The following is a 60,948-nucleotide window of genomic DNA, read 5'->3' as shown; positions in this document are numbered from 1 at the left end:
TTTTATTTCAATATTTTATATTTAAATATAAAAATATTTATATTTAAATATTGTCACACTAAAAACTTAGCCAATATTACTGTATTGTTTTTATATCTAAATAAAAATCTCAAATAAAGTCTATTGTTACAACTAATCTTGGATGCTTTAAGGGAGGATAGAAGCAGAGGGAGAATCGATGAGTTGGTGCTTGAAGGCATTCAGATCTCTACGGTGAAACCTAATCACCATGTGGCAGCTGCACCGCGGAGGCTGCTCCCTCTGCTGATAATCTGCATGAAGACAGATGTCAACACCAGGAAGAAGGTTTGAAAAGGAAATTAGGACAAGCCTGAAGCAGGTAGAAACTGTTTCCCTGGTGACACCAGCTGTTGTAAACTACATCTTGGATCGATATCCATCAACATTGCGTTTTCTTGACTGGAAAAACTAACCAACACTAACATGATTACACTTCCTGTATGTGTATTGGTGGTTTTAGAGTGCTTTTCCCCAAATTAGTATCATCTTGAAACAAAAATAAACAAATAAAAAGGATGAAGCAGCTGGTTTTAGTGTGGATTAAAGTTCAGCAAAACCTCAGAGACGTTTCCACAGAGAGAAACTTTACTACATTTGACCAACATTGCAAAATTACTGAGAGGAATTTCACAGTTTCACACTTAAAGTTACGTAACTGTGCACATTAACTCTAGAATCAGAGAACAAGATGTTCTGTCACTAAAACTTTGGTGATCAGGACAAAAAGAGTTGTTTCTGAGCTCCGGCTCAGCTGAGTCGACCCCTGGTGGCAGAAAACGGTCCTGCATGTCCCCGGAAGGAAAACAAAAGCACATTCCTGGTATTTGCTCTAAACTAAAAGATACATAAATAATTCATGATCTTAAGGTCGGGAACACCTGCACATGTTTTGTTGAGAAATCAGTTTGTGTTCAGCCACTTCTGCAGAAAGGTTTTGAGGCGATATATGAGGCACACTAAGTGGACAGGTGTTTCCAATACTCCCTCCATTTACATCCAGAAACATTGAAGACATATTTTAGCATAATGAGGTCCAGCAGAGCAATGCCACAGTCTTCAGAGATCAAGAAGAAATGTCTTTTCTTTGCACTCACTGTCAGTTGTTGTTCCTTTTGTGTTTCACTGAAATCATTTCATGTCTCGTTTTGAGTGAACTGTGTCTTTTTGTGGTCGTTTTGCATCTGCTATTGATTGTTTTCAAACTTAATTGTGGACTTTTTTTTCTCTTTGAGTTTAATTATGCTCAACTTTAATCATTTCCAGTCACATGTTGCCCATGTTGATTCAGTTTTTGGGTCACTTTACATCACATTTGTTTTATCTTATCTCTTAATTTTTGCGTTTTCTTTAGTTCCTCTTCTTAAGCAGTGTCTCTTAAGAAGCGCAAAACTGGGAAGTAGAAGAAAAATGTTACTTAAAAATAAAAATCATATGTAAATGTATTCGTCAATCTCCAGCTTCATATATTGAAAGACTGACAATCTGGCTCAGATTTTTATACCAAACAGCTAAAACTGGATTGGGGGAAGCCTGTCGACACCAATTTTTAAGCCTCCACAAATATTCTCAATTTGATTCAGGTCTTGGCCATTTTAACACATAAACATACTTTCATCAAACCAATCCATTGTAGCTCTGGCTGTATGTTTGGGGTCATTGTCCAGATGGAACGGGAACCTTTAGCTCTGTCTCAAGTCTTTTGCAGCCTATAAGATGATTTCTTCCAGGTTTTAAACTGAATTTAGCTCCATCCATCTGACATCATTCCCATAGCATGATTCTGCCAACATCAATTAGCTTTCTGCCACACATAGCGTTTTGTATGTAGGCCAAAAAACATCTATTTTTGTCAAATCTGAGCCGCACACTTTCTTTGCTGCACACAAAACCACTTTTGATGTCTTTTACTCAGGATTGCTGGGTTTCAGATGACGTAGTACCGACGTCACCCAATGCAGATGAGGGTCAGGAAGTGAATGCAGCTCGTTTACTTCTGTTGATCCAGAATTAAAATTAATCTGTGTTGTGTAAGGTTGTTCCAACCGTTCTAACAGAGAGAAAGATAAACGGTATTCTGTGAAGGTAGTTGGTCACAAGGGGGTTAATTTAAAAACGCACCAAAAAATCTCAACAACTTGCGTCTAATAACAGGAGGTGCAGAAACTAACAACAGTCGCATCGTTTAAATTATATTTTCACATATTTTATTGGACAGTTACTTAGAAAGACTATCATTCATATGTAAAGTAAGATACATTATTTTCTCACCCTAACCGTGTTTTAATGGTGTTTCTGTAAATCACTGCGAATTCTAGAAATGCAGAACGACTCAACATTAACATCCAACTCCAGCATGAATTTGGGTTTACAGAAGCTAAATTAACTATTTAACAGGAGATCAAAACTTATAGAAATAACACTGGTTAGCTCGTTGTTAGCGATACCATCGTTATCATAGACTAATTACTTAAAAAAGCACAACTCACTGGGACAAGTCGGCAGCCATTTAATGGTTCTTTTGACCCTAAATGTTTGACCCAACTTGAAACTAAATGACTGTATTCTCCAGGCTTTAGAGAACTTTCTTCAGGCTCGTCCTATAATAGGAGGTCTGTGTCACCGGACCAAGCCATCTCACCGCCGGGTAAATCCTCAAGATTATAGACAAGTCTTTCTTTACAGAGACAATACGGATCACATCCTAAATATACGTGTATTTTTGAGATGTCTCGTCTGTTCCGGCCCATTTAGGGCAGCAGCGTAGTTTCTGTGATCCAGAGAGTACAGCTAACAGAAATAGCTGGTTAAAAACAGCTATTTCTGTTTTGAACCAGAAATAGCTTTTTTCTTCCCACTCTTCCAAATAAACCAGATTTGTGCAGTTCATCCCTAATAAGTGCTTTCCTCTGCCTGATTCGTGGCTCTCTGTAGCTCATACATTAGTTACCGGTTTGTGATTGATGTTCTCCTTGGCCGCCTTACTCTTGGTATTCTTTCAGTTTTTTAATAATGGATTGAACAGAGCGCTGTGAGTTATTCAAAACTTGAGATGTTGTTTTATGGGATAAATCTTCCTTTACTCCACACCTTTACTCCTGGTGTTTTTCAGATGCTCTTTGTTCACTAATGAGGCCTTCACAAAACATACTGATATTAAATTTTACTCATTAGATGACTTCTCAAGGCAAGTGGGCATGCTTTTATTTGGGGGTATCAGAATATAAATGCATGCCACACTTTTCAGATTTTTATTTGTATTCTCTCACATCACAGTTATGCACTACTTTGTGTTAGCCTGTCAATTGGAAATAAATATATATGAAAAACAAAGTCGGGAAATGGAAAATGAAAACCTTGAAGCCGGACTTTCTCTCTCTCTCTCTCTCTGTGTGTGATTGTTTTTTAATTGAGGGAGCCCTGGCTCTTTGACCTTTGACCTGCTGGATCCTCACTAATCTGTGTGAAATTATTCCAAACAAAACGAGATCTTCACCTTTAACATGATCCATTGATGTAATACAAAGATTGTCTATAATATAAGCAAATAAAAAGGGATTAACTTCGATTTAAATTATATTGCAGTCGGCGTGATCGAAGCTAGTTATTGCTACTGTTGCAATAGGGCCGAGCTAATGTGGGGGGATCAGGTTCTGCTGCAGAACCATCAGGAGGAGTGATAAACCGGAGGCTGGACGTGACTCTCTCCTCTCTTCTCCTCTCCTCCGCAGTGCACTTGCAGCTGAGCAGCTCTCCGGACAGGACCGTCCCCTCCTCCCGTCCTCCCCTTTATATCACTTCTGCGTGTGCGCTGGCCAGAGTAACAGCGGCGCTGCTGGAAGGCTGCGGAGACTCTTCCATCCGACTCCACGGTGCGGAGGTTTCCCGGACAGACGCGTGACGGCGCGGACTCTTAATCCCGCTGAATCCCAATCCGACAAACAATCCGTGCCTCTGGAATTAAGATGAGCGCTTCTGCCGCACGGCTCTCCTCCACATAGCGCCGCATTTCCCTGCTCCAGATCTGTTTCATGTGACTCCTGCGTACGAAGAAGGATGACTGCTACCTTACCGCTGGTGATTCTGTGCGCCTTGGTGAGTCGTCGCTTTCCCTGACTTCTGCAGGACTTAGTTATTTAGAAACGCGTGTTATTTTACGCATTTCCTGTAAAATACACGCAGCTGTAATGCGTTAATAAACTTATTACTGAAGTTTTGCGTAAAAGTTTCCCTGCTCGGGTGTTCATTGAGGGCAAATCCTGCAGGTGTCTCATGCAGGTTAATGTTCTGCACCAAGGTAATGTCACATACACTCCTGCCTTTCTGCTGCGTTTTATCCTGGGTAGAAAATGCAAATTGTGCTGTAATTTCAGTAGATTTTGATTTCAAATCTGTATTTTTTGAATTAAAATAGATTCACTCAGCAAGAGCATGGGACAATTTTCAAGTGTTCTGCATAAAAATCCAGATTATAATCAAGAAAGTTAACAATGAAGCATATAGGGGGCTCTGCTATGTTCACAGCAGCTGGTCTAATTGGGCAGCAAGGCTCAGTCATCATGCAAACAGCCCTGGATGTGAGGGGACACGCTGTTGTGACAGCTGGTGCCAGAGAGTGGCAGCAGTCGCTGCACTTTGGTAGAATTAAATTTAGAAATAAACTCACAAATTGGCCATGAAATTGACGAGAGGACAAACGAAGCACATCACAGCTGTGTTGCTTCATGGCTTAATGGTGGCTCCAATTTTTACTTACCCAACTTGACCTAAATGTGTTTCAGCTGAGTGAAAAATCCAGGACTAAGCTTTTTTTTTTTGTGGTCAGGTGGAATGGGTATACGGTGTTTAAAGTAAAAACCGAGACTTGTGCAGAAGTGTTGTCGATGAGCTGATTGGGAATGACGAGGAAAAGAAGAGCAGAGAAAACGGGAGAGCTGGAATGAGAGGCAGGAGGGGAGATGCTGGCTGCTTGGTACATCTGTTTCTGAATGAAAGCAGAGAGAGGAGGGAGCGACCAATGAGAGTCAGGGAAAAAAGATGTCTCAGCATATGTGAATTAGCTGGAAAGGAGGTTTTACTTATTACATAATAAAAGCCACAGGACATGAAAGTGATGCAGGATAATCAGATTATTTTTTCTTCTAAAGAAACTGGTTACAAATTCTTGTCATTTAACTTCAGTTCTTGTGCCAGTGAGCTAAACTGTAAATATGCCAGGATGGAGAATGAGAAACAAGAGCAGACCAGGAGAAGTAAGAAGTAGAAGTAAGTCATATTAGACAAGATCAGTGAGCCTGCAACAGTTTTAAATTAAACGGTGTATTAGAGCAGCTATCTGTCAGAATAAATATGCATGTTTATTTAGGCCTGTCACCATAAAAAATTTTTAATTAAACAAATTGTTCCAGAAGTTATATTTATAAGTAATGTAATGGCAAAATAATAATGCAAGAACACATAAAAAAAATCTGTAAACTTTAAATTGTAATAAACATTTAACACTGGAACTGGGTGACATTTTAAATATCCGAGATAAATAAACAGAACAAGTAAAATGAATTTTGAAGTCTTTGTAAAGAAAATTGTCCTTGGATCAAACTGCAGTTTTTAGTTGAAAGAGAGAAAAGAAAGATAAATGATGCCAATGGAAATGACTGAGTTTGCTGTAATTTATCATGTGATTAATTAATTTATTGATTATTGTGACAGGTCTGTGTATGTTTATCTCCAGTGCTTGAGTTACATTTATGGAGAAAGATTGAGTTTAATGTGTTTGTGTCAGGAGACATTGGAGAGTGACAGAGGAGGAGCGCAGGCTTCAGAAATACTGACTCTGAAGTGTTTGCGTTAATCACAAGCAGAGAGAGGCTCCGTCTAGCTCTCACCTTTGGACGTTAAATAGGACGGGCGTCTGGGTAATGCTGTGCATACATGCCTTTATGGCTCCTGTCCAGCCTGAATGCGTTTCAGGTTCATTATTAGAGATGATGTGCCTTTAGGGGAGCTATTAAGCCAGGTTAGTGCAAAGTCTTTCCAATACAGGCAGGCACAGTGATTTATGGTGAACCTTTACAGAACAGGTTATCCACCTGGCAGTAATCCATTCCATCATTTTGCCTATTTGGTGTAATACGTCTGTCTCTAATTCTGCCAGGCGACGATAGCGCTGGCGTCCAAGACGGAGCGGGCGCTGAACGTGGAGTGTGACTCTGGCCAGTTCACCACCGGCGGGGAATGCTGCATGGAGTGCCCACCTGGAGAGGGAGTGGTGAAGGAATGTGGCGCCGCTCAGACTGTCTGCGCTCAGTGTTTGGACAGTGAGTAATGATTTCTCATGGTTTGCACCTCTTTTGTACATGCATGTGCATCAAACTCATCAGGCTCGATACGCGTGACTATCGTTTTCAGGAATGTCAGCAATAAGCCTTAACATTGGCAAGTCTTGACAGATTGATTTGTAAACGCTAGATCATCACTAGCTACTGCTTTTGTGCCAATGGGGAATCGAGGGAAACCACCTCAGAGTCCCGAACAGGGATGGTGGATAGAGACAAATCCAGCCTTCACTCTTATTGTTAAAATGATGTCGGTGTTAAAAAACAAAACAAATGTAACTGTATGTATGAAATATACAGTTTTTCTCATTTTCTTTAAATGCATCATAACTAGCAACATTTTTATGAGTCTATAAATTCATCAACATACAATATTTTTGACACTTAACAGAATTTAGCAGAAACCTGATAAATTTGTGCAGAAACAGGAATATTCTTTCAATTAGCTGTTGAACTAATTGAACAATAACAATCATTTTATGCTTTATATTTGATATATTTTAATATGAGACTAAAACAACATTCAACTTATATTTAAGGACTATAATCTGATAAAATAATTATCCATCCTGTTGGATGATGTGTGTTTTCTGCTGCTGCTGAGTAAGAATCAGTTTGCGGTGAGCTGTGAGTAAAGATTGCTTAAATTAAAGAGTAAATATTTGTACATTAGAAAACCTGTGCAGAATAAAAGAGTGAAAGGAAATCAGCTTTAAATATTTGTAGAGTTAAATAATCTTTCTTGAAAATTGAGTCCAAATTTTAGTCAAAGCCAAAGTAAATTACTACAGCCCAATTTTTCAATTTGGATAAAAGGTGAGACTTCTGTGTTTTCTTAAGATAAAACGCTTGTATTGTTTTAAGTGGCTCCAAATGTGTCTACAGCTCGACTTAAGCTGCAAACCATTAGCATTTACTCTTTGGTCCACAGCCGGAAAAACATTCAGCTTCAAACCGGAGGGAAAAAAAGCTGCAAATAAATGTTTTCCTCTGCATTCAGGAGTTTCTGTGTTGCATCCTAGCAGCTACTTTTACCATTTGTGATGTTTGTGTTTAATTTTCTAAGCATGCATTAAAGTTTAGGTCGCTGATTGCAGGCATCAATACATACAGTTTCACATCCTGTGTGCAACGAAACAAGTTTTTAGGATCCAACACTGTCTCAGTAATGTCAGCACCGTTTAATTATTAGTCAAGCATTTCTTTCTTCCCTTTAAAAAGTTATTTTTTTTCTAAATAAGCCTCTATTTTATACTTTTTTTCTCATTTCCCACACTTGCAGCAAAAGGTTCAGGGAGGTTTTTTTTCTTTGTCAGCATCTAAAGTGTGACAGTTGCCACAGGGTAAAAACTAAAAAGGACAGAAATGCTGTAAGCCAATTTCACACAAAACAACCCCATCAAAGTCAGAGTTAGAAAAGGTGCAGGCATGAAATACAAGCAGGAGCAGAAACACTTCGAATTAAAGCTCTATTCCAACGCTTTTGCATCAAAAATGTTACAAATGTCTCTAAAGTGAACAAAATAAATGATCGACATCATCAGATAATCCATGCAGAAATATTGTTGATTAACATCTTTGCTCAGATGTTACTAGAAGTTTATTTTATTGTGGCATAATAATCATAAGCACTTGTTTGCCCTGGATTTAAACGTTTTGCACCAAATCCCACAAACCGTTGTCACGTCTCCTTTCTCTTCTTGCTTTCCTCCACCATGCCGTCCCCCTCCCCTCCTTGCAGTAACTATGAGTCATCCTCTGTATTAGCGGATAAGATGGTATTAGAAAAGCCAGGCACCAAAGGGCACGATCTGCTCATTTATCATGCATACTGTTACATCAGTCTATCTTCACCCATTTGATCCAGTTAATTAGGCCATATTGAAAAGCCTATTGTGCCTCTGATAGTGAACAATTAGTCCGCTCCGCTGTACAGGAATGGTAGTCACAGCTGATAAACACTCAACAATTAAGCCAGAATACCCGAGAGGTTGCACCCAATTTCCGGTGTGAGTGTGTTTTTTTTTGTTTCAGTTAAAGCAGATATAATGTCAGCGTGTGTGTGTGTGTGTGTGTGTGCGTGTGTGTGTGTGTGTGTGGCTGACAGGAGCACACACAATAAATAATCCAGCTGAGCTGGAATTATATTGAGGTTAAAAGCTGACCTACTATAAAAAAAAAAAAACAGACACCATAAATATATTTTCTGAAGTGGTGAGGTGAATAATTAATGAGTAAAATTTGACAAATCCATTTCCTGCTTCATGGTAAGCATGAACATATCTGTATTTACCATGAGACCCCTTTAATGTCCCACTTCCTGTTGGTTAGACCCCCTCCCTACCCAACTGTAGTCTTCCTGGCCCGGGATGTGCATCAGTAGCCCTGAAATATTTATTAGTCTCCTCCACTTCTCTCTGTGGTCGAGGGAAACAGGACAAGCGAACCTGCCTCACTTAGTGAAGCATTCAGAGAGGTTTGAAGTGAAAACGGGCTGAATGACTGAGAAAAAAGCATGACGAGACTGTGAATCTCCGGGGATTTCAGGAGGAAGGAAAGTGGAATCACAGGCATGTCTGGTTGAGGTCTGGAGCCGAGCATCAGGAACCGCTCCAAACTTTGGATGGAGATGAATGAAGTGAGGATAAGCAGAGATTTTACTTCAAAGCAGAGAGAAAACTATTGAAACGAGATGCAGGGGTCTAACACACAACAATGCGCAAAATTCAATCAATTCAAAATACTTTAAGATAAAAAAAAAAACCTGTTTATTACAACTGGTGGGCCCACAAGGCAAAGCATTGCTTATTTATTTAAGTCTTTTTAAAATGTTTGCATTTTTTAAGACTTTATTGTTGGTGTTCAGGTATTACTCTTTCAACCTTTCAATAATACATAATTATCAAGTGATATTTTCAAATTTCCTGTCAAATTTAAACATTTCTAACTCAAAAAGACGACGGGCCGCTGAGGACCAGGCTTAGCAAGTTTTCTGAGGGAAACCTTGGGTAAGATAATGTAATTTTATTTATATGAATTAGAAGGAAGTACAAACAAAACAACAAAACCAAAAGAAATACAAAAAGGTAAAAGTATAAAACTAGTCCGTAATTTATGAACTAGTTTCTCTGGATTCTGGTTCTGATTAAACTAAATGTTGGTTCCTGTTCTGGGTTGAGTTCTAGATTTATACAAAGCTAAATATTGGTTCTACATGTTTGATTTTTGTTCAGGGTTGTTAAGCAGATGGTACTTTCTAAGTTTATTCTAGATTTGTAAACTAATAGTAGTTTTGCTCTGATATTAAAAGCATAAAGCTAGATGTTGGTCTAAATTAATAAGTACTAAATAAGTACTTTATAAAAGTAGCTAAAATAGCTCAAACTAAGTTTCTTCAAGGAGTTTCTGTAGTTGATCTCCTGTAGCAGTCTGCGTTACAGACCGAAGGCACTCTGGTTGTTCAAAGTTATCTGTTATGGTCATTATTTCATAAAATACAACTTAATTTTAAATATTAGAAATTCTTCACAAACAGTCTGCTTCACTCAGTAACACCGTTCCCACTGAAGAGTGTTGTTGTTCCTGCAACATGATTTGTTTCATTCATATTAAAGATTGGATTTTGAATTTACATCTCAGAGTTTAGAGATCAGATTTGATCAATACGAAACGTGACTGGTTCTGGTCCATTCATGCTTTAATACAACATGGAAAACCATATTTACAACTGACTTTAGCATTGTTTTCACACCTGATAGTCCAGTATACTTATTCAGTTGGGGACCAGAATTGCAACATTTGTTACATTTTCAGCTACACCAAGTCAAACGTATCAAACTCTTTGAGAAACCTGTTCCCCTCCTCGCCTGTGGGGGGCGCTGCACCAAGAACTACTGACAGAAAAGACACAAAAACCTCAGAAGAAAACAAACACAACTTCCTTCTTCACAAACAAAAATGGAGTGGTGTAGGATTTCTTTTTTTTGTCTTCGGCAAAAGACTACAAGCTATTTCTTTCACAACCACTTGGTTGCGTTTACCCAGAATGCCCTGCGCTATGGTCCACTTCCTTTTTAGGTCCACTTGGTGTTCATATGCATTTGAACAGCACCACAGTTCACTTCTCCCAAGCTGAAACCTGGATTTTTAGGGGGACCAGACTTTGTTTTTTTGGTCCGGACCTTCTCAAATACGCCAAACTTTCTACAAAAACAAACTAAAGTTTAATCAAAGTCTGAATTTAGACTAAGAAAGAACCCCAAACATAAATCTTTAAGCCAAACCTTCACTTCTACATCTTATGATTCGTTCTCCACTTGAAGTGATGATAGATGACACTTAGCTACTCAGACTTTACTTTTTAGGTTCTTATTTAACCATAAATGTTTACTATCCAACACCAACCGTTCCTCTTCCCTTTTCAGAAATTTGGGAAAATTTAAAAACACCTGTTTCAAATCTGGAGAAGGTCAACCAATGAAGTGGGACGTTGATTAAACACAGTAAAGTTTAAAACAAACGAAAAAAAAACCCCAATTCAACTGTCAAACATCTTTGCAAATGTTGATAATTTATCCTCCCTGAGCAAAAGGTCACCAGTTTATGTGGGACATTTTGTGGAGGGGCAGAAATTTCCAGCGTCACTAAAAGCTTCCACTGAAAAGAGCTGATTGTGAAGATCAGTGAGCAGTTTCAAGGACATCCACTGCTACATTATTAATGACACTAATGGGACCAAAAAACACACGAGGGGAGCTGAAGTGGCACATTCAAAGTGCAACAAGCCCCCCACTCACATCTCACTGTCCCATCAACCAACTTGGTGGCTAAATATGAAAACTCTAAATACTCGTTTCATGGCTCAGCTGGGGACAATTAGAAAGAATCTCATATTTTATTTAAGAAGGCACTCCCTGTCTGAGTCCTGATGGCCTTTAACTTTCATCTTTTAGCTCTGGATAAAAGTGCTGACGCATAAATTGGGTCTGCACACCTCATCTGTGGCTGCATATGGTCACGTTTATAAATGTTTACACGCAGGCACTGTGAAGAGAGAGCCATGCATACGAGCTAAAATGAGCGAGGAAGCAGCCTGCATGCTGCGGGATAATTGATATGAATGAGAAAAGGAGCTTTACTGGTTCAGCTTGACTGCAAAGAAAACAAAAGCTTTCAAGCTCAACTAATTCAAATAATTGTTTACCTTGGAGTTCTGTTGTTTATCTGGAACTCGGTCACTGTCGCTCTCCTCATGCTAACAGGAGCGAGAGGAAACGCCAGATACAAAAAACTTGTCATTTTACTGTATAACTTTTAAAGATATGGGGCAGCCGTCAATCATAAAGACTGTCAGCCCTCGGTGTAAATGCTGATTTATTTGCAGCTCACACTTTTTACAAGGTAAGAAGACTAACGTTTATATACTCTATAAGTATGTATGATTGGAAAGATATTAAATATTGCATTATTGCGGAGGTACGTGTCAAACGGTTAGTAACCATGGAGACATGCAGCCTAGCATTTATGGAAAAAAATTGGTTAGCATCTTGTCTTCTGTACATTTTTAACGCCGCTCCAGTTTAAGGGGAATCGCTGTTTATGACATAACGATATAAATCATGTGATGTGAATTCAGGCAAAGTTGGTAATTTGATCAATAAGTATGGGTCGGTTTCTAAGTTAGCTGTTTCCAATTTTTAAAAATACGGCCATCTATGAGCCCCAATCAGGTGTGGTACGTTAACAGGCAAATTAGCTCGACTCTAACAATTGGAAGTCATGAATAAACTCGCAAAACAGCTTTAGAAAACAATTTTAGTTGCTCTATCTCTCACTTCTGACCTCCATCTATTTTACTTGACCCTTCCTCCTGCAGCCGTCAGCACTTTGATCACTAAATTATGTTTTTTAGATTAGGTTTGGACTTTGAGCTCCGGACCACCCTCGCAGACCGTTTCCGATTATATCGCCGTCAAGCTGCCTGAGATTCATTCGAGCAAATCTGCTGCTTTCTTGCACGTCGTCCCCTCTCCTCCATACCTGCCTCCCTATCGTTACCCCCATCTGCTCCTCTCTGTCTGCCTGTATAATGTGACAGGGCTCGGCTGTACCGCTGTTTACAAGGTGTTTAAAACTTTAGCCGCTGCCAACGTTGACTTGCCAGGGAGGTTTAGAAGGAAAAAGAGGAGTGCTGGGACATTGCTGCAGGGGTTTTCACACTGACAATACGCCGTTGCTCAACATGACAAACCCTTAAACAGTTCTCATGAAAAAAAAAAAAGAAAAAAGGAAAGCAGCACACTGTGGAACATATGGAGAGGCAGATAAGAGTTGTGCAAACGTCCCACACGTCAACGCATGTGGTTTCATTTGCGGTTCAGTAAATCTTGATGATTTATGCCATTGCAACCCAAACAATACGATCCCAACCAGAGTAAACGTAGCAGAGTCCTTGTTTTGTAACTTTGAAAATCAAACCCTGGTGTTAACTAAGTGGTTTAAGAAGCAGCTTTTACATTCATTCCTGTTTCATGGTGTCATGCTGTGAAACTTTCATGAAGTGCGGATCGTCTTAGGGATCAAAGTGTGCTCCTTTCTGAACCGCAGCTTTCACAAGGTGACCGCTCTCGTGTTTGGCACGTCACAGAAAAGCGAAACGCAAAGTGAAGCTGCTCGTGTAATGAATCTGAGCTGCAGGTTTTTCTTTTTTTAAATCTCCCTCCCATCAGCCTCTCAGCTCGCCTCGCATCTTTTTCAACCACTAAGCCATGCTCGTATGGCACATGAACACTTTCTCTCTCTCACTGTATGCATAATTCAGCAGGCATCCAATTATATCTGAAAATAATTCTATATGAACATGTAATATTAATAGAATACGCAGCGCCCTGAGGAACTCTTCAGCGTCAGACCAAGCTAACTTGAGGTCATCACTTCCTCAGTGATGAACTCTCCTAAATCCTCCTGTTGCCAAATGTTCCTGGAGAGCAAATCTGAAGTGTGTGAAGTAATTGAAAAGCAGCAGGCAATTGGTCGCAACAGCTTTTACCCCTTTTTATCCAGCGTGCCTCTTCACATCTCAGCTGTTTTCTAGAGTCGTTATTGCTCACAGTCCTTCCAAAAATCGATGGAAGGTGAAGACGTTGTGGACACATTGTCAACTTTTTATTTTAGTGATAAACGTTGCCAAGAAGGCAGCATTGGAAACTGAAATAACAACATGCAGTGCTACTTTACATGCTTTTTGCTAGCAGGAATACAGAGTGGCTGTAAATAATGGAGACTTCTTTGCTGATTTCCGTTATACAACTAAGTTATATAAATCACAAAACAGCAACTTTTTCAATACAATCCTGTAGTTGAGACGTAAATAAAATATTTTTTGTCTCTCAGACTACTCATTATCTGGAATCTCAACCAGAAGTAGAAATATGTTTGTTTTTACGATTGATTGGATCCCCTTTAGCCGTTGCCGTGACAATGGCTACACTTCCTGGCATCCACATAATAAAAAACCCAATTATAATTAAAACAGCTACTTAATATAACAGTAATAACATAGCATATTGATTCATAAATGTAACATTTATAATTCTTAATAAAAATTGTACTGTTAAAATTTATATTATTCTGCCATATTATGGCAAATTTAATCTTATGTATCATCTCCAACACGTCGCATTGTTATTGTGGAGAACAGAAACAAAACTAACACAGGTGCCTAAAAATAAACCTTTTCATGTTCTTCTCGTTTAAGCCAAAGCAACACAGCTGGCTTTTACAGGAAGATAGAAAAGTTGCATGTAAGTTTATAAACGATTAAACGACAAACGGTAATCTCTCACTTTGTTGAGCAGTTTTCAAAACTGCAATTTTTGATTGATTGATATTTATTAGTGATTAATATCCGCCACTATAAAAAATTAGGAATGTGTCATATGTTGACGGTGTGTGTTCAAAGTGAATGCATTAACACCATGAAAACCTTTTAACGTTAAATATTGAAGCAAAACAGTTAAAGATATTTACTTATTACAAATAAGAATTGTTGAAAGTTGTGATTACTTCCTAATATATCTTGAGCCCATTCAATTTAATTATTCTATCACAATTTGTGCTTTTAAAAACAACTTTTTAGAGCAAATTACTTCTGCTATATTACATTTTTCAGACCACAGACTAAGCTGCATTCGCATTGTCTCATTTCTAATGTCAGAATTCAATAAAACGTTTCTTTACTGCGATATATCTGGGTAGTTTTCACTGAAATATACCTTGTAGTTCACTCTACGTACAAAGTACTCCTTACCAGAACTGATCAAACAGGGTTATAAGACTGAATCACTTCCTAAGCAGTTATGATAGTCATGTTTTTAAGCTTTACTAGTCATTCAAGTGAGCACTTCAGGATCTGACTCATATGATTCTTTTGAGCCAGATCTGATCCAAATCTGCAAAATAGCAAAATGACTAAGATTTACAGCAAGCGGGCGTAACTTTCTTTAAAATTTACAGATGTTTAATTCTAGGTTAAGTCTGAGTATTTGCACAGGCTGGATTTTACTTGTTGTGTTTGACTGAGGCTGCAGACGTTTACTCAGCGCAGCACAAACACATCCAGATCGATATCATAATTAGGAATCCAAGGTTTTGACTCGCTAGCCGACAAGAGCACCTTTCTTGTCCTGCAGCACAAATCACTGAGAGCCCTGTGGATCAATGTGTCCTTCCTGCTAATGAATGTGCAGTAAACATGATTAATGCCATTGGATTCACTGTTTATCTCTGCTTTATCTTCTCATGTTCCATCGGCTCTTCTTACTTTTCCTCTGACTCTTGTCTGGTTTCGTCCTCTGACCTGCAGGTGAGACTTACTCAGAGAACTACAGCCACACGGAGACGTGCAAACCGTGCACTCAGTGTACCGGCCTGATGCGGATGGAGACTCCCTGCACCGACTCCAACGACGCCAAATGCGTCTGCAAGTACAACTTCTACTTCAACAGCGTCTCTGGACGATGTGAGCCGTGCACTGTGTGCCCGCTGGGACAGGGCGTTTATTCGCACTGCGACGCTTACCACGATACCGTATGTGAGGAGTGTGTGGACGAGACGTTTTCTGACCGGGAGAGCTACCTGGAACCCTGTTTACCTTGCACCATCTGTGAGGAAGACATCGAGACTCAGATGGCTGAGTGCACGCCCATCAGTGACTCCGTCTGCCACAGTAAGCCTGCTGCTTGAATTTCTGACTCCAAGCTACTCTCATACCAATATTGACAAATCCTTCATGCATGTGTGACATGAAGTTGCATCAGTTTTTGAGTTACTGAGCTTTAGAAGTGACTTAATTCAAAATTTTTGAAGGCAGAGAGATGTTATGGCTGTTCAAAAGACTGGGCTAGTTTTTGAATTAGTCATTTTTAGGAAAGGACCCTAAAAAAATAATTGGTAGCTGTTTTTTCACTACAAATGTCTGCAAAACTTTGTCGATATTCCACTAATGTTGAAAAAACACAATTTCCTAATCGAGATGTTTCCATTAACTAGGAAACACAAATTAAAATCACACGTGCAAAAGTTTGTTCACGCAGTAAGTCATTAAAAAATACGCCACTCTGTCATCTTCCAACTACTTCCTGTCATCGTCTTAGTCTTTTCTGGCAGTAGTAATGTCCAGTTGTTGATCCTGATTTGTGTGATGCGAAAACGTGTTTCCATTAGTTTTGCAAAAATACACAAATTTTGATACAGCCAAAACAAACAACACCTCATCAAAAAATGCTTGTGTTTCCATTTAGCAATTTTATTTTCATAATCCCTATTTGTGCAATTTTAAGACAAATGGAAACCCATCTGCTGCCTGGAACGACGGGGAATAAACAGATAATATTTGTGTCAGAATCAGCATTTTGAAGTGACTTTTTGACCTGGATTTAGTTTGTTGTTTTTGCCATCAGCGATGTGCTTCCAGATGCTGCTGAGTGGTTTTGGCTCAACCTCTCTGAAAATGAATCAAGGTCTGAGAATGAATCTGATCTGGTCTAAAAGACAAGATAAAATCCCAAATAATGACGCAACCCACAACACAGACAGAACAGTGTGCACTCTGTACTTACGTGAGTTTCCCGGGGATGCATTCAGGACTTTTTCTCATTTCAGTTAAAGAAATCTTCTCTATTCTAACTGATGAATATTTGGTTTATTTAAGGCCTGACCTGAGCAGGCGGTTAGTCTTTACTACGCATGACAGGAGCTTCACCCAAACACACGAGACGATTCCAGCCCACAAAGTGCCGTAAGTTATTTCAGATCGGCGTTGGAAGCCTCATTTAATTCTCAATCACACTTGAAGAAAACCAGCAGGGGCGACCTGCACCTGCGTCTGCGTGAACATGCGTGGTGAAAGGTCGGACTTGGTCAGCTGGAAGTTGAAAGTTTTAGCATTAAAAGGTCAAAGACTGCATCAGTGTCAACAGGGAGACGATCAATAACCCAAGCAGTGCCAAGCTTTTTGTGCAGCAGTAAAGGTGGGCTGAAAACCCAGGAAGCTGTAAATTCACACGGGTCAGGCGAGGTGGGGAACTGACCTCAGCGTTGCCCTGGGTGGCAGTGCGGACTTCTTGGAGAAAAAACTGTAAAACAATAACTCCCTCTTGCTGAAAGTTTCATAGATTGTACGCTTCATATGCCTGCTTTCAGCTCTGAGAAAGTTAGAAAGCTAGAAAATCTTTTAACACTTCATTGTTAACGCGCAAAGGGCCAAACTGCAAAAACACTAAATGTTACCAAACAGTTTTCATCTAGTTTCTAGTCCGAATATCTCAGTTCACTTGAAATAAGACAAAACTGACTTAGAAACAACTTTTCAGCAAGACATAGACACTTACTATTGATAAAAAACTAATAGTTTGGATTATTTCACTTATAACATTGAAAAATGTCTTTTTATAAGTAGAACTAGTACTTTTACCATCAATAATAAGGAATTAAGCTTCTGTTTCTTGCTGGAACGTTACTTGTAAATTAGGGTTTCAAGTTTACTAAGATAATTACATTAGAAACGAGACAAAAATACTTTGTGTTTTTGCAGTGCACATAAATGGTTTAAATTCCCTCTTTAATCAACTGTAATCACACTGAATGCGTAGAAACGGAGGATTGAATGATAAGATCTGGACGTGTTGATGTTGTGGAGGAAGAGCAAATAAATTTTCCTTCAGTCTGCACCAATATTTATCTTGATGAAAACTCCAACTCACTCTCCGCTGCATTTTATGTTGCATGCCACCAGTTTCCATGAACACAGCCAAACCCCGGCTAACAAAATATCGATGTACATTAGCTACAACGCAGCCTCTTGCTGCCCATTTGTCGCCCACCCAGGATGCTCGAATTTGACCCGCCTGATGGCACGATAGCAGCCATAATGGTAGATGCTAGAGATGGCATCGCAAGTGACCTTATGAAAGGAAAGTCCTGTTAAACAGCGAATTCGTTCCTGTGGGGATAATGGCTGCAGACACACATGCTGTGATGGTGTTACCAAACCTTCATGGTGGTCCTTCATAAAGATTTATTTCCTGCGGCAAACATAAAAATAAGTTGCTCATCTGGGACTCACTTCCTGTTTCTGAATTCATTGAAACACACAAGAAGTACTTTTAATTTTGTGTCAGAGTCTTTCTTGAACTTTGCACACGCTGTAGTGAAGATGCGAATCTCCGCTTCTTATCCAGCTGTCAGCAAGTGTCAGTTACACAAAGCAGCGACAGAGATGGAGGAAGAGAAAGGGGCAGGGACGAAAACAGACGGAGAGCTGCAGCATGTGCTGTGCTGGTGTTCTACGGTGAACGGGGTCGATATGAGTCCTGGGATTTCTTCTGCTCGCGCTCAGGTTTCGCTGAGTGACCTCTGAGAGCGCGCAAACACACACACACACACACCCATGCATGACTTTAGGACACACACACACGCTCTCTTGTACAAGGTTTAGACTCTTTATGGGCGTTCGGAATCAATAGAGCTGGTAGAGATATGGACTTAGAATTTTATCGCGATATTTCATGGTCCTATTATAATAACGATAAAGTTTATGATTAAAAAAAGATTTATTACTTAATTTTTAGGTAATAAATAGTTTTGCAGGATGGTGACTGCATGGCACAGAATTTAACAAACAAATAAGCTTCTTCAGGACAGAAAAATGTGATTTATATCACTAAGCAGCACACAGTAACTGCATTTAATCATATTTTTTAATCTGCTCAGTGGAGAAAATACTAAAATAAAATTTTTAATCAAACTGTTTTGTTTTCATTGCAAAAACACAAAATTGTACCCAGTATTTTTGTCTCTTTTCTTGTGCAAATATTTAAATTTTGTCTAGTTTCAAGTGTACTAACTTAAAAGTTACTTTTCAGCAAGATATAGGAGCTTGATTTAAGTAAATAATTCCTTATTGACTTATTTTGTTTGTATTTCCCTTTAATTCATGTAAAGCACTTTGAATTGCCTTGCTGCTGAAAATGTGCTATATAAATAAAATGACCTAACTTTACCTTAATATTGATTAAAAAAGTACTAATTCCAATAGCAAATTTGTAAACTTACAGCATGGGAAAAATGTCTTGCTATAAGCAAAAAAATTCAGCCAATGAGCAAGTAATTTTTTAACAAATATTAAGGGATTATTGACTTAAATGATTTCCTATATCTTGCTGAAAAGTTAGTTTTGTCTTATTTCAAGTGTACTAAGATATTTGCACTAAAACTAGACCAAAAATTCTTGTTTTTCCAGAATTTTATCATAACAATAAATCAAAAATTCTTAATGAGCCAAGAGTTTTTTCACAGCTAATAACTGAAAAATGATACAAGCGCGCTCTTCTCTTCCTCCTGCCAAGTGTAATTCGACTGTTGCATTTTTCATTAAACTCCGGGTGTTGCACACATGTGAACCTTTTTTTTGATCTGCAACCCGACATTCGCCGTTCAGCTGAACATCTTGGTGCTGCTCGGTTTGGAAAGTTTCAGCTTGTACTGGAGTGTTTGTCCTGAGGAGAAGTGAAGATTGAACACACAGATAACGCCAGACTCTCTTTATTAGAGAGTCCATCACCTCCCGTCTCTTCCCACAGTGGCCCTCGAGTGGACAGGCGAGTGGAGAGATGGAAGCTGTCCAGTGTGCATTCAGTGTCTTCGCCGCTGCAGTATAATTACTCCCTCTAATAAGAACACTTTACAGCAGCTTCTCTGTTCATCTGCACCCCCTCCTCACTCTCTTCTAACACTCTGCCTCTCTGTCTGCCCTCCCCTCCACTCTTTCTATTAACGCTCCCAAACAGAAGACAGAGCGCTCACTTGAATAATTTGCAGCATGTGTGTGTGTGTGATGCATGCACACCAGGCAGTTGTGATAGAGGCTCAGCTGCGACAGAAGGAGAGTGTTTGGCGGCTGATAAAGAGGTCTTTGTACGTTTTGCAGAGCCTGATAGTTGCTCATCTCCACCCTGAACTGGCAGAAGCCGAGACATCAACCTCTGCGAAAGACCCTGGGGTTAAATTCACCATAAAGACCTCAGTGGCTCGTAAAAATTAAATCATTTTCCTCCTCGCTCTTGTGTCCACACCCCGGTAATAAACACATCCCCGACGCAGCTCCACTCTCATAAAAATCCCGGGCTAGTTTTATTCTGTTTCATGAGGGTTTCAAACCCGCCGAAGCCAAACTGGGATTGTTCAAGGTTCAGCTGCTCCTTTCAGCCCCCCTGTTCGGGCTCCGGTCTGCGGCCAGCTGAGTTTGAGCCTGCAGGCCGGAGAAATATAAAAGTAAGAAAGCAGCTACAAAGACGCAGCACCCTGCGCTCTCACCTTCAATCTTATGTGACACATGCTGTGAGAAGATCAGTGGTTTTGGTCAAAACGATACAATTAACGATCCTGAGGTCCAGTAATCTCAACAGTTTTCTTTTTACAGGCGGTGTTTCAAATTTTGGGTTAAAGCTAAAGTATGTAACTTTTACATAAATTATTTTTATTATGATGCTGTTGTGACACTACGACAGAAAAACTGAAAAAAATCATCTGCCTTCTCCCAGTGCTCCCAGTAATAACTGCAGAAATACACCAGCAAGTCAGAAACAACCAATCAAAGCCAGGAGGAGGGTCTTAGTGCTGTCAATCACTCTTGTGCTCACCTGCTCACAGCTGCTTTTGCTAAGTTACAGACGGTTCACCACAACACAGACTGCCACAAATGCTAATTCCAGTTAGCATAGCCACAAATGATGGCAGATAAACAGTTTTTCTTTAACAATAATTAATTTCTCCTAACACATTTAGCAACACGTACACAATAGTGTTTAACAGCGCTAAGACACTCCTCCTGGCTCTGATTGGTTGTGTTTGACTGGGATTATTGCATTTTAGCAAAACTCAACAGTAGGATGTGGAAGATACACATCCTACTGTTGTTTCATTCCATACCGTCACAATATGGTGAGAGTTTCAATAAATATAGAAAATATATATTTATTTTTAAATGTTGCATTCCGCAGCTTTAGAGGCAACTAATAAATGACAAAAATTTATTTAATACATTGTTTTAAAGTCAACATAAACGTTGTGGTTTTGAGGTTTTCATGTTTTATTGCTAATCTATATAGACTAAACTTAATGGTAGCATGTCTGGGAAGCCTTGGGCCGACAAAATGCTCATTAATAATTAAGTTCAGACATAATTTAAAAACTATTCAACATACTTCCTCCCAAAACAAACCACCAATATGACAGAGAAGCAGATTAAGATCAGCTTTGTTCATCAGTAGCAACAAAAGCATGCTACGCTAACGTAGCCTGTGAACTTTTCCTTTGAAATATTTAAGACAATAAAATTAAATGCTGCTAAACAGTGTGATAGATAGATAAGTAGGATCAAACATAAGTTTAAGCATCAAATCTTTTACACAGGATATTTGTGGAAGGGATTTTTGTCGAGTATCTTTTAGAGAACCAGAGACAAGAACTTCTCACAAACTCTCCATAAAGTTATTCTATCTGCACACCTTCACATCCTTTTTTTCACACCATCCATTCACAATTTATTCTATTTGCAAGCTCATGTTGCATTGCTAATAGCATTACCCAGCGCGGCATTAGCTAGATGATGTATGGCAGAGCTGAGGAAACCTGACTACATCCGAGGAAAGGTCAAGAAATGCATGTAATACAGACGCCCGTGTTTCGACTTCTCTAAACAATCCCTCCTTTCAGACGGATTCAAATCAATACTGTTGCTGTAAATAGCTCTCTGCATTCTGCATGTTTCTAAGTATGGCATGCACATGTTCTGACTTTCTGCCTTCTGAGAGATGTTTTCCACCAAACAGGTGCAGGTCGTCCCACCACCGCTGCACTGACAGACTTCTCAATATGGACACTTAATTACAAACACAAACTTTATGTCTATGTAAGCTGCCCATTAGGATCCCATTGGACTATTTAATGCAGAACCATTTGTAAATTATGCAGCGAATCAATGTGGAGGAGCTTTACAGTCTGTCATGTCAGTAAAAACAGAGAATAAGTGCAGCCAGTATCTGTAATGCTCCACTAATATTCTAATGCGCCACGTTGGTCTTCAAAGTAATCAATCATATAACGTTAACAATCTTTAAGTGGATTTTTTTCATGAGATGGTCCACTAAGTCAATATACAAAGATGATGGGACTTTAATTTCCGCTGCTGTTGCCTTACTCTACTAGTAGAGGAATGTGTAAAGTATTTGGTTGATTCCTGCTTATTTTGGGTCAAAATCAGCAAAAACAGTTTATTCAGGGAAAAAACAGGATATTGTTTCTCAAAATGCATTTCTGTTCAATTATTCAGTGAGAGATTTCAGTTGTTACCAGTGAAAAAGAGTGGAAACACTTTTAAAAACAAATAAAAAGGCTAAACCCAAACATTGATTATTAGCAGTTGCCTAAATAATGATGCTAAAATAAACTAATGGGGATCAACTATTGATCAATACTGTTAAAACAATGACGATGTTCCACCTTTAAAATCTAATTTAACTATAATTAGTTATTAGTTACATATTTTAAAATGAAGAAAAGTGAATATAAGCAACTAACTGATAACTATACAACTAATAAAACTATATAATTTGCTTTTCTATCATTCCATATCACGTAAGAACTACAAGTAAATTTGGTAGCACTGAATTTAGATTTAAATCAAGGAAAACATTTTCTGATTCTATCCAAATATGATGTTTATTTTAATTGTATAGTCGTGTTAAATCAAACTTTTAAATACTTTCAGTCAAATAAAGAAATAATTTTTATTATAATGTTGTCTAAATTCAATCTTCTCTGATCTTGCATGAATAAAATAATGAAAAGATTTTCACAAAAGTAACAAAAATGGATTTTTTGATTCATGGCGTAAAAGTATCATCAGCATAAAGTTGCTACAAATCATTTTGCTCAATTTTCTATGAAAAATTAAAATTTTGGAAAAATTACTTTAATTACTTTTTTCTTATATTCTGTCCTTTTTTATTCATTAATGGATTCTTACTTTACATTTTTCAAACGTTTTCTATATTTTTAAGCGAGGATTAAAATTCACTGTTAGTCTTTGGGCTGAAACAAACTTTCAGAAGCAGCTTTAGACAATTCAGAAGCTCTCAGTCAAACAACCTGTGAAGGACAGAGTTTGTCCAGTACAGAGGACGTTACTGCCTCATCTTCTGGTAGTTGGAGCTCATAGGTCATAGGTCAGATTGTCAGGAGGCTGTAGTGTTACATGCTTCATAGCTTCTGCAAAGCCACAGCAACACTGTGGTAATCACTGAGGAACAATTACAACCCACAGTCTGAAATGTCAATAAAAATCTAAAATTGTACCCAGAATTCATCAGAGCTGATAAGGAGAAAGTCAACTAATCCTCTGGAGAACACTGTGACTTATTCTGGATAAGCTTCAGGCTTTCCTGTGATTTCTTTGAGCTATTTCTGCACTGGAAAATAAACTTTCACAAGACAAGATGTTCCAGATTTTGTTTAATGAGGCCGTGATTAAAATCCAGAACACACACTGAACCGACAGACCTCAGGCTTCATTCAGCTGGAAATGAATTATAACTATAACATCAAAATTATATTAAAGCTGCGGTATGGAACTTTTACACGTTTTTTTTCACCATATGCACATGCAATTATATTAATCTAAAAATAATCTATACATGAGTGCAGAGGAAATTAGGTATATTAGACATATATAGCTCTGGAAAAAATTAAGAAACAATTATCAGTTTTTCTGATTTTACTTGTTATAGGTATTTGTTTGAGTAAAATGAACATTGGTCTTTTATTCGATGAGCTACTGAAAACATGTTTCTGAAATTCCAGCAAAAAATGTTGTATTTATTTGTATTTAGTGTTCATCTCATTTCAGAAAATGAGAAATGGTCAAAATAATAAAAAAGTGCAGTTTGCAAATAATGCAAAGAAAACAAGTTCATATTCGTTTAGAAACCATCATACTAATGTTTTAACTCAAGAAGAGTTCAGAAACCCATATTTGGTGGAAAAACCAGGAGGTTTTCAATGAGCTCTTCATTTTTTCCCCAAATCTGTATATATGGTGTATTTCTGCAGTTAGTACTGGGAGCTCTAGGAGAAGGCAGAGGAGCTTGACATAACAAATATGTAAAACCACTTTTCATAAACGTTAAACACTGCAGCCTTAATGACGTTATTGGATGATATAAACTGGTTATTAAAAGTTGATAATAGGCACTTTTAATTGTTCTAATAATGCTCAACAAAGCCAGAAGCGTTGCGGGCCGAGTCCCCCGGCCTTCAGCAGCCTTGAACGAAGCCCGGGGGGTCGCCACAGGGTTAATCCCGTGAGGGGTCAGAACAAAGCTAATGAGGAGCAGCCCGAGGTTCTGCTCAAGACTCCGATCCGAACCAGGCTCCACAATCTCCTTCCCCAACTGTTGGCTGAGCTCAAAGACGTTTTGGTTTTTCCCTCAATCTGCTTCTCTATTCCCCGAGAGGACAGATAATCAAGTGAACTTTTGGACCATCTCACAGGATCAGCACGTTGTTTCAGAAAAAGGTAAGCACTATGACGTTACACTGGTTGGGACTAATGTCTGCTGGTGTGGGCGGCGTGCAACACGAAGATGGGAAATTACAGAGTCATTAAAGAGGAAACAGGACAATCTATGAAGCTTGACGTCTCTGCAGGCTTTGCGATGACAGAAACCAGATCCCTTCAGTAGCAGTGATCTGCCAATATCTCTGGCCTTGGCACAGGCTTCCGCCAGAAAGATGACCTCCACATTCAGTTTTCCAAGGACCCATATGGCCTTAAGGCCATGCAACGTTCAGACATCACACAGATCAGCAAGCGATGAGAAGAAACCCGGTGTGCACGGCCCAGGCCAGGTCTGGGCTGGTGGATGTCATAAATTTGCCACCTCCTCCTTCCTGTCGGTGCTGAGAAACATTCCTTCTTCCTGCTCACAGCAACTTCTCCAGATCCCATCTGTCTATCAGAAGCAGCTGCTGCATCAGACATCTGGTTGCACACTAATCACCACCAAGTCTACAAGCTCTGTGCCAGCAAAACAAGATTTCTATCTCTTACAAACTGTGGAATAAAAATAAATATAAATATTTTATTCTGGAGGTTCAATTGCTCTCCTCTATATAAAATATGTTTCCATGTTGTGACAGTATTTTATGAGACAGATAATCTGTTGCTGTTTGAAGAAATACACCAAAAACAACCAATTAGATCTTAGCGCTGTCAATCATCCTTGTGTACGTGACAATTCAACGTACTAACTTACAGTTATCTGCCGTCATCGTTTGCTGTTATAGCATATGTGGCAAGCAGCGCATACACAAGTATGATTAACTTTGCTGAAACCTGCCTCCTGGCTCTGATTGGTTGTTTCTAGTTAACACCGCGAGAAGGCAGAGAGACTAAATTTTTTCACAGATTATCTGTCTCGTAATATGCTGTCATGACATAGTGACAGTTTCAACAAAAATGTAAAATAACTGTTTTTATAAAAGTTACTTACTGCAGCTTTAAAGCGTTTTGGGCTTTCCAGTATGGGGAACACAATGTAGAAATTTTACAATAACTGCATGAGTCACATACATTCATTGACATTTAGATAAAATTAAGAAGAGTCTTACAATAAATCAATTTTGTATCTCAGTAATATAACTCAAAAATGTAGAAAGAACTTTTCACCTTAATGAGGTTCCCAAGGCCTTGAAATTAACCCTTTCTCCTCTGTTTTCCTCCATACAGACCCAAACATGCCTACAGACTTTCCAATCACAAACAGTGAAGCGTCGAATTTTCCCGATTACCCCGACCCGGAAGGCTCGATTAGCCCGTTCCCGAGCGGAGAGACCACCACGTCCAGCGGCGGCGCTCCTCACTTTCTCGGCCGGGGCTTCAACGAAAACCTCATCCCAATTTACTGCTCAATCCTGGCTGCCGGTGTGGTCGGCCTGGTGGCATACTTCGTGTTTAAGAGGTCAGTCAAAAGCTTTTCTGAATGAAAAACTTGTTTGGATTTGGTACCTCAGGTGCTAAGCCGTTCAGTGATTAATAAACTAACAACAGTATTTTAAAGTCTGTTCTCTGAGTGGAGGGACTTTAGATCTGGTTGATGTGCTCAGTCTTCCTGGTTGTAGTCAGGACAGCAGCAGCAGCACTCTGGTTTGGTTTTCTGATTGATTTTTTAGGACCTGAGAAGACACTGTTGCAGTAATCAATGTGACTAAAGATAAACACATGGATGAGTTTTTCTAGGTCACCTGTATCAAACCAAATCCGGCCCGCCGAAGCTTTCTATGTGGCACTCTAGATTCTAGATTAAACACTAAATGTTTTTAAATATTATGTTAATCAAATCAATGGAGTTTTTATCTGTTTACTCCCAAATTATATCAATCAGTCCATCCAGTTTCTTGAGAATTATTGTGGAAATTCATGCAAAATCAACAAATCCCCGAACTTTTTTGTGCTAATATATAATTAGGAGTTTATTGCACATTTTTCCCAAAAATTGTCAAAAAACTTACTTGTACTAAACAGCTGCCTCTGCCTTAATTGATGTCAGATTATAGTCCATGATCTGTATAAAAAGTCGCATTTAGCGTCATAAATAAGTGCAAATATTTCCAAATTAGAACCACAAAGACTTTGATTTTTATTGTAAAAAAAAAAAAATCACAAAAAGTGTCACAAAATCCTGGAAGAACTAAAAAGATCTTCAATAATATTATTTCATTTTCAAGAATTCATTGATATTTTAACAGTTTGTGATCAGCTTTTATCAATACATTCTGGCACAACAGGCCCTTTAAGAGTATTCAGGATCTTGATTTGGCCCAAAATGAAAAAGAGTTTGACACCGTTGCTCTAGATCATCAGTCCTCTAATCCCAGAAACGTTCAGATGATAGAAGGCTGACTTTGTAACTGTCTTTATGTGGCTCCGATTGTTCAGGTCAGAGTCCATCACTACTCCCAGGTTGTACTGATGTTTAGCTTTAATAACTGAACCTTTGTGTTGATTCTAAATTGTTCCTCTTTAGGGTCAAAGAGGGAAAAAAACATTTACACTCAAGTGAAGAAATATTCAGTCCCGCTGTGGCTGGAGTGAATTTGATAAATTTCTTTAAACAAGCCATGATTATGTTTTCCCTCAAGGAAGAACAAACAAAACTTTATGCATTACAGTGATCACACATTGCTGAGAACACGAGGCTGCAGCTCCAATCTATCCTGACAGATACAAATTCAGGCAGACACACATTTGAAGCAAGTAAACAAGCTGATTAGATGCAATGATTGTCTGAAACATGCCAACCCAGTGAAATTTGAGTGCCACACACATCTGCTCCACATTTACTCTTCGTCATGCACAAACAAATGATAAAATGCAGCGAGTCTGACAACAGACTGACATTTGTAAGAGGTGTTAACTGTTGTGTTGCATTCAAAATGTCCTGAATTTTAAAATCGTTAATATGTGCGTTATCTCGTCGGAGGACTGGTTACATTTATTCACACATTATTTGACTGTACATTTAGTTAACACTTAAATAAAAGTGTAAAGATTGCTTAGATTGTTGTCAGTTGAGTTGGTTGATGAATTGGATGATTACTGCAGGTTTTACAGGAACTTTCCACTGAATATTAGGCAGATAAAAACACATCAGAGAGCCTCGAATGCATCCTAAATGAGTGATGTCTGAGTCAGTCTTCTAAAACTGTTACCTCAGTGACAAATATACAAGCAAAACTGCCTTGTGTGCTGCAGCAATGGAAAATGTTTTTATTTGATTGTGAAGTTGGTGCAATCAAATGGAGATGTTGCTCCTTGAAAACATGTTTGTGTTTGTGGAAATTAGGCTCTGTGTTGTTATATCCAATTATTTCCTGGCAAACAAATAGTGGCTGTCATCTTTTTTCCTCTTTTTGCCAAAATCAGTATTCAAAGCAGTGTTTTTAATCTCTTAATTAAAAGAAAATGCAGAATTATGCCTTAATAACCGTGATGTTGTATCAGCATTGAGGCTAAATGAGTATTACACTGCAAAAACACAAAAATCCTACCAAGTAATTTTGGTCTAGATTCTAAAGCAAATATCTTAGTAGACTTGAAATAAGTTTTCAGCAAGATATAAAGGCTTATTTTAATAAACTAATTCCTTAATATTGATGAAATAGAACTTGTTTTATTGGCAGATAAATTAATTTATGGGAAAATGTCTTGTTACAAATGAAATAATCTGACAATGGAACTAGAACTTTTTCATCAACATTAAGGAATTGTTTACTTAAAACAAGCCTCTATGTCTTGCTAAAAAGTTTCCTGTAACTTAGTTTTGTCTTATTTCAAGTGTACTAGGATATTTGTAGCAGGAACTAGACCAAAACTACTTGGTAAGATTTTGTTTTTACAGTGTAGACTAAGACTGAAGTTTGCAATCTGCCCATAAATGCCACGATACTGGAGGTACAGCTACTTTAAAATCCTGCAAATTGCTCAGTTATACAAAAATATAGCAAGAATCAAGTTTGTAAAGGCTGGTAAAAAAAAAATAAACATCTATGCAAATTAAAAAGACCTCAACCAAATTTCATCAAGAATTAAGTATGGTTTTGTGTTTTACTCATTCACAGGTGGAATAGCTGCAAGCAAAACAAGCAACCAGCTAATAACCGTGCGGCTACAAACAACCAGATGGTAACACCGGAGGGAGAGAAGCTGCACAGCGACAGCGGCATCTCAGTCGACACTCAGAGTCTGCAGGAGCAACAGCAGCACACACAGGCTGAAGCCCAGCCTCAGCCATCACGCTCACACACACAGGAGCAAATAGGTAAGCTTTCAGGTTTGCACCAAAACACTGCCATTAAGGAGAAAGCATTTTCAGAAACTTAGATGAAAGCCAAATAATACCATCCTGAAAATGTGCCTTTTTATGCTTTGTGGATACTATTATTAAGGTTGGAAAAGTGGTTTCTCTTTGCCTTGATACAGCATGCTGAAGTTTTTATGCTGTATTACATAGAAATAATGATCTGGAGGTTCCACTTCACTTTGTTATGTCTGACATTTCATCACAGAACCCTGGGCTCGCAGAAATAAAAAAAAAACTAATTCTGACTTTAATCTTCTGAGATCAAAAGTTGAGATTCTGAGATTAAGATTTGGAGTTTAATGTCAGAATTTAGAAAAAAAGCCATAATTCTCAGATTAACAATCTGAATTCTGAGATTAAAGTCAAAATCTCAGAACCTGAGATCAAAAGTTGGAATTCTGAGATTAAAATCTGAATTCTGAGAAAAAAGTCAAAATTCAGAGAAAGAACCCAGAATTGGAAGCTTAAGGCCAAATTTTTGAGTTTATTCTCAGAATTCAGAGAAGAAAAAAAAAAATTCTCAGATTTAAAGTTGAAATTCTGAGGATAAAAACTGAATCCTGAAACAAATTCTCAGATTAAAGTCAAAATTGTTACTTTAATCTCAGAATTCTGACTTTGATTTTCTGAGAATAAAGTATACATTTTGAGTTCAATGTCATAATTACAGAAAAAAACAGTATAATTCTCTGATTCAAAGTCAGAATTTTTAGGATAAATTAAGATTCTGAGATTAAAGTCAAAATTCCGACTTTGATCTTCTGAGATCAAAAGTCAGAATCCTGAGAAAAAGAGTCATAATACTCAGATTAAAGTGAGAATTCTGAGAATAAAACCTGAATTCTGAAAAAATTCTGACATTAAACTCAAAATTGTGACTTTAATCCCAGAATGATTTTATGTGGGTCGATTGTTAGCTTTCATTAATGTCAATTTACACCTGATTTAGCTGCCAAAGGCTGTCTGGTGATTCTGCATAAAAACATCTGTAAACTTGAGAGTCTGAGGTTCAGTAAAATAAGGGCAAAGGATGTAGAAAAGGGTTTGACATGCATCTGAAACCCTTTCAGTTTGGATCTGAATGTCAGAGATAATGCGTAGAACCAACCTCTGATCTATATCTGTCTTCTCTGGTTTATATTTTCCTCCTGGGATGTTAGGAAGTATTTTAAGGTCTGATTCGCCATCAAGCCAGACAAAATCGAAAAAGGTTTTTGTAAGATGAACTCAGTAAATGAACTCTGGCATGGAACCAACATCATGCACTTTGCTGATCTATTATAAAGCAATTTACGATGCACTCAATTTGCTTCTATTGGTGGAGTGCATTAAGAGGGATAAACACAGATGAAGTTTACAGTACGGTAGTTTGTTAGCTTTCTCTCATTTGTGCATCAGAGCTGAACACATGCATGTGAAAGCTCCTTCACTGATCAGTATCTATGTGCAAACCACACCCTGATGTTGCATTGTGCAAAATAAATGCAGCACTGCACAATTTACTGGCATGTCATTAGGGTTGTTCTGCTCCTGTATGATTCACTCCAGTGTCTTGAGTTAACACTTTGAATATCAGGAGTTGATTGAGCTCATATTTTACTGTAATTCAGCTCTGAATCCACATGTTCTGTGTTTAGTTTTATCTTCACTTATTTTTATTTTTTTTTCATGTATCATTTGGAAGATGCACCTGGTTTAAACCAGGTGTTTTTGTTAAATTGTAATTGCGCTGATCACTGGTCTTTGTATTTTTCTGGTCTTCATTTTTAGTTTTCGTCAGCTACCTTGCTTCACATTAAAGCAAATCCTGGAAACATAAAAAAACAACAACCCACCTTTCCCTAGATTTAAAAACAAACATGTACTTTTATAACTGTTTTTTGTGTCATGGCCACAAAATCAAATAAGTGCTAGCAAACATGGATGACGCATTTACTTCTGCAACAACACATAAAGAGCGAAGCCTGTCACGCTTTGTGGCTGTGAACAGAAAATGTTTTTTTCCTTCACTAAAAAGGCCTTTGGAATGGGAATTTTTCTAGTGGTGAGTTTTATTGACAACAATAAAGGACATCCTGAGTTTTTGGATTTAAGTGAAGCAAAAAAACCAAGAGGACACATGACAGTTCATAGCTGGATCAGAAGGTTACACAGACTGGCCATGAGGTGACACTTTTGTTTTTCTAGGTGGTTAAAATTAATTAGGTACAAAAACATTTATTATAGCAAATTCTAAGTTATGGTAGCATTGTTTTTTAAAATAATTTCAAAGCCATGTGAGTATTTGAAGTATCATTACATCCACTACGTATGTAGTTAAAGTTAGAGATGACAACATGTTGTTGTGAAGAGATGGCCTCACATGTCCTAGCAGTTAGGGTTATATGTTAGGGTTATGTAAACATTATATGAACAAAAGTGAGGCAATGTATAGTTTCCTAATATAAAGTATTCTGCTGATATCCAGAGGTGGACACAATACTTGGTTAATGAAAGAAAACCCCACAATGGTCACATAAATAACTTGCTTCAGGTGTTTATTTTTTTTAATTATTCTGTTGAAGCATATTTGAAAAGCAACGTCTGACTTTCATTTGTTCATTTTCACAGAATTTGCATTTATTATTATCTTTGTCAGATTCAAGTTATTTCTGTGACCATTCTGGGTTTTTCTTTCATTGACAATTTTGTCCCTGTGTGTATAAGAGTGAGATGCCAGTCAGAAGTGGAGCAAACAAATCTAAATTTTAGTTTACAGCTGTTGCTATAATATGTGTTTCCTTTACTGTGGTGGATTAAAGACAGATTAGTTTTAGTAAACCATCATTAAAGTGTTTTGTTTTAGGTTTTTCAGGCCACCTCACTGAGGACTCAAAATATGTTTTGTTTTTTGTAATTGCTATAAGAGCCATTTATCAAGATTCTTAAACAGAATTATTTTTTATCGAGACTTTTGTTCTAAAAACCTCTTTCCTTTCTTCCAATCAGGAAGAACAAAACAAAACAATAAAAGGCTTTATACTGGAGAATCAGCTTGGCGCTGCTTCACTGGCTCAATGTCTGCCTGGTTAACCCTGTCCCCTCGTTAACTTGTTGGCTCATTAGCAGGTGTTACGAGATGGGATCCAGGCCCAGTCTCTTTGGGTTTCCAAATCGGATGTAGCATCCGTGTTTAACAGGTGCTAACTGGCATTTAGCCCCACTTGTCTGTGTGAAAGTGGTTTAAAAAAAAGGTCACATAAAAAAGGCTGTGGATTCCTAATCAACCAACAGAATTCGCACTATAAATCCATTATAATCGCCGAGGGTTTCCTGTTTCCGGAAAACAAGAAAAAAAAAAAAAAAAGACATGTTTTGCTGGTGGGTAAAAGAAACGGGAGCAGTTTCATTTATCATACGTCAAGTAAGCTTTTATGAAAGGAAGTAGAGCGAGAAAAATGCCCCTCAATGTGACTGACAACTTTCAGAAAGGGGTATTCCCTGCATGAGTCACTGGTGAAGGGTGAGAGATGCTTCACGAAGGGAGCTTGGCCTCATTTCTGTCAGCTCATCAAAGAACCGTCTATCTCTGCAGCCCCTCACCCCCTTTACATCCTCGTCCCTCTCAATCATGCATATAGATGGAGTTTAAAATTTAAACAAGAGCCTCAGCCTTGTTGTCGCGCTTTACCGAGCTTCTCTGTCCTTTATTTGACCCCCTGAAAAACTAAACAAAAATAGCTTAAAAGATTTCAGTATTGACAAGGTCACTGCAAAACAAAACATTTTACCAAGTATTTTTAGTCTAGCATCTGGCGAAAATTTCTTAGTACACTAGAAATAAGAAACTCATTTGCAAGTCATTTTTTAGCAAGAAATGGAGGCTTATTTTAAGTAAATAATTCCTTAATATTGGAGTGGTAGTTTCACTGGCAGAAAAAATAACTCATGACATGGGAAAAATGACTTGTTAAAAGTGAAATAATCTACCAATGGAAACAGTACATTTTCATCAATATTAAGAAATGATGAACTTAAAACAAACACCTAAAAAGTTTCCAGTTTGATTTGTCTTATTTCAAGTGTTCCAAGATATTTGCACTAGAAACTAGACTAAATGTACTTGTTAAGATTTTGTGTTTTTACAGCGATAGAGCGAGGATTATGCTGCGTTCACACCAAATGCAATTTGAGCGTCAGATGCATCGACAGCGCGGTGCGTTTTGTGCATCTATTGATTAGCTATTTGAAGTGTTTGGAGCATTTGATGTGTGTCGACTGTGTCCAATGCTGGAGTTGGAAACTCTGCGGAGCGTCAACCAATCAGAGAGACTGGGTCTGTAGTTGGTGTCCTGCCAGGAGATGCAGGATGTGAGTTAGCAGGTCGTCACACTGGGCTCAGGTGAGACAAAAACACAGCTGATGGAAACCATCGTCAGCGCCCAGCTAGCTTGTGAAACTCCCAACACTTCTGAATTATCTAGTGAATTCAAACACGCACCCGAAGGACACATTTTATTGATTTTAGAAGATGAAATCTAGACACTCAATATTTTATCTACCACTGTTCAAAGCAACCGGGAGAGGAAAAAAAGGCAAAACCTCCAACGTGCGTTTTGCCCTTATCCGCCGTCACCGTTGTTTGTTCAAAAGAAACTGAACACAAAATGTTCAGCAAAGACATCTGAACCTCCGGACCTTTCACTGCATAATATTTTGGTGCCATGTTATCAATTTCATCCACCATTGTACACAGAGGCCGGCAACGGAAAACAACAGTTCATTCCAACAAGCGTCTAGAGCAGGGTTGGGCACTCCTGGTCCTGGAGGGCCAGTCTCCTGCAACATTTAGATGTGTCTCTACTTCAACACACCTGAGTCACATAATGAGGTCATTAGCAGGACTCTGGAGAACCTGACTGCACTTAGGAGGTGATTCAGCTGTTGGATTCAAGTGTGTTTGATCAGGGAGACATTTAAGAGTTGCAGGACACCGGCCCTCCAGGACCAGGAATGCCCAACCCTGGTCTAGAGCGATTTTGACGCGCCTCCACATAGACTTTGAATGGAAACCTGACGTGCGAAAAGTGTAAATGCAGCAGAAGTGTTAAATTTCTGAAAATTGAACTTCTTCCGGACTATTATATAAGCAAATACAAATCGACTTTTTCTAGGATCAGGAAAAATTTGTCACGATGGTAAAGTGAAAGCTTTGGAAATTGTGTTAAGATAATTTTACATAGAAGACAGAGAAAGAAGAACATTTATCTCAAGTTCACACTCACGGTTGAGTTTCAGAATCTGATATGCAAGCAGGAGCTCTCACATGTACGTAACTTTATACATTTGAAAGTTACTGTGAAGTAAAGTGTTCTCACTGCAAGATTAGTAATGCAGTTTCAGGAATACACAAGGCGTGACTCATGACTGGAGAAAAAGGTTTCTCTGTTATCAAACTGAGCTTTTAGGATCAGACTAAATGCATGGATGAGTTTCTCTAGATGTTGCTGGAACATTAGTCCTTTAACCCTGGAAATGTCCTGGTGATAAAAGACCAATTTTTTAATCGCCTTTATGTGTCTACATGTTCAGAGACACTGAGTTCATCACTACACCCAGACTTTCAGTCCTGATCACCAGTTTCCTGCTGTAAAAACATAACATAAAAACTTAAAATACCTACATTCAGTGGAATGGATATAATACACATTTCCTCCTAAAACATATTTCGTCATTTAGGCTGGTTGATTTTCCCTTTGGGAATGTAGAGTTGACTTCTAAGTTGCTATAATCAGACACAATAAACAAAACTCTGAGGCATTGTATTTAGAGTATTTTTAAAAATATTTTAAAACATGGAAACTTTTGGCTGCTCTCCTGGGAATAAATCTTTCCCACTACTCAGAACAAGTCAGAATCAGTCTTGAGCTGTTTCTGACAGAGCCTGAGGTTTTACCACGTCAGGAGGGATTAATCATTCCTCCTGCATGGCTGCAGTTTGCTCCAGAGCCTCTTCCCAGAAAACCTTTAAAGAAAGGTGTGAGGTTTCTTGATCAAAGGCAGCATCATCTGATTGATCATTTACAAAACTCGTCTTTTTTTTTATTTTTCAGCTGTGACGTTGGGATAATAGTTTTAATGTGTGGAGAAAAATAAATTCAGAAAAAAATGAGTCAATAGCAGAAAATATGACAAAATATTTATGTATTTATACAGCAATGGGATAAGGATGCACATTTCATTTAATGTTATTGCTAAAGTAATAAAAGCATGTCTAATACACATAAAAGTAATTATTTTGTACAAAAAAGAAGGTAAAACAATAGATTAATTTCAAATAAATGTCTGCAACTTTTAAAATATATATTTTAAGCCAAATATAGGCCAAATTCTGCAAGTCAGAAAAATATTGAAATGCTATTTTAAATAAGAAACGTCGAAATTGTAATTTTACATATTAGAAAATTGAAAAACCCATGTGAGAAAATAATTTTTTTCATGGATCTCATTAAATTTCACTTCATTTTCATTTTTATTTCATTCACTCAATAATAAATTTAAATAGCTTACGTAACAACTTTCTTCCTGCCTATTTAAACAGGCAGGAAGAAAGTTCTAGACTTTGGCCATCACTGGTCCGAAGGGCTGCAGATGCAGACAGGAAGCTGAAAAGTTCTGGTTTATTAATCTCAGTGCAGATATCTTGATGAAATTTGTGTTAAAGTTTCTCTTGGGTGGCTCTCTTAGAAGGATTTGACGAAACGTTAAGGATAAAATTGGTTGCGTTGCTCTTCCCTGACACAAAGATGCATTGATGAAGAAAAGAAAACACCCGGTGCACTTCAGGGCTCAGAATCGTCTCTACATTCCTGAGGCGTTTCCCTGGCTCCCCTCAATATACAACAGGTTAAGAGGTTTGTGGGAAACTGGAGCATTTGTTTCCCATCCGCATCTAGCTAATGGCTTCAGCTTAAGTGGTTCGGATGGATCCATAACACCATAGGGCCCCCTTCAGGGAAGAGTTTGTTTAGAGGAGGCAGCCTTTTGGGATTAAACCGCAATAGCACAAGTGAGAAATTTCTCTTTCGTGACATATTTCTCATTATTTCTTCTCTGCAGTGGTGAGGGTAGATGGAAGCCCCCAGCCCGACTCGCCTCCATCTGAAGTCTAAGGAAGAAGAGGAGGAGGAAGACGAATTGGCAGGGTTTGGGAACCGAAGGAAGGGGGTGCCACGCAGAGAATGTAAAAACAAGACATTGATTCATAATTCAAGTGGCCACAGGAAAACGTACACAAACCCTCCAATATGCTTGGGGCAGCTGACGGAGACTCTTCGTCCCTGCATGTGGAGTCAAACTCTGTCATATAGCGTGCCTGGACACTGAATCTATGGCAATAGCAAACAAGAACAACGACATGCAACATAGTTTTTAGGAGCTGCCAGATTAATCTCTACTTCCCTTTTAACGTCTCAGTTTTTAATCCCATGTTTATGCCTTTTTTACTATTATTTTTTTTTTTAATTGGAGGGCATTTTTCCCCTCCTGTCTGTTCTCTGTTGGCATCAGAGATACAAAAGCAGCAGGGGGGCCATGAGCAATTCCCAACTTTTCTGGAATTTCTTCCTTCCCTTTCATTTAATGACCAATGTTAATGTCATTGTTTGAGAATGGCTACAAGGATTCATCCTAGTGACTCATCTTCTGATGGGACTGCTCAGTAATTAACTCCTTTTTTGTTTTTTGAATAATTAGATGGCTCTTCCTGTGTGTAACAGACATAAACTCCCTCTCTTGCAGTGCCTCCAGGGATTGTATTTTAGCAGCTTCATGTTCATAATGTTTGTCTCATGTTTGTGTTTGTGTGGTTGTTTCATTTCAAGGCTTTAGTTACACGACCGAATCAGCAGGCTGCCTTTGCTGGAGGTGCAATGTGAGAGGAACATCTCTGGACTCAGCGCCGCTGCTGACTCACCGAGATGAGTCGTCTGAAGGGAACCGGGGTGGGGTGGGGGGGGAGATCCATTTACAGAGCCAAAAAACAAACAAGCAAACAAAAAAGAATCACGACTGCTAATTAAAGTACTTAAATGAGTTTGGGACTGGAAAAAAATCAAATCTGCAGGAGAAATCCCATCCAATCATTCTTCAGTGAAATTGGAACAGCCCTCAGAGGAAGCCGGCGCTTCCACCTCCACAAGCTCACTCCTACCGTAAAACACACAGCCTTACTTACACAAGGCTTACCTGGGAGGCGGGTAGTAATTACCTCAGGGTTTTAGCTTCATTTACCCTCTGCTTGCAACACAGTTCCTGCTGAAGCCTCAATGTGACGACATATTTTCATTTTCCAAGGCAGAATCACCCGACATTTACTGCATTTCCCAGTTGAAATCAAGCACTTAAGCACAGGCTTACATCTCAGGCCTGGTGGTATCTTTTTTATGGAATGCCCCTTTAATGTGCCCCCTTCCTGCTGCTTGAAGAGACTGTAGAAGTGAGCTTAAATACCATGTAGAGGACACATACTGTAGCCGAGCTTGACTGCATTCATTGCTTACAGTGGCACATAGATTCTCAGGAATTACCTTGTTGTTGTATGACTGAGATTAAATGAGTGTTTAGACAATTTAAATACTTTGATTTGGTTGTTTACATCCTGTTGATGCAGTGAAAATTGTTGGCTTATATTTGGGGAGTGAACCAGATTCTTGCCGGTTCAACTTGTAACAATAGTTTAAAATAATGTGTTATATAAGCACTTCGTTAATAGGAGACGGGTTATTGTTTACAAAGTTTACTAATGTTGCGTTCACGCCAAACGTATTTTGAGCATCAGGCACGTCTGGTTTACATTCAAAGCCTATGTGGATGCACATTGAGAGCGCGTAGCGGCGTGTTTCGTGCAGTTTAAAGCGTTTTGACCGTTTGACGGGCGTCCAACACAATGCAGTTGTTGGGAAATCTGAACTTTCGCCGCTCAACGTGGAGCATCAACTAATCAGAGAGACTTGGCTATGTGACATAATGGCCTGTAGTTGGTGTCCTGCCAGGAGATCCAGGCACTGATGCGGGTTAGCTGGTCGTCAAACTGGGCTCAAGTGAGATGTAAACCTCACTAATAGCGACCATAGTCAGCGCCCAGCTAGCTTGTGAAACTCACAACTCCTCTAAATTATCTGGTAAATTAAAACACGAGGACACATTCTGTAGATTTCAATAAATAAAACCCAGACAGTGTTTGGACCAGGAAAAAAAAATTCAAGAATCTCCAACGCGCGTCATGCCGTTATCAGCTGTCACCGTTTTTGGTTCAATAGAAACTAAACACAAAATGTTAATCATCTGAGCCTCCGTTATGACTGCAGAAGCTTCACTACGTAATAGTTTGGTGTCTCAATTTCACCTGCCATTGTACAAACCGACCGGCAACGGAAAACAGCAGCTCGTTACAACTCAGGTCTAGCACGATTTTGACGCGTGTCCACATAGACTTTGAATGTATCCAGATGCGGCTGACGCTCAAATCACTTTTGGCGTGAACACAGCATAAGCGTCAAGCGTCTAACTTCAAAGCTTACCCAGAGGCATTTTTGACAACCAAAGCGTGTTCAGTCAGAACGCAGCATAAGGGACAAAAGTGCATGAGCATTCGATGACGAGCTAAGATCACAGTGCCATCTAGTGGCTTGGCATGACAACTACAGCTGACTCAGTGTGTAAGCAGAAAATTTCATCATCAACATCAGAAAATACTGGCGGTTTCCAGGCAGTGGTCTTCTGTAAACGTAGCCTTGTTGTAGCCAATAAAATCTTGGTGGTTTGCAATCAATTAGCCATAATGTTTCAGACTGCAAAACGGAATGTGGCAATTAAGCTAAATCAAAAGAGCCAGCTGATGGAAAAGTAGAGCAAAAAATTTTGTTTTAAAGAAGAAAACTAATTTATTTAGCATTTTGGGAATTGCTTCACTCCAACTAACCTTTTGCTTAAATTACCTCAAAGGTTATTCCCGGTTTCCTAAATATACACAACCTCTTCACAGATGACAAACTGTCCGTCTAATCTTAGTCAAAGTTTTGTGAAAAACTATTTGCCCCTTTAAGATTTCTTCTGCTTTTGCTAACAGTTCAATTTCATTCCCAACCCTGTAGACCAAAGTAATCCCTCAAATAAAATCTGCCAGTCAAAATATAAAAAGGTCTTTTCTCTTTATGACAATCTGGAACACTTAATCTGGAATTACCCAACTGTGAGAAAAGTGTAATAACAGAAGACATCTGTGAGGGCACAAATACTTTTTCACTGAAGTTTGAGAGCGTAAAGCTCACAAAAATATTGCATTGCCCTGCCTAAACCCTGTAGCTTTAATGCATATTTATTTAACAAAGGGACAAAAATAGTAAAAGTCCCTCTGTACTGACATTATTTCCAATTTCTCTTTTTTTAAAACGAAAAATGTCTAGCTTGCTAAGTTGAACAAGTTACAGTATTGTTTACTTTGTTTACTTGTTGGTGAGGAGAGCAGGTTTCAGCTAACCTACATGTATCAGAAGAATGTGTGCCTGTCTGTAGACGTGGTATTTTTAGGTAGAAAATGTGTTTTATAGCATTCAAATATAACTTGCAGAGACATGAATGAATATTCTGATCAGATGATAGTTGTTGGATTGGCATAGATTTGTCTAGAAATAACCAGATTGCAAATGTTGGAAAAAAAAAAAATAAATCAACACATTTTGCTAGAGAGTCTCTTTCCAACAATATCCAAGAGGTATTAATTTTGTCATTTTATTCTCAGCAAGAGTGTGAATGCAGACAAAACCTTTAAGAAACCGAAAGAAGTGTTTTAGCTTGTTAGCGGCGCTTTTAGAGTTTAGTGATAGATAGGAAATGTCTTGCCGAGGGAAGAAAACAGTGAAAATGACTCATTACGTCCTGTGTGGCTCTGCATGGATCAATCACTCGGTCACAAACACCCCAAGACAATTAAACTTTCTGGTCGCCTCACTTTTGATCCATGAATCAGTGCAGTGTAATAAATGAAAGCAAACAAAGGTCTCCTGTAGTTTGCAGCTCTGTAGCAGATGTTGGTGTGAACACGTGACCACGCACACACACAAGAGTGTATGATTCACTCCTCTATTGAGAGCCAGAGTGATTCATCCTGATCCTGCATGAGGGACTGACATTAAAGCAGACTTCTCTACACTTCGTATGAGTGACCAGAAAGTTGATTTAAAGGGAAAAAAAACCAAATTTTCTTCATCTCCATCCCCCGCTGAGGTTCCATCAGCCCTCCAGCAGTGCACTCATCCTGCCTAAAGCTGACGCATTCCCCTTTCTCCAACAGATTGAGACTCTTTGTGAGAATGTACAGCCTGGGTAGAAACAGAAAAATATGCAAGACATGTTCAAGTAGTTTTCATTAGGGATGCACAATATTATCAGCATGGTATTGGTATCAGCCAATATTAGCTGCTAAATTTAATATCAGACATCAGCCAATATAAAAGGTATTGTTTGTATATGACAAATAGCCTGCAGCACAGCACAACGTCAAATTTGCACTGTTGGAGTGTTGTCGTTGTCTAACGGAGAGCAAATGAATAAATTTGACAAAAATCCTACTGCAAGTTGAAAGTGTTACATCCTTTTCAATCAATCAAATTTTATTTGTATAGCACATTTCAGCAGCAAGGCATTTCAAAGTGCTTTACATCATATCAAACACAGACAAGTGTTTGATATGATTTCAGCCTCCTTTTTAGCATTTGCATTTGGTAGCAGGCTAAATTGACAAAGATAATGTAGCATTTTAATACCACATTAGAGAAAGCCATATAGTTTCAGTAAGTAGGTATTGGAAAAAAATATCGGTATTCGTATCGGTAATCGGCCAAATGAGTTTTAGCATATCAAGCAAAAATCCAATAATGTGCATCCCTAGTTTTCATGTTTGCCTCATTTCTGTAGGTCTGAATTGTTTTTCTCCTTACATTTCCAGTTTTTTCAGAATACCACCAACTTGAAATTAACTTTTTTTTTCCCAAAGTGAGCACTTATTAGATATAATATGATTGCACTCAAAGAGTGTACCACAGTTCAAGTGCCTGTGTACAGTGTCTAACATTTGAGTTCAGATGTTTTAACTGTTACTTTAACTATGTTTTTATTTTGCATCTTTTTTCCATTTGTGTTTTTTATGTGCTTTCTTTTATATATTTTAGAACTAATGAAGGATTTTCATGAATTGAAGTCACAAACATGGAGCCTTGGAGACTCACGAAAACTGTAAAAACTTGGCACCATTATAGAGATTTACATTACAAACAGGCTGCCAATGAACACATACTGTATGTTAATATGATGTATTAGGGTCATGTAGCATTTTGAAAGCTTAAACATGTTACCAGGTACTTTCACAAGGCTGTTTGTCAACAGAAATGAGTGCTACCGTACAGATTTAATGCATGTACAGTAGTTTTATCAAGTACCTCCATTACAGAGGCATCAAGATATGTAATCTGCAGCATAGTGATGTCTGTGGGGAGGCTCACTCTGAACCTCAGATTTTATTACTTGATACAAACACATCAGGACTTGGTCCCCCCACCCCAAAAAGCTGAATGTCCTATGTAGTTGCCTACTAATGTAAAATGCATTGTGTAAATGTGAATTTCTTAGAATTGATACAAGATAGAAAAACATGCTTTAAAACTGAAAAAAAAAAAAACTGAAATGTGTGCAACAGTAATAAAACCACAATAAAAAGATTTAATTGCACCATTTGTCTCGTTTGTGTTTGTTGTTAGCGTGAGATTGTTTACGTCCAAATGCACAAATAGATCTGAGGTTTGTATTTTGTGACAGGTTGGTTTCGTCCAAGTACAGTAATTTCCTGCTACAGAACAAAAAATATTTATTTTTTAGGTTAATCGGTCAATGTAGGTATAATTGTCCTGTTTGTCCCTGTAGTTGTGGTTCCAATGACATTTCAAAAATGAATTTGCTTAATATAAACATGTCAATTTTGAAAACAAAAAGTTACGTTTTGATCATGTTTTTGGTGCTAGGATGAGGTATTTAGTTTGTTTTGCAAAATTGCAATAGAATCACTTTTTGTGCATCACACGAGTCACATGATCAACAAACGGATGTTGCCACTGGTCCAAACCATGAAGAAGAAGACGACAGGAAGTAGTTGGAAGATTCTGATTTCTTAAAGACGTATTGTGTGAAAATGTTTTATGGAAATGGAAAAACTGCAATTGCAAAATTGTGCTTTTTCTAAACAAACATTTGTGATGGACTGATGACCTATTTTAGAGTTTATCCCAAATCAGAGGTGGCGGCAGGATGTTATTGGAGGGTACGCACAAAACTATCACTGCACCAGAACCGCAGGAGCACAACCACATCTCTAACGGGCACCATGAGCGTGTCACACAAAAAAAGTACAAACCTAAACCACACAAATACAAGACACACTCGGATAATGCACATGGCCCACTAAAACAGCAGATATATATATATATATAATTTTTTTTTTTTTTACAAATTATGCTAAATATAAAGACATGAAAGCAAAGCCAAGGGAGGAGGATGGAGGCTCCTAGGTTCAGGTGGTGTATCTGAGTCGTCCAGAGGAGGAGAAGGTGAAGCAACAATGTTTGCTTCATTTCTAGTCTTTTGGCAAAAGCTTTGACTAGATTTAACTGTTTAACCCACAGTCTTAGTGCAATGCTCTGGAAGAGTGCAGCAGATGTCACAGTCAGCCAACTGGGTGACCTGTCAGCTCTTCAGTTCACAAAACCACAAAAGAAGCTCATAATCCAGCGAACTGCCAAAACCGCTCACACGATAAAAAGGTCAGGCAGGATCCAAATGACTGCTTTTGGAACTACAGAAGGTTTCAAACTCCGCTCATTCATTTTTAGCTTACAGAAAAAGTGCCAAGCCGCCAAATAAACAAAAGTAAACTGACCAATAACTTTTAAGCTTTGGCGTCACCTTTACAGATGTGCACTACGTACAAGATGTTTGGACATTATTATTATTATAATATTATAAGATATTATTAATCCATAAATTCAAAAGAGGATTGGATAATAAAAAAATCCCAAAACTATCCTTTTCTTTTTTTGCCCCAAATGACGTCTGCGTGTGCTTTCGCAGCATATTTGAAGTAAAGTATTGGTAAGGTGCTGCTAGTTATATCCAACTGGGTAACTAATCCTCTGCAAGCCTTACCACCACTTTATAAATAGAAACCTGTCTGTTTGTCTCACTGGAAGATTCCCAGCTGTTTCTGCTCATCAACCACTGCACATCATTGAACAGTGAGAGACAATATTTGCAGATGGAAAATATTTCATACAGTTGTCAAACTTTCTAGGAGACAATGTCCCAGGACATTCACTCCAAGGTCAGATGGAGGAATGCTCAGAGAAACTGCACGCTAAAAATAAACATGGCTTGTTTAGAATGGTTTCCATGAGAAAATATGGAAGCATGAAGTAGAGTTGTTAAAATGCAGCTCTGTCCTCCAGATGGATGGGATAAAGTGGATAAATGTGTGTACTCAGTATTTTACCAATCGGCGCAAAAACGTAATGCTCAGTGTTTGCTGAAGTAAACATGGATGCAGCCGATTTTGAAGTTGTTGTCCAATCGGAGCCAGTACATTAACAACTTCATCCTCGTTATCGTCCGCCATGGTTGTTTTTTTCCCGCTTACAGGATGCAGATAAGTGACATTTGTTGAGCATCAATGACGTCATATTCTGGTCACATTTGAAAACATCAGATATGTATCGGATATCCAAGCGGCCTGGATCGCATCCGAAAAAACTCAACCTGTGTTGTTCAGACTGTCATGAAAAGATCAGATGCAGGTCGATCAGACACAGGCAAAAAAATCTGAATTGGGTCACTTCGGATTGCAGAGTGAACACAGAATAATACAGCAAAAAAAACTCGTACCAATTGCTAAGCATGGTGGTGGAGGTGTTATAATTTGTTGGAGGTTGTCTTGCAACCTTACGATAAGTCAGACATTATTTTTATGACTGTGTTCTTTTGTCAAATACATCCAAAAGTACAGCAGCAGAAGGTTTTGCAGTGCGCTCAAAAGACAATGACCTGAAAACATTTTTTTATTTGTAGTTTTTGTGACTTTATTATACAGGACATTGGGAAATCATGCAATGCTTCAGTAAACATTTGCCTAATTTTTTTATATTTTAACCTAAAGTCCTGGGCGTTATACTGGAAAACTGCAGTACTGTCAAACTCCCAATAAAGCTGCTTTATTCATATTTGTATGTCTTTGTTTGGAAGTAAAGTTAGTCTGGAAGTGTGACTAAAATGTACCTCACATTTTAAATTATGGCTCCTTCTAAAAGACAAAAAACCCAGATACATTTCTGTGTCCAAGTATCCCCCGATACAAGTCGCTGCAGACTTAAGAAGCAAAGCCTGCGACGAGGTTTTCTTCCTACCTTCACATTTGCCTGCCCCAAAATACGAAGAGAGAATTTATCTTTGTTGGCTGTTCATGGTTTCTCTCCCTGCAATCTGCTAGTAGCAGCACTGATTCAGCTCATTACTTCTGTCTCTCTGGATTTGATGCAGAGCTGTGCAGGGCTGACACCAAGTGAAGCATTACGGCCTTGAAGGAAAGAGCGCGTTTTAAAAATTTTGTCCAAAATTTGCTTATGCTGCAGATTTTCCTCAAGTCTCAAGATGGTGAAAACTTGCAGAAGTATATAAATATACATTTAGACACAGCAGGGGTTTTTTTCAGGCAGGATGGACTGGAAACCTGGTGTGCTCTAACTGGTAAGACTCATCTAAAATGTGCAACAGTATATGTCTCTGGTGGTTGTCTTTAATGTTAACTTTTAGGGATGTTGGACTTTATGTCATTTGGCTTTGCAAACAATCTGTACAAAGATTTAGCCAAAAATCATTCTGGTTTATTAACTCTTTACAGGCTACTTTTACAAATTATTATTGTTCAGTACACGCTAAAAACCAAACGTCTATTTATTGTAAATAAATTCAGGATAAATACCATCATGCATGCTTTTGTTGCAATAAAATTCCAATTTTAGAATTATTTATAAGTTAATTTATCGCATTACCATATCAGAACCTCCTAGAGCAGTGGTGTCAAACTCATTCTCATTTTGGGCCATTTCAAAAATCTGAATGCTCTTAAAGGGCCAGTTGTGCCAGAATGTATTAATAAAACCATTAAACTGCTAAAATATCAATAAATAGCCGTTTGTTTTAGTATTCCACAAGCGTTTCGTTTCACAATGACCAGTCCAACCAGGATTTGTGATTGTTTTGCAATTGAAATGATAAATTTTGTGGTGATAACTTAGCGATATTTGTAAGGAATTTTTAGGATATTTGAGCTTAAACCCAGTGTTTGTGAGAAAAAATTTGCAGTAAATATTTGAAAAAAAAAAAAAAAAATGTGTGAGATTTGTTGAAAAACTGGAGGGAGTCTAGAGGGCCACATTTGGAGTTAAAGCCAGTTAACACTGGTTGTTTGATCAGACAGATTCAGCTCCGCTTTAAAACCAGTTCCATGTGGGTTTCGGAACCAGTTTGCCTTAACTAATTTGGGTGTTTCTTTGTTTGTTTGGTTTTTTTTTGTGGTTACCAGAACCAGTTTTGTGCTTGCTGTAAAACACAAGACCTCTGGTACTCTGGCTAAATTTAATTTCATACCTGACTGCTTCATAAAAGTATTTTTTACTTGGATAATTTTTTCTATTTTCTGTAGAATCATTTCCATCCATCCATCCGTAGCCACTTCATGATTTTCTTGGCCACGGGGGCAGGTGCTCATCTACAGCAGTCCGTGTGCGTGAAGGGATAACTGCACAGGCAAACTCTCACAGCTAAAGATCTTCTAAGGATCATTAATAGGTATATTAATCTAACATGCATGTTGTTGGAAGGTGGAAAGAAGAAAAATTATCCAAAAAAAGGAGATGCATGAAAAAGGGAAAGGGAAAACAAGCTGGAAAAAGTCTCAAACCACTTTTGCTAGCAAATCTTTATCTTCTGCTTTAAGCACATCTGTTCATAACATAGTGCTGTAAAACATTAAACAGAAAAATAAAATGAGGCTAAATATAGATCTTTTATGGTGCTTTATCTTTCAAGTAAGAGAATAATTATGAAAGCATTTCCCGGGTGCAACAATACGTTAAGAAACTACAGATTATAAGCCTGGCGAGCCATCAGGCTTAGCACTAATTATTTTTTTCTTTTTAAAACGTTTGCATTTTTTAAGACCTTATAGTCGGTGTTCAGGTATTAATTTTACTATCTTTCAATAACACATAATTATCAAGTGATGTTTTCAAATTTCCTGTCAACTTTAAACATTTTAACTCAAAACCACGACGGGTCGCTGGATGAACCCCAACCACCGGGCTTAGCAAGTTTTCTGAGGGAAACCGTGGAAACTGCTGGCAACTTCTATTTGTTGTGGAATTGATGTAGTTAAATACTTTACTAGAGGGTCATAGCTGGTATTTTTCAACATTCTTGAGCTTTATTTAACAACTTTATTGTTGACAAACACAACCAATTTCTATAATTAGAAACTGATAACTGGATTGTTGAAAACCACCGAAACGCTTAACTTTTAAAAAGCCATCTGTAGAATCTGTCAAAAGTCTCCGAAATCTGACTTTGGACTCAAGAGGTTCGCACAATAACATCCAAAATGCTTCGCCAGAGAAAGAAAAAGCATCAAGCAAATAAAAATAAAACTCAGAAACCAGAAAGTATGAAGTGATGGAGCCGCTGCCAAACCGCAGCTAAAAGCAGAACCATATGTGACTGTCTAAAGGCTAGGACTGTGGTTCTCTACAATTTTATCACCACTTAAACTTCTTGGGGTCCAGGAGGCTCGCTTTCAGTGTCCGATTTATCTTCTTTGATAACTGCTTCACGGACACTAATTGGCATGATGTAAGCAAAGATCGAGAACAGTGCAGATGCACTTGTGGCAGTCTTACATCAGTTTGTGGGAAAATCCAGAACGTTTTTTTTTTTTTTTTGGTGCTGAATAGTTTTTACCCCCCTCTGATTGAATTGAATTGAATGCAACCAACAGACCAGGACTTTACAGACAAACTAGGATTTTAATTTAATCAGATGGTAGAGAGGGAAAAATATCAAAACTCTTTTTTTCTGTCACAGTGAATCAAGATTTTGTCATAGCAGATGAAAGCCATGAAAAGATGAAAAGAAACAGGCAACAATCTGAAACTTGTTTTGTGCACTGCAGATATATTTAATACAGAATAAAGGTTTCTAAAAATACTCAAAACCAGCTTTGCTTACAGACAATTTCACATCCTGTTTGCTTTACTAGATGTTTATCAGAGATCAAAAACAATTACTACTCACTGAAACACATGGATCACAAATAGGAAGTTGTTTTGAACTTTACCCAGCAGGGCCATCAAGCTTCATCAGCACATTCTGCACAAAGCTTTGCTCAAATGGTACAACATATCTAATCAGCTTAAGGTGTTCTTGAAGTTATAGTTCATCTGCAAACCGAGCAATATAGTTATCAGGTTTAGATAAAGCTGAGAATGTCGTCATAATGGGCCAGGATTGCATTGCGTCGGTGGGGAGGGCATTAATTGTGGCAGGCAGGACTTTCTATATATCCACTGCTCACACTCATTAAAACAAAAACAACAAAAAAAACACAGCAGTGCACATGTGTCAAACTCAAGGTCCAGGGGACAATCTGGCCCGCCGTAGTTTTTTATGTGGCCCTTTAGACTTAAAATCACATCAATGTGATTCGTGCAAATTTTGCACAAACCAGCAAAATTCGCAGAAAATCAAAAAATTCCCACATTTTTTTTTTTACTAATTTGTACTGCAAACGTTTCTTAAAATTGGCCAAAAACATTGGGCTTAAGTGACTGTTATCTCGGCCTTACTCAATATAAAGTCAAATCCGTGATTAATACGACCATTAATAAAAAGTCATATTTAACATTATACAGTAGCACAAATATTGTATAAATTCCTTGCAAATATTTCTAAATTAGCACTAAAAATTCTGTGATTTTGATTGCAAAAAAAACCATAAAAACGATCACAAAACCCTGGATGGACTGACTGATCGGTGTGAAAAGTTGTTCAGTATTATTTAATTTTAAGAAACACTGATTGAATGGTGAACCAATTCAATCAGTTATTCATTCATATTTTAACATATTAAAGGGTTTTATCAATACATTCTGGCACAACTGGCCCTTTAAGAACACTCAGATTTTTGATACGGCTCAAAATGAAAATTAGTTCGACACCCCGTTATAGAATTAGAAATCAACAGACCAGTTCTGCTTCCACAACAGAGCCTAGCCACTGAAAACCAAAATACGCCGCAATGATATAACGAATTAATCAACCATTCAAAATATCAACCATCGTAATCCGCTGTACATATTCTGGTTACAATTTCACTCTGACTGACCTGAATCCAATCAAATTGTTCCCATTTGAGGCATTTTTATTCCAACCTGCCATTGTTTCAGAAATGTTGAAAACTAGCCAACATATCTCCAGACTCACCATTTTCAGTCATTCTTACATTGCTTTGGTGTGGAGTGCTTGATACAACATCTTCAAACTACGTGATAATAGAAATATGCACATCTCCTTTCAATGACTAATTACTGGTGACCATTGCTCACATAATTGCACAATTTCATTAATTAAAAATAAATTAGCTTAATGTAAACACGCCAATTTCAAAATAACTAATTTTTCTATAAGGATGAGGTGGTTTTTCATTGTTTTAAAATTGGTTTATTTCACAAAACTGTAATGGAAACACTTTTTTGCATCACACAAGTCACATGATCAACAACCAGATGTTGCCACTGGTGCAAACCATGAAGACGACGACAACAGGAAGTAGCTGGAGGCTCATCACGCGGAACGTTTTCTAACGACATATTATTTTAATTTGGTTTCTTATTTAATGGAAACACCGCAACTGCAACATTGTGTTTTCAACAATGTTGACTAAATTTTGCCAACATTTGTAATGGAAAATCAGCTACTGAGACAATAAAAAATTTGTGTGTCTTTTTTGTTTTTGCTTAACTTTCTATTTTAAATCCTGAAACGATTTGTAATGGAAACGAAGCTCATAACAGATGTCGCACTATGGGCCGCTGATCTAAATTTAAAATAGACATGCACACAAAATGAACTTGAAATTAACTTTTTAAAGAGGATTATTTATTTGATAAATGTCACTTTGAAAACAGTCAGAGTTACTTGTTGCATGAGAATGTTGTGAAAAAAAAAAGAATTCACTGCTGGTTAAACTTTAAATCATATGTGCACAAAATGTTTTGGACAGCAACCTCAGTTAGGCAATCTTCATCTGTAAGCAATGTGGGCTGACATTGGATGTTTGGATGTTGGATATTTTTAGGCAGGATGAAGGCAACGTGTGAGCATGTTTAACCAGGCTTTCAGTGTAGGAACCGTTCAAGTTTATGTGGAAATACCTGACAGATAAACATACAAAACGTCAGGGTAAATATACAGCATGCAACCCAAACAGCTGCCGTCAAAACAAGAAAAGGAGCCGTTTCTGCAGATATCTGTCCGATCTCATCAGCGTTCTCCCTCGAGTTGCTGCAAGACAATGAATCTACGTGTGAGAGCTGGCAGCAGGCCACGAATGCCAGCTCTGCATCATGTTTGGGGCACATGAGGAAACCATTCAGCACAGCAGCAGTTAACACATAAGCACATAAAACCATCCAGCTAGGCCTATTCTACTCCAATGCATTGATAAGAGGGGGATTTATGAATAAAGACAGCAGAATTAATGAAGAGCACGAGTCAAACCGACAGAGCTGGAGATAGAAAACGATAAGAAATTGACATATGAAAGAAAGAAACCAGCTGCGAGCCTCATTCTCTAACACCTCATTCTGGTGGACAAGTAGAGTGAGACACACCCTGCAGCGAAGCCTTATCAGTCAGACTTATTGTAATTTATTGGTCTGCACTTGTTGCTGTGGGACTTTTAATGCATTTCATCTGGAGGAAGAAAAAAAAAAAGAAATTATAGAGAAACGCTTTGTTGTCTTTGCCTAGAAATCTGACTCTCAGCTGAGCAGCAACACATTTATCTTCTTTATGTTCTGTAGAAGCCCATAAATCAAATAACCACTTAGGCAGAATGTCTGCCTGTTATCTTATAATAGAAAAGATAAGCAATCTTGTTTTTCACAATTAATTACAAGAGAATCAATAAGTTCTACATCTTTAAAAGGATCCAGGATTAGTTGCAACAACAGATTTTATTGGGGAAATATTTATTTTAGCTGTAAAAACAATACAGACATGATACTGTATATTACCTAGCTGTTATACATTTTAGTAAAATATTGTCACGCTGTAATGCATTCTGGGTAAATGACGTGTAAAAGTGAAACCAGCTTTGTGCTGCAGGCAGCTTCGGTTTTATGTCTATTACAATTGAGCTTCCTGGATGACAAGGGATATTTTGTTTAGGTGTAAACAAATCAGAAATTGGGTCATTTCTGTGACACAGAAATAAATTAATCAGAGAAGAAATGCCTTTGGTGGCACACTAAAAGTAAATAATTCACCAAGAAAGGCTGCTCTAAAAAACATTATTGCAGGCTTGTGAAGAGAAACAATGTGCTGATGTTACGCCCCTTAGGAGTAAGAACTCTGTAGGGGAATAATGAAAACACGGACACAATGTTACTACTTTCGTCTCCAGTGTTGTAATGGTAATATTTCAAAACAGTTTCAGACATTACATTGTCACATATTGAGTAAACATTACACACATTCCGGTTATGCCAACACAGTAAAACAAACCTAACACACAAGACGCAGCTAACCAGGAGGTTAAGGTGAATATAGTAGCTCTTAGACTATAGTTATCACAGTCACCGCAACGCTCCCTGTTCATTAAAAGAATTTAATGAAAGTTACACCTTATGAATAAGAACTTTACCTGTAGGGGAATAATGAAAACACGGACACAATGTTACTACTTTCGTCTCCAGTGTTGTAATGGAGGAGCAGAACCGTTACATTAACGTTCCCCTACATTCGATCAGACAAAACCAACCGAAACCCGAACGATTAACAAACTGTCATAACTGAAAATCTAAAAGGTTGAACTTTTCAAGAATTATAAACAAACATAGCCGGAAAAGTAACATTAAAGAAAATACATTGTTTTTAGACTTCATTAAACTTAGGCTACCCTTTAGCATATCTGTCTGTAGCACCAAACTTGAAAGACCAAAACAATCGATCGCAGATCACTAGATCTTGTTTTCGCTTTTAGCTGTCTAACATAGTTTTATAACCACTACACAGACACTTCAAAGCATACTTTGTCATTATCATCTCTTAGAAGACATTAAATAATTAAAACCAGAGAAAACAGCGTGTTAAGTTGTAACATATTTCATGTGACATGTAGAAATATAACACTGAAATATTTACCCTCCCCTGCTGTTGAAGCTGCTTGGAATTTATTTTCACAGGATTTTGACATTAACAGGAAAATGAAGGCTCAATTTATCTCCCAAAGTGGATAAAACGTTTTATGAGCTGCAAAGTGCAAATAACAGTGTTTACATATTAAATCTTTAAAAGTGTTCACTGAACTTTAACTTTTTTCAGTTTGCACCATAGAAACAACACATTCCAATATATTTTACTGGGAGGTTATGCAATGGAATAGACCAACAAAACATGTTGCATTATTGTGAAATGGAATGACTATGATAGACAGCTTTCAAATTCTTTTTACTAAAATCTTTTTTAAAAAATGTGGCATGCCTTTGTATTCAGTGTAAAAAAATTTTGAAAAATATTTGTACCACCTTTGCACATCAGGTTGACATTTTTATTCTTCTTTCTTCTCTGTATTGTTGCATTACATAAAATCCTAGTCGAATATTTGCCTAGTGATGTAAAATGACTTAATGTGGGAAAAGTTAAGGGTTTATGAATAGGCATTATATCGACCCTTTGCAACTACGTCACTTAAACACTCGGAGACGTGATGGACGTCGGAAATGAGGGACGGGAGTTTTGAACAAAGCAACTGAAATCGTTTTCCAAAGTTGTTTTTTCCAGTTTATTCGTGGCTTCTACCTGTTTGAGTCGAGCTGATCTGTCTGTGAACGTAACACACCTGGTTGTGGCTTATAGACGGCGGGATTTATAAAAGTTGGCAACAGCTAGCTTAGAAACCGACCCGCACCTCACCCCTCCTGACGTGTTGATCAAATTACCGACTTTACCTGAACTCACACCACATGATTTATATTAATATGCCATAAACAGCGTTTCCCTTCACACCGGAGCGGAATTACAAAGAAGACGAGATGCTAACCAGTTTTTTCCGTACATGCTAGGCTACATGACGGTGAGGCACTGTCTCCATGGTTACTAACAGTTAGGCACATACCTTTTCCATAACGCGATATGTGATCTTTTTAATCACATATAACGTTAATCTTCTTACCTTGTAAAAGGTGTCTGCTGCAAATCCACAGTTACACCGAGGGCTGCGAGTCATTATGATTGATGGCTGCTGTATCTTTCCATTTTAAAAGTTATACAATAAAATTACAAGTTTTGTTTTCATCTATGTCCGTTTCTGCAGCCGACCGCGCATCATCCTGTGGACATTTTGAGAGTGAAATCAACTGAATATATGCGATATTAGGTTGCAGATATCCGTTTTTAGTCTAGCTTTAAAGCAGCGCATTGGTTCTGAAGAGCTCCGCCCACTTGGCACAGGGCAATCAAACGTTTTGTTTTCTGTCAACATTTCTGATAAATAAATACAATGGACCTTACCAGAGGGGCCGCTTTTCATTGGCTGATGCACATTCTACGTGGTCACGTGGGTGGCAGTCTCACAAACACACGCTTCTCGTTAGCTAAGTACAGCATAATAGCAGTTCTGATACAACTTCTACACCTTGAAGTCTGTCTGCTACACAGTCTTACGTTAGCTAAACAGATCAATATGCAATGTGTACTGTATCTGACACACACTAAAGATTTTATTTTAGCAGAAAAGGCTTTGGACTAAATTGTTACTCGTGTTAGCCACTCTAGCACAAAGTACAGCTAGTCAATCAACCATCGCTGTGTTCAGGGAAGCGCTGTTTAATAATCCAAAAATAAATATCAAGCCTGGAAACTTGATATCGTAACGGACTGAATGTTATGTTTTTAACGTAATCTTTGCTCGTCTTGCGGGGCGCAGGCGGTTGATACGGTAACAGGTGTGCTTAAACTACAAAGAGAGAGAGTAAAAAGTAATGGTTTGAGTTGATCACCTGTTCGGGTTATTTTACCTTTGTTTACCTTTGCTGTGGCGCATTACAGCCGCTGTAGTTTCTAAACGTTGGACTAATTACCTCGTTCGTTTGTGATTATACGTCATTCACAACAAACATCAAATAGAACAAATAGATTTCATAAACTTTTAACAAACAAATGGCTTCTTTACCTTAACAGAGCTCTTTGGTTCCTCTTAACAGTCTGTAGCTTCTCATATTGAGGCCATCAAACCAAATTTCAGATCTACCATAACTGACCGACTGACACCTGCTGGCCTCAGGTTTGCAACCAGCTTGTGACTGAGAAACCAGTAACCTCCTCCCAGATGATGACATGAACTTGATAGTTCCTCTGTCTATTGTAGTAGCTGATATATTGTGAAAATCCGGTAGAAATGATGCACTAATGGAGTCATGTTTACTTAGAAATAATGCGCTACGAGGCTTTGCTTGTGAGACTTGCGGTCACGTGGGTCGGTTGTGGGCGGAGCTTGGTAAGGTCCATTAAGGATGTTAGAATCTAAATCCTCAATTAAGGGCAATTATTGAATATATCTTTTACATGACTGATTTTTCATTATTTCTAATGTTGAAACAAACCTATTTGACTTTTCCTAATCACTGCCTTAATAACATTTCTTGTATGTAAGTGGACCCTCCAATCCAACCTTTTCGCAATTCCCAAAATTGCAAACAGTTGGATTGCAAATAAAATAAAATCACAAGATATCTCTTTCCTTCATTAACTAAACCTCCTTTCTTTTGACGTTTTTGATGTCATTCACCAATATATCAGCAGAACAAAGAGCTCTTACATCACTCACATTAATCTGCTGGCCATAAATTAGTGCTGATCTTTCTGCTACATTGACAGCAGTCCCTGCTTTCTATGCTCCTCTTAACAAAACATACCAATGCTTAGGGATGATTACTTTGAGATCAGTGAACAATCAGGCTTTGCTCATTAGCCTGCAAATCCCCACATTTAATGGACCATTGGTCTCTGCAATAATACTGAGAGCAGTTCTGTTTTCCGTCCTTGCAAAGCGGATGCTGCAGCTACAGTGGCCACATGATTTCAGCTCTATGCCCCCTGAATACTGAATATCCAGGGGAAACATGGAAAGAATTGATGTTATTGTCTGTGTGGTCACATATGGAACAGAAGAGTTTCCAATTAGTAAAAGAAACCGAGACAAGATGCTAATAAATTGGAAGAGTGATTGCTTTTTGAGCTGTAATGGGTAGATGAACCAACAAGTAGCTTCTTCTTTTTGCCATGGAGTATTCTCGGTGGGTTGCTACATCTGGACAGTTTGGGTGTGTGTATGTGTGTGACATGGAGAAGAGACCTTGATGTGCCTCCAAACACACCTTAGAGCTACAAAGACTCCTAGAAATCAGCTTTGAGATAAAGCTACACTGCAAAAACACAAAATATTTTTTTGTCTAATTTCTAGTGCAAATATCTTAGCAAACTTGAAATAAGACTAAACTAATTACAAGTAACGTTTTATCATGATATAGAGGCTTGTTCTAAATAAATAATTCCTTAATATTGATGAAAAATGCTAGTTCCATTGGTAAATCTTTTAACTCATAACAAGACATCTTCATCATGGTATAAGTTAATTTGTCTGCCTATAAAGCAAGTACTTTCTCATCAAATATTAAACATTTAGACATAAGTTTCAAATCTCCACCTGGATATTTTTGCTTTTTTTTATTGTATGCAGTTCTTTAAATGTCCTATGAGTAACTATATTTGCCCATTTCTCCATAACAACTGTAACTTTCAATACATAGCAAGTTATTTTCGCAATTTATCGTCTATTGAAAGAGCGCCTCTCAGATTAATTTCAATCCCTGCTACGGCGGGAGTGAAATTACCGTAATAACCTGATATTGGCAGATACATTCGGTCTGTAAGGGTTAAGGAAGTATTTACTTAAAACAAGCCTCTATGTCCTGCTGAAAAGTTACTACTTTAAGTGAGGACTGTCCTTCTCAGTTACCTTAAAAATTCACAAAGAAAACATGAAAGTAGAGTGAAAGCTCCAAGGTTCAAACTCGACTATAAGTTATGCTGTGACAAATGTGCGGCCTAAATGCCATGATAATCCATTCAATTGCTTTAGAGTCTTTTTCTACGGAGCGTTAAATGTCAGCTTCACAGTGGCGCAAGTCAACAGGGTTCATTTTCTGAGAAAGTCAACCGTTCAAAGTTTAATGATGGACCTTCCAGCATGAGCTGAGATGCAGTATTTCTGTCACAGCGACATGCTAAAGCCTTTTCACTGAAATATTTACTTCACCAAGGTATATAATTATAGCCGATTGAGGGTCGGGAAGAGGAGAAGAGGTAAATATATGAGAAAGATGGAGGAAATAAAAGAGAGATTAAATAAGAATCTAGAGTAGATAGAAGTGCAAAGGTTGAGAGACAGAACAAAGCTTACCTGATCAAAGATGCTTCATTTTCTTTGTAATTTCTTCAAACAAGAAGGTCAAAAGAAGGTGAGATGCAATCAAGACAATAACAAAAGAGACAGTAAGACTAAAGGATAGAGAATTCAATACATGATTTGATTAGGCCTTTTACCTCTTTTTAAATTATTTTGAAAATACGGTTTGGAATTTCAAACTGTATTTTGAGGTTTGTGCACTGCAAAAACACAAATTCTTACCAAGTAATTTTGGTCTGGTTTCTAGTGTAAATATATTTGGTTATATTAGTACACTTATAATAAGAAAAAACTAACTTGTGTTAGCTTTGGAGAGGCTAGTGACTAGCATTAGGTTAACCATTGGATTGCCTATTAGCTCTGCTGTCCATTAGCATGTATAGGCTAGCTTTAACTTTGGATAGGCTAACAACTAGCATGCCTGGGCTGGTTGCCCATTGGATTGCCTATTCCCTCTGCTGTCCATTAGCACAAATAAGCTAGCTATACCTTTGGATAGATTGACAACTAGCACTCAATGAATTGCCAATTCCCTCTGCTGTCCATGCTTATGCTAGCTTGAGCTTTGGATGGGCTAACAGCTAGCAAACCTAGGCTGGTCACCTTCTTTTTTCTCCAAGGAAAACTTTATCAACAAAAATGGTCTGTAAGCAACATTCATTAGATGCATTGACATATTTTCCTCTGGCAGAGTTAACAATAAGCCGGTGTCAAATCAAACATAAACAAACTTCATATAAACAGCATTATATATGAAGCTGAAGTTGGTTTTTCACTGCAGTATTCAAGTTGGCGATTCCACCTTACCTTTCACTACTTTAATTTGCTCTAGTTTGAGAACTTCAATACTTAGAGTCGTTATCAGATTTGTGAACACACCAATATGGTTCTTTACTGAACTTTCATTTTGAAGCTGTATATGTTATCAAAATGGGTCCTGGTAAAAACAACTACGAACGCCCCTGGAGAAGGAATTACTTAGCAAATGAGGTGAAGTTTGGTTGATATTTTTACTGGGGAAACAGAGGAGTTATCAGTTAATATACTGCATGGAAAAGATCCTCCATTATAGTTTACAACATATTTCTTGTTAGATTGAAGCCGACCCATCTGGAGATTTTGTTACTGATAGGCTCAATTTTCTTATCTGGCTAGATGACAATGTTTGAGTTAAAGTTCCTACAGGTTTATGCTTGTTATTGTGACAAAGAAAATGCTTTTTCCTTCTAAATTGCCAATGGCCATATAAGTATCTAATGGCTGTGATGAGCTACTTCTTCTAAAGACTGAACTTGTACATCATTGCAATGAGTATGTAGAACAATATTACCAACTGTAATACTGCTGATGGAGACATTTATAAAGGACCTGCTACTTAGAAAAGAAAAAAAGGGCTGAGTACTTACAGTTAATCGATCTAAAAGTGTGGTTAGATCATAAATGAACATTAAAAACCTGTCCCTGCATGAAGGAAAATAAAAAAATGCCACACGTGCATTTTAACTGACCATTTAGAGAACATCTAATAGATCTGACACATCTAATGGACAATTACCTCTACTGTATAAAACCACAGACCAACCACAGCGGCTTTTATTGTTCTGAAAAGTCATTGGCAATGCTGGATTTCACAACTCACTTGGCATGTGCATGGATTGTAAATAAAAAAAAGCTTTATTTTCCCACTAAAATATTTGTCTGACCAAGCGCTCTTTGCTGACTTTTTAATGAGAAATAAAGTGGTAATTAAACATTGGGATCCGTAATAACAGAGAGACGAGAGAGAAAAATGTTTCACCACTTCATGGAAATGTTTTTCTTAAAAGGAAAGACTCACACCCTCGCGTCTTTGGCGGAAACAAGACGTTACACTCAGTGGACACCCACATACTGTAAGATCATGAACCCTGGAGCCCTGGAGCAAAGGTGCAGTCATCAATCAGAACTGTGCAGTCATCAACACCATGAGAAAAAGGGAGTGTTGGGAGGCAGTGGGACTCTACAACCTTCCCTGAAACCTAGCAGGATATTTTCCTCGACCGACAGTATTTATAGCCTGTTACTTCTCCAAAAGTCGTAAGTGTCTGTCTGCTCACCACATGCTGCTCTGCACAGACCTGGAGAGATCAGGTAACAGTAAGGGCTGCTTTGCGACAGATAATGAATGTTTCAAGGTACGGTGTAAAGAGGATAATACGGATTGTGAGTCCAGAAGTCTGAAAACTTGACACACATTGTGTCATGTTAACTCCCAGATGAGGTCATCAATCAGTGCAACAGAGCAAGGCGGTCTGACAGCTGCTAATTCAGAGGGAGGAATGAAGGGATAGGTGAACAAAGAAAAAGACTCGGTTGCGAGTCTAACTGAGCAGAAAGCGGAAGATTTTTCTGTCATTTCTCGTATTCTCTTTTTCCAGCTTTGTGCGTCTCATTTTCCGCTCCTCACCTCCTACCTCTCTCAATCTTTTCCTTTTCAGGCCTTATCAACACATCTGTCTGGGGAAGTTAGTGTTCCCATTCATTTTTTACACCATATTTTCCCAAAGAGTCACTAGATCCCCAAAGAGCCCCGCTGGCTCAGTGTTTCTCTTCAGGCTTCCCTGAGAAAACTCTGTGTAACTAAAGCCCCCGGACTAACCACAACCCCATGTTAACCTGCGGAGACTCTCTGGACGAAGCTGGTCAGACAAAAACCTGCGTTGTTACCGTCTGACAGCTAACGAGACGAGGACACGGTGCGGTGGGTTTCACTGGAGCATAGCTTCACATGAACAGGTTGATCTATAAATAAAATCAATGAGCATATGTTCAAGTCACACTACCTTGTTAAAGTTGGTCACTTTGTGGGCTCTCTTAAACATAAACTATCTGTAACAGATGGAAAGTTAATACTTTCCAAACGGCCTTCAGGAAATCTGTTCAGTAAACTGCACTGCTGAAGTATTTTGTATTTTGCCATGTAGACATGTCCTTTCTGTGCGCAGCAGCCAGATGTCTGGAGAGTCTCAGATATCAATGGAGATGTCGCTCATACCAACACCCTGATACTCAGTGTTTTCTGTAAATAGCAATAACAAAAAAACAAAAAAAAACCACTAGAACTGCAAGCAGTTATAATGAGTTTCTCGACCCCCACCCCATGCGCAATCCCACCGCGCGCACCTCCCCACGCACTTCCTGTTGGCCTCGGCATTGCCGGCGCTCTGCATGCTTCGACCGAGTCAGCAATTTTTCAGGAAGTTTTTTTTATAAATGTACTGTCCACCCAATGTGAGCCAGTGTCTTTAATTGATGATCACTGTCAGATAAATTGTGTCTTGCATCACTTCCTTTAAGGAACATGCTGGTGTTGTATTTGAGGAAGATTTAATACAAAAAAGTGTGAACCTGAAAGAGAGACAACAAGAAAACAAACAAAACATACTGTGGTCGATAGATACTTTAAAAAGATACAATGGCTTATATGGTTCATTTAAACTTGGATTTGCTCGTAGATAAAGTTAGATAAGTTCAGGCATGTTGCAGGCCAAGATAAATGTAGATTTGAACAGAATGACTTCACCATGGCAGGAAAATGTTTGCCTTGAAATAAAATATGTGATTTTCTTTTAATAAAAACAAAAGGGAGTCCTGCTTGCGTGGGCTTGGAACCCAAAAAATACAACCAGAATTAACACAGGACAGTTTGAAAGGTATGAAGGCATACATCAAATCCAAGTCTTCACATCTAACTGCCAGATGAAAATAAAGTTGTGAATCTTCCAGATTCAATTTGATTCAGATTATTATAATTCAATTAACCAATTTTTCTATTCAAACATTCTTGGGATTCTGTTTAAATTATGTGACTGATAAGAGGAAACACATTGTAAACAATTACAGATTTGTGCTTCAAATTCTGTAACTTCAGTTACCGGTATTAAGTTAGCTTAGCTGCCTCGCATTTACTTAAATAAAAAAATATAAAAATATAAATATGGTGGCTGAGTGGATGCCTAATACGATACATAGCATACTGGCTAAAAGGAGCGGCAAAGACGTACAACTTAAACGCATTTTAAAATTCAGCATTTTGAATCGATTCCAGATTTCCAGGACTAAAAAACACATTTTTTTCTGCATGACTGGGAAAATTCGTAGATGCACGTGGAAAAGCTGTCGTGTTGGCCCACATGAATCCATTCACCTTTTTGATTGAAGTGCTGCTGCACAACTGGGTCAAGTTTTCATTTCTTCTCCTCTTTCCATCGGATTTTGCACCTTTTCCTCCTCGACAGCACTTGTCTTGTTGGTGGCAGAAAAGCAGAACTGTTCTGCTGACCGGATGCTGACAGTTAACATAGAAAAACACCTTCAGTTTGTTTTATAACAACCATTAAATTATACTGTTAAGCTGTGCAAAGAGAGTGCCATTAGAGTGGTCTTATTGCAGTAAAGGCTATGATGCGTGTGACCAAACAGCCGCTTGTTAGCTTTATGACTGGTGGGATGGCCAACAATCTAAAATGTTAAAACCGTATAACGCAGGCTTCACAAACCACAGACATTTACTGCAAACAATGTCATGGAGGTTAGGTTAAAGAAACTCTTGAGTGGGGTCATCCAAAACCAGAAGGAAATATTCTAAACTGGATCAGAGAAGAAGAAAACTAATCATCTATAAGAAGAATATGAAACTCCTCACAGAAAAGGCCACAGCTAAGATTAATACCTGAACTCTAGTTGTTGTGAAGCAACAGCAAAAACAGTGAAACACCGGCAACAATCATTCTGTGACCTTATCAGTGTCTCGCATTAATTTGGGGGAAGGTTGGACCCATTTTTCTTTACAGTGTTTGTAAAGATCATTAAGGTTTGTGGGTGTTTGTTTATGCATCCTGAAACTGACAAATGTCAGACAAATGGTGCCACCTTTAGCTTCAGGATATTTTGGTAAACTTTATGCTTGATTCAAACATTGGAAGATCCACCGGCCCTGTAGCTAAAAATAAGTCCTTAACATTTAAAATGCTGAATGCAAAACGTCTTAACATTGCACAAATGTTATTTCAGACTTTTTTTAGCTAAATCTTAGCAAACAATATTTTTTCACCTCTCTCTGACCTGTAGTCTGCGATCTAACTCATGATTTTGCAGAACTTTGCACTGTTACAATTATAAAACAAACTTTTTTTCCTTAATCTGAAGGATTATTAAAGATGTGACAACGAGGCACGACAGTCACTGATGTCGCCAGAGC

The 60,948-nt window shown here is 38.2% G+C and overlaps 1 protein-coding gene across 1 annotated transcript; it reads left to right on the top strand.

Moving 5' to 3' along the window:
- Positions 1 to 323: 323 nt before the first annotated feature.
- On the top strand, positions 324 to 41,596 carry ngfra (nerve growth factor receptor a (TNFR superfamily, member 16)). The gene is made up of 7 exons (XM_044100279.1): positions 324 to 340; positions 3,750 to 4,113; positions 6,173 to 6,335; positions 15,217 to 15,579; positions 25,699 to 25,930; positions 28,590 to 28,789; positions 35,930 to 41,596. The coding sequence occupies exons 2-7, from the start codon at positions 4,075 to 4,077 to the stop codon at positions 35,980 to 35,982; spliced, it is 1,050 nt and encodes a 349-aa protein (XP_043956214.1). The 5' UTR covers positions 324 to 340; positions 3,750 to 4,074; the 3' UTR covers positions 35,983 to 41,596.
- Positions 41,597 to 60,948: the final 19,352 nt, after the last annotated feature.

The sequence above is a fragment of the Gambusia affinis genome, linkage group LG19 (genome assembly GCF_019740435.1).
Source record: "Gambusia affinis linkage group LG19, SWU_Gaff_1.0, whole genome shotgun sequence".
NCBI classification, from domain to species: Eukaryota; Metazoa; Chordata; class Actinopteri; order Cyprinodontiformes; family Poeciliidae; genus Gambusia; species Gambusia affinis.
The sequence above is the reverse complement of the archived record's forward strand: the minus strand, read 5'-3'. Positions and strand labels throughout refer to the sequence as shown.

Bases quoted from the DNA above. Each gene is read 5' to 3' on its own strand.
- ngfra (XM_044100279.1), top strand. From the start codon at position 4,075: ATGACTGCTACCTTACCGCTGGTGATTCTGTGCGCCTTG. The intron at 6,336-15,216 runs GTGAGTAATGAT...TCTGACCTGCAG, and splicing joins CTGCGCTCAGTGTTTGGACA to GTGAGACTTACTCAGAGAAC. The intron at 25,931-28,589 runs GTCAGTCAAAAG...ACTCATTCACAG, and splicing joins GCATACTTCGTGTTTAAGAG to GTGGAATAGCTGCAAGCAAA.